General features: G+C 39.7%; 1 protein-coding gene across 2 annotated transcripts; it reads left to right on the top strand.

The window, feature by feature from the left end:
- Positions 1-15738: 15738 nt before the first annotated feature.
- LOC133396541 (matrix metalloproteinase-16-like) lies at positions 15739-71364 on the top strand. Of its 2 annotated transcripts, XM_061666519.1 has the most exons (11): positions 15739-16194; positions 30385-30533; positions 31355-31369; positions 31877-31999; positions 36962-37266; positions 53681-53842; positions 57572-57789; positions 61795-61933; positions 64877-65027; positions 65357-65472; positions 69374-71364. In XM_061666519.1, exons 1-11 carry the CDS (start codon positions 16069-16071, stop codon positions 69706-69708), a joined length of 1839 nt encoding a protein of 612 aa, XP_061522503.1. In that variant the 5' UTR covers positions 15739-16068; the 3' UTR covers positions 69709-71364. The 2 variants fall into 2 exon arrangements, with proteins under 2 accessions (XP_061522503.1, XP_061522504.1); XM_061666520.1 differs by lacking the exon at positions 31355-31369.
- The last annotated feature ends 725 nt before the right edge of the window (positions 71365-72089 follow it).

Below are 72089 nucleotides of genomic sequence, written 5' to 3'. Positions count from 1 at the left end.
TTAATTGTAGATCACTGTTTATGTTGTTAGGTAGGAATTAGCTGACGCTTTTCCTAGCTAAGAAATGTTTTAGGTGGTCAGAGACAGCAAGAATATAAGTCCAAGGTCCATTTTTGGTATTTTTTAGCACTTATTATAGTGGCCTGGTTTACTCAAGGAAAAATGTATACTATTAATGTGAATGCCAAGGTGCGTACTGTATCAACATTTTAAATAACCTTTATCAGATGTGCTGGTTTAGTCACAGACTTTCCCAAAAAGTGTTACTCTTCCCTTTCATAAATGTGGGAATGAAAATTTGTTCGTCAGGAGTTTGCAACATCAATGTGACAGGACCAAGTGGGGGAACTTTGTGCTGACTTCTTAGTGTGAATTGATCCAAAAAGTCTCACCTGACCTCCCTCTGAGACACATAGCAGCATTTCCAGCGAGGACCACGCTTGGTGAATCAAAGCCTATACTTAATTACTTTTGTCCTATAAGAGCACTGTGACCCCAGTGGAACATAATAAAATACTGCAGGGCAAGGGGAAGTGGAGCAAGATGGACTCATTCTGACAATCTCAAGCAGAGAGTCTAGACTTAACACCACCTCCAAAGTGTGACTAAGTTTGTTTAAAGATTCGTAGGGTGCACTAACTTGAGGCAATGGCTTGAATTTTATACCACGATCTTTTGTCTCTATTTGTTCCTTTAAAAGGTGCATTAATACACAAGTGGGATTGTGTTAAGCTTCTATTGATGATTCGGCAATTTCCCCTTCCAACTATAAGGCTCCTGCGTTTTCTAAAGATACAAACAACAGGTGGCTTTATTCATCCATCCATTCTCAACACCGCTTATCCTGGGTAGGGTCGTGGGGTGCTGGAGCCTATCCCAGCTGACTTCGGGCGAAAGGTGGACGACACCCTGAACTGGTCGCCAGTCAGTCACAGGGTTTATGTTATTGTTTATATTGTAGTGGTTTCATAACTGTTGTTTGTGTAATAAGACTTCCCTATTCAATGATGCACCAATGATATTCAGGAAGTTTTGAATGTGCTCTAAAGAGGTAGCCCAAAAGATGAGCTAAAATAATTTAACTGCAACCTGTTGTTTTATGATCCTACTCATATTTGTCGGAACTGTTGAAGACTTTCAGCTCTCAATATTCTTGTATTATGTTGTGGCTGTGGGCGAGCAGTTTATTGGTTGATAAATTTTAATGTAAAACTTTCATTTTTGCACAAAATCCCCAATAGCTCTGGGTTTATGGTTGAGTGGCTCAGAGACATTTCTTAAATCTTTCTGCTCTTTCAAAAACTTGCCATTTCCCTCAGGTTATCTCACTCTCTATGGGGCGTATATTTCATGTGCTGAATTTAAGACGGACAAGATAAGCAATAAAGGTCATTCCTTTGACACTTGTCCTCCAGGAGCTGCAAGTACATCAAGTGGACTTTGCAGACAGCAAATTAAATACTGTATAGACTCCTACAGTTGACTTTAAAGAGAATAAAAATGGACTGGATCTAAGGTGTGAACACGTCACAGGGTAGTATGATGATGATTGTTACTGTTGTTGTTATAAGAATGTATAAATACATTAATTTAAAAGAGAGACTTCTATACATGCAGATTTTGTTTACATTTTCCAGTTTCTATTTAAATACATTTATATTGAAGATGATATAACTGTTGAATGCTTATTAATTATCATTATTATTAAACTGTTACTCAATAAAAGAGAAATAACTTGTATTTTACAGTTTTTACACTCATACATTTATCCATTCCAAGCTTGACCTTTTTTGAGGTTTAACACTGGAAGGCAAGCTTAGTTATTTAAAGTTTTTGAATTATACACTTGGAGGACTTTAGTTTTGTTCATTGTCCTCCAGATGACTACTGATTACAGGCATTAAAATAGGACACAATTCACACTCAGTACTTTAAAAAAATAAATAATAATAAATAAATAAAAAAATAAAATTTCAATGGGAACACGTCAAAGCCAGGTGCTTTGCCAGAGGGAAATAATGAATCGCTTTCCACATTTCCGTCTTGGTGAAGTGAGCATTTTGCATGAGCCGCTGCTCCTTTTCTGACACAGCAGGGTGACAATTCCTGTCCAAGCATAGTATTAAAAATTTTCCCTGAGCTATAATTTCACTTGGGAATTTCATAACGGGGGGGGGGGGGGGGGGGGGGTAGTACATTATATGGACCAAACCTCCAGTTGCCTGCATGCATATTTCTCCAAGTTTCCTTCTTAGGTGATCTTGGAGAATTTATTGGCTCTAAGTTGTTAGAATTGGGGGGGGAAAAAAACAAGTTAAAGAAAAATAATCAGTGATGAGTAAATACGTTTTAATAGAAGCACAGCCTATGAAAGCATCAGTGCATCTGTCAAAATACAATGTGGCACAGGATTTGTTCATATACACTTGTGTAGTGTTTTACATACATTTTAGTACATACATTGTGTACTAACATGAATATTCTATGCACTAATGCTGATATGTCAAAAAATGGTTGAATAATACCTTCCTCAGAAACAACGTGATAGCACTCAGTCAGCTGTAAAACGGTAATAGCCTGTTTAAGTCTACTTTTTTATATCTAGCATTTCAGTAATTAATTTACATTTTGGGCTGTTTTGTGTGTGCGTGTGTTTGTGTGTGTGTGAGTGTGTGTGTGTGTGTGGAGAAGATTGGAATGGTGACTGCAGTCACTACAGACTGCAACGAGGGAGAATATGTTTCGAGACTCACCTGTAATTCAATTCCAGCAGCTCAGTTCCTCTCCACAGGATTCATTCTCTTACTTCTGTTTGAGTCATTTTTGGTATGATGAACAGGATTCAGTCTTTGCATTGAGTGCTCTCCTCACAACCGAGAGCATGTTTCATTGATGGCCTGAATCAGATGCCTTCATTCAAGGAGACATGCCTTTTCAGCATTGTTTTGACCTGCAGGGAGAAAACTACAGACTTTAACTTCCTTGTCTGTGCAAAATGTCTCTGCAGCTATAGTTGTACGCTGCTATGATTTTGCTTCCAGCCATCCGTTTTCGATACCTGTTATCCTATAGGGTCGCGGGTGAGCTGGAGCCCTGATTTTGGGCGAGAGGTGCGTTACACCCTGGACTGGTTGCCAGCCTATCGCAAGGCACAAATAGACAAACAACTACGCACACTCACATTCACACCTAAGGACAATTTAGAGCCTTCAAATCGAAGTAGAATGTTTTGGGAATGTGAAAGGAATGTCGGAGTACCTGGATTCAAACCCCCAACCTCAGAACCTTGAGGTGGATGTGCTCAGCACTCGTCCACTGTGCTGCCTAGTATCATACAATCCTACAAATACTGTGTATGGAGGCGTAGAAACAGTACAGTACTAAAAAATACACACATGACCCAAATTCATAGTGATTCACAGTCCTGTTTTAAATATCAAATTCATTCACACTTTATAAATTCAGTATTGCAAATTTAAAACGTGTTTAGCAAGCGTGTTGTGTCATCGTATCAACGCTTGGAGATGATACAATAATATAATCACAATGAAATGTGAGTCATCAAAACATCTAAAAAAATCTAATAAAAAAAACCTTTCACACATCGCAACAACAATTAAACATTTTAACTGTTCCGAATAACACTCATCAGACACATTTAGCTATTGTTCAATCTAATTTGGACTTATATGAGCACTTTTCCACTACTACAAATTATATATATATAGCTGGATATAGCTGGGATAGGCTCCAGCACGCCCACGACCCCTAGTGAGGAGAAGCGGCTCAGAAAATGGATGGATGGATATATATATATACACAGTTTTGTTTTTTTTTTACTTGGTGACAGATTGCAGTTTTAGTTGTCCAATGTGTATTTGTTTTTCTCTTTGCCCCGTAGAAGCTTTCTCTGCACACACACACACACACGCACACACACACACACACACACACACAAAAAGGACAAAACAGAAAAAAACTGAGCTTCACAGTTTAAGCTTCCTTTAGCCCCCAACAAATCCATCTTGATTCCAATTATGAGTTGGACAAGAGAAGTGGGTGGAAAAAAAGAGGCAAGTGTGCAATGTGACCACTGTCCCTCCCCAATGTCAGCTGTGGAACAGATACAGATTGCAGTGGGAGAGCTGTGTCCCATTTCTGTGCGTGAGTAACACTGAAGGCAGCGGTCCAAATGATCCTACTCAGAGAGGCATAGAACACAATAGATAAAGAAAGGGACACAGAGCTAAGTATGCCAATGTAATACTGCAACAACAAAAAGAGGAGTTGGATGAAGTGTGACAAACTGAACCTGAAAGTCTTTGTCAGGAAGCAGCTAACCAGAATATCTCTTTTCTTTGTCCACATTTTCTATAAAGAAACATTACCGCAGGATGTGCACGTTATCCCACCCACATACGCCCCACCAGTCACTTCAAGGGAGTCCAGACATAATTTCAAAAAGGATAAAGCAAAAACCTCAAGTGTAACAGTCGTGACTTGCTGAGTAGTTGATGAATATTGGCAGGGACTGAACTGCAAAAGAAATGTCACTTTAATGTTGCATTTGTGATTGTTGGGAAGTTGGAAATATTGCTCATAAGAAACTGTGTTTGAATGAAAGAAACAAAAACTAGAACCTAGAATGCCTTTTTTTCTGTAAATGACCCATCTACCCACCTGTTTTAGTTGAGGCTGAATGTGAACTTGGAAGCGGTAAACAAATTGCCCTCACCGGGATCAATGATGTTGTCTGAATTTCAATCTGAACTCCTCCTTGTAGCTGTCGTGCTTTGTATATTTCGGGTTTAACAATGGACTGCGAGTCGTGCCTCTACATTGGTCAGACTCATCCATCCATCCATCCGTTCTACCGCTTATCCGAGGTCGGGTCGCGGGGGCAGTAGCTTTAGCATGGACGCCAGACTTCCCTCTCCCCAGCCACTTCCTCCAGCTCTTCCGAGGGGATCCCGAGGCGTTCGCCTGCCAGCCGAGAGACGTAGTCTCTCCAGCGTGTCCTGGGTCGTCCCCGGGGTCTCCACCCGGTGGTACGTGCCCGGAACACCTCACCAGGGAGGCGTCCGGGAGGCATCCGAATCAGATGCCCCAGCCACTTCATCTTTCTCCTCTCGATGTGGAGGAGCAGTGGCTCTACTCTGAGATCCCCCCGGATGACCGAGCTTCTCACCTAATCTCTAAGGGAGAGTCCGGACACCGGTCAGATTCAGTTCAGTGATTTTAGGAGTAGATGTTTTATTGAACTGAACTTGGAAAGCTGTTTGACCATTTTTTCCAAGATCCTTGATATCCAACTTGGTCCATCTACTAGCACGCTCTTTGTCCTCATTGGTAGAACAATTCAGTGCACTTGTAAAATTACTACGACAAGGATATTGAAGCCATTTGAGCATTTGTTCGATATCAAGGATCTCCAGTTTGAGGTCATACTAGTAGGTCAAAAGTGAGGAAAAGATTTACTCGTCAGACACAGTCGTTCTGCTAGAGCGCTGAATTGCCTTACAAGTAAGGAATAAGAGTGTAATAGCACTACATATACCTTAAGATGGATATCCTGTATATAGAAATATATATTTAAATAAAAAATAAAAAATGTTCATCGTAGAACACGTTTGTTATTTCCCTTAGCTCCTCACCCCAGCAGCAGCCCTGTGTTTCCAGAGTTTCCTGCGCCGTGACTGCGTCATTGACTCTCGGAAAATTTAGCCTGCAGCTGCCTTCACCCCACAATAGCTATGCAGTCTACCCATAAATGACCCAATCAGATAGCTCGACCGTACCTGCCAGTCCAAATGGAGCAGATGAGCTGCCTGGGTGCTTATTAGCCTTTGATTACACCTCTTGCTGTGATTGCCCATCACTTTGTTAGATGCAGTTTTCAACTCCCATGTCTAGCAATCTCATACTGGGCCAAATGAGTAATATTGCCCATAGCCATGTGTAGCACTGACAGCAAGATCGCATGCCAGCAGGTGTTTGGCTCGGGAGCAAGGGCCACCAATGGAGGAGCGCATTCACTAGACTCATTACAAAACAGAATGGGAGCAATTAGGAATTGTTACAGGCAGATATTACTGTTTGGTTTCTTTACTGGGGATTAATGGTGATAATAAACCCAGTGTGTCTCAAATCCATCCCATTAGCGTACAAGAATGCACACACACACACACACACACACACACGTGCATGCAGGCTACTGCACACTTCTGGACTGGGCGATAGCAAATTGTTGCTGTGAATGTCATTACTGCACTCAGACACAGCAAAAGAATTATTTTTTTCCCCTTCTTTCAAAATGGAAACCAGATATGGAACATGAAAACAAGTGCTTCTACCCCATTCGCCTATTCTGTATTGTCATTCCTTTCTTTTCCTTTGTCTCCCTGTGGCCCGACAACCGAAAGGGGGGCGGCACAGGCCCCAGGATTCAAGCCAAGAGAAATGTGAATACCCACCACCCGCCTTATTACTATGGTTACCAGGTCCGCGACTGGCAACCGTGCTGGTGTGTGGTGGGGTGTCATGCATTAAAATTGGGGAGATTGGTGGGGGTGAAGCGAGACGGACACAGGGCAATGATGACTCGCAACCCTCACCCCCACCTCACGGCCTTCTTGATGTCGTCCACGTCTTCAAAACGTGTGTCTGCTTGGGAAACAGGAACAGCAAAGCAATGTTGTTTTTGGCCAGGAACTGTTGGTTGTTCAGGGTATATGTGAACAATCGAATTGTCAAGGTGACGCAGCTACGAGTTGTCCTGCCACAAGTTTCACCTCTTCTTGGACTGAGCAAAAGCAAATGTAGCAGCAGCTCTTTATAGACATACAGGTTGATCGTATAGCCAACAAAACTCATAGTTTGGAACGTTTCTGTCACACCTCGTATGTTTATTTCTTCACTGTGTTGACAACCTCAAGCTTCGAAATGTTCAATTTATAGATAATGACATTTTGCAAATATCTTCAGCCGTGTGCTGGAGACAAGACTGACCTTTCAAATGAATACATCTTCTTCATTTGATAGATTTATTTGTCATGCGGAATGCCAACAGCAGTGCTTCCGCTGGCATTTTGATTGGCTGAGAGCTGTTCATCAGGGCCAGCTCTTTCTCCTTCGAGGGATATTCGCCGACGTGCACTCGATACAACCCAAACAGACCGTTAAAAGACTGCTTTCGCAACTTCACTCAAAAGTAATCATTGAATCCACAAAGCCCATGTGCTGCTGGTCATACTTATGAAGTTTATTATCTGTCTCTCTAGCTGTCTTGTTGGCAGGCCTGATGGCTGTAGACCCACCCACTGGCATCATATATTTGCTTTTACACTTTAAGAACAATATCATTTTTATAATTGTATTGTCATGTTCAATACTGTAAAACTGCATTACATCATTGTCATTTTACATGTGTTTCCCCACTTAGTTTCCCTATATTTCCCATCTGATTTAGCAAAACACTCCTTAGTATGATGGAGTACAGTTGGACACATCTTATTATCTTATTATACTGAAGTTTTGAAAACAGTTGAACTTTACAATTTACCGTCTGATGCAACAGTTATACTAATGTATGAGGCAAACCCTGGGCAATGCCAAAGGACTTCAGGTGAGCGCAGCAATTTTAGACAAAGGAATAATTATTTAAAAATCCTCTGAGCTGAAACAAAATTTTTAGTCTTACCATCATTGTTTTTTTTTCTCATTTCCCCTCCCCCCCATTGTTGGTACAGGGATGTTGAGAGCTTAGAAAGTAACCTGTAAATACAATGTTAAATTATCATTGTTGAGTTTATAAAATTTCATCAAAATTGTGTTTCGTTACTTTTCTAACATCCATCCATCCATTGTCCGTACCGCTTTATCCTCACAAGGGTCGCAGGCGTGCTGGAGCCTATCCCAGCTATCTTCGGGCGAGAGGCAGGGTACACCCCGAACTGGTCGCCAGCTAATCGCAGGGCGCATACAAACAAACAACCAGCCGTGCACACATTCACACATACGGGCAATTTAGAGTCTTCAATCAACCTACCACTGTTTTTAGGATGTGGGAGGAAACCGGAGTGCCCGGAGAAAACCCACGAAGGCACGGAGACAACATGTAAACTCCACACATGACTGCCAGCCATGTGTTATTTATAGTTAGAGTCAACTGTTTGAAGGTGTTGTGTTGAAGAAGAAGAAAAAAAGAATGCCATGCACACACAGGGAGAGTGATGCTTGCTAACTGATTAATAATTTACCAGTGACGGTCGAACAATATTGGACTCCTGGTCTTAAATGTCAATGTATGTGTAGTGGAGGAATGAGGAGGTGGCTGTTACCTATTATTCAACATATCATACTTAGGTGCTATGGATATATGATCTTCTTTGTAATGTTTGAATACATCTAATGTCATGGCGGAAATACTCAGCGATGGATTGTCCGCCTCGGTTCACTTCGAGCTCTTGTCCGCCTCAACATGCTGCAGAAAAGAAGTCAAATGCTCCAAGTTCAGCTGTGATGGGAATGCCACAGCAGAAAGATGAGCAATTCACTTATCGCCCGACTCTGAGCAATTATGATTGATTATAGCTCCCGCAAGCGATTCACACAGCCGACTCCTCTGCACGAAATTGGTTCTTGGCTCTGGGCAGATACCCATGTCACGCAGGAAGACTTTAAAGCTCTACTTTTACATGCAATGTCAGAATACTCTCGATGAGTTTTATTCTTATTTCAAAGTGACTGATGTAACACAGCTGTTGGCTGAATCTTGATTTGAATGGAAAAGACTGAACACCTAAACTCATCTGACTACAGGCACTGGATTGCTTTTTTAGCTGTTGAGATTTATTTACTGGAAAGCTGTGGATGAAAAATTAGTTAAACTGGAAGGAAATTTAATAACAGTACAGTGGTCAAGCACAATCAGTTTGTGATGGTAGTTGATACCTAATTTCTTTTCATTTCAAAATGGGCATCTCTTAGCAGACAATGGAACTGGCAATAATCTGTCAGGCTGTTACCATAATGAAAGATTTATTACTGTACAGACACATTTGAAATGACATTTGGAGATCACACATACAGTACAAGTGCAAAAACAGGTTAACCACTGTTAATTTTAATACAATAAAAATAAGAACCAAGGGTGCTTGGGTACATACAGTACATACACACACATATCCACTTTTAAAATGAAATTCTGAATGACAAAAACAGAATGCCTTGAATTACCCAACGGTATAAGGAAGTTAACCACTGTAAAACAGCCAACATAATCATCACACTGAACAAAAGTATCAAAACTGGTCACCGTCTGTATTTTTGCATTGTGTTTTGACTAGATTTAGTCTTCATCCATCCATCTATTCTCAATACCGCTTATCCTGTTGAGGGTCGCGCGGTTGGATTAAATCTTGTTCCATGTAATTTCTTGTTTTCCTTATGGTCTTTGTTCATGCCTTCCTTGTCTACTCGTTATGTCTATGGCTCCCTGCTGCCACTTGTGTCATGTCCAGTTTCCCTTGTTTTTCTTTGTTACGTTGTATCTTTGTTTTGGAATATGTTTATTTAGTGTTTTTCTTCATAATGTTTTTTTTTTTTTTTTTTTGAACAACTTCGCAAAAGTCAATCTCCAAAGTAGGAGTTCTAAAATGTGCAAATAGCAACAAAAGCAAAAAATGGTAACCAACAAGACAACAGACAAAATATTTTTGTGTTTATTATGGGCCTTTCTTTCATTAACAGAGGGGTACCAACAATTTTGTCCAAGTGTGTACCTGCACATTGATATTGGGTAACTGGGACCGCCACGCCAGTCACATGACCCTGTTATGGTTGCACACCGTAGACCGTCCTCCGTCACCCTAAGTTCTGCAGCTGTCAATCATCTTGGCTAATAGACCAAGACCTCATGTCTGAGCTTTGCAACCCCGTGGGGTCCAGTGTCCTGGCTGTCCGCGTAAGTGGCACTGCCTGGCATTATTTGCTTGCAGTCGCGTCCATCCACATGAATCCTGAGGACGAGCACCTCATGTCTGGCATCTCAGACGTCCACCGGACTGGGCCCGAACGGCCTTTTTCTCTTGTTCTGGTCAGCCTCTGGAATGACCTGGACAGACCCAGTACGCATGAGCCTCGTACCTGCCTCCAGGCCCACATCCGCCTACTCTCTTTTGGACATTTTTTCTTTAATGGGATGTCTGGAATCTGTTCTATCATGGTCTGTTTTTGCATTGTTTTGATTGCATTTAGTTTTGTTTCATGGCGTCTTGTTTTCCTTTGCTTTATGCATCCCGGCTTGTGCTCAATGTGCTCATCGGCTCAGTCGCCACCTTTTCTTGTCAGCCTTGCTTATGAGCTACTCATGTCATGTCCCGCTGTGCCTTGTTGTCTCGTCAGTCTGCTTGTATTTGGGACCCTCTTGTCTTCAGTCTTGGATTCATTGTTCTACGTCAAGTGTCCTGCGTGACGTCACGTTACCCGTCTGTGGTGTTGAGCATTTCCATTGTATTAATTTTGTATTTTAGATCCTGCTGCTGCTTTGCCTTTTCATGAATACATTTTGAGATTACCCTTCCTCCCCGCTGTGCTTTCTGTTACTTTGATCCCTTTTGCCTCCACACCACCACAACAAACCCCCCAATTGTCACAAGACTGGAGTCTTGCTTTGAATTAGAGTCTGCTTAGGTTCACATAACTTCTGATCTATCTTCTTCTTCTCTTAACTCCTCTTAATGATGCAGGGACATATTTGTGTCACAAAGGTTGAGAAAAACAAGAACTTCAAGATTAAAAACAGAATTAATCCTTTGGTGCTTTTAGTATGACAGATTCTCATGGGACGCTGGATGTCATCCATTTAGGCAGTCCATCTTTTTAATGTGTTGTGAAAATCCCAGAGGAGATTCTTTGAATGCTTGCTGAAATCTTGCATCACGACAGTTTAAATTCAACTTGCCCCCCAAAATATTGGTCAAATTGTATGACTGCAGTGACCTTTGACTTCAGAGGTTCCATTTTAATGTCCACCAATGCTGAGAATAATCTCTTCAGATTTCCAACAACACTAACATCAATGCCACTGGGATAAAGGGGTGCTCGGTTTATGGCTCAACGTAACCAGACTTTTTTTTAATATAAGTTGAAAAGCACTGTCATCTAGCACTAACCTACACTATTATCACAATAGTAAAGTCATGATTATAATTACAGAAAAACACTTAATGCCCATAATTATAAAACAACCAACTGCACGCCTTCTTGTGCCACATGATGACACAGCCATCTGCTTTTTTATGACAGTTTAGAGACAAGCACTTCAATCCAGAAAATATATTTGAAATAAAAAAAATTAAAAAAAACCTGAAAACAACACTTACTAGGAACAATGTCAAAAATGTTTATCCCACATATTACAATAGTAATGTTTGAAATTCTTCTGTTTGTACATTTGGAATAAAAGAATAGAGGCATGAAGTGGTTTGTCTAAAATGTATGATATAGTGTGTGGTGTATAAATAAAATGGCTTGTTTTAATCACTGCAAGGCAACCTCGACACATGCATGTGACACCAACTCCCATCAACTGCTGCTTTGACCCTGACTCACAAGACAAACTGTCAACTGTTATGAGGGAGCTGTACAGTATATTTGTGTGTGTGCTGCATCTCTTTAGCAGAGCTTGCATCAGGTTGCGTCTTTGCTTCTTTTTCTCTGTACATAAATAAATCCTCCAATCTGAGGATTATAATGTTCAGTCTGTTTGAGAAATACATCGTTTTGTTTCATACTAGCTTAAATCTATGCTTTTTAGGCAATTGAATGCAGTCTGTTCAAATGTTTTACTTTTGCCGGACATAATTTTCAATCAAACTTACTCAAGCTAGTGTATTTCATGTTTACCAAAGAAAACCCATTTTACTGAGCATTAACATTCAGAGTAGTGCATACAATTACAGCATGGACAATATTGTTAGAGATGGAACGCGGTCATTGCCTTGGCGCTGAACATCCCCGCCTCGTTTGTCCAATTGAACTCATTAGCTCTGTTATGGCATCAGTTCTGCCTTTTTTCCCCTCCCCCACAAGCACAAGTTTAACAAACAAACTGTTGGCCGCACTGAGTCAGATTGAGAAGTGAGAGCGTTCACCAAGTGCCAAACGACCTAATTCCCAATTTTGCTGCTGAGTTCACTTGCAGAGATCATACGTGTTAGGGCAACGAGTGGCTACTTGGAAACATTTTCGTGCAGAGGTGTGGTTGTTTCTCAACCTCACCTTCCATTATCCAACATCCCAAGGCCTGAATTGCAGATAATTATTTTGTCGGTAAATTAAAAAGGAGTTTAAAAGGTATTTAGTCTGTCAGCTATTATGTCCAAACCTAACTGTCATAAAAGAAATATTTTCTTGTAGATTTTCCACATGACGTAATTTTACCTTATTTGGGATTCAAAAATATTTTTAAAGTGAGACGAACCCCTGTCAGTGTTAATTGGAGACTTTCAATTGTCCATAGGTGTGAGGTGTCAGTGTGAATGGATGCTTGTCTGTACTTTATGTGCCCTGTCATTGACTGGCGACAAGTCCAGGATGTACCTTGCCTCTCCCCCAAAGTCAGTTGGGATAGGCTACTTTGAAGCAAATGGATGGATGCATGCAGGTCATAGTCTCTTAATAGCGTAGTTGCCCACCTAAGCACCTTGTTCCGAATATGCACGTCACTGACAGTGTCTAGATTTTGTTCCAAAGCTTCAATTCATTATTGTTTCATGAACGCAAATGCATGCACAGATTGATGACCTGACATAATCTACAGTAACTTGTACACATTAACAGACAAAAAGTCTGAAAACACAACTATCAATGAATTAATTACCTCTTGCTTTACTCAAAATATTAATCCAGCTTCTTGACACAACATTAAGGAACATTCTACGCTTCCGACAATTGAGAAAAGGCTTTTCTAGTTCAGCATGACTGCGCCCCAATGTCCCTAAAGGCATTCTTGGATGAGTTTGATATGGAGGAACATGAAGGCCGTGACCCCATCAAACACTTTTGGGGTCAACTACAGGAAAGGCCTTCTCATCCAACCTCCAACATCTCTGACCTCACAAATGCTCGTCTGGGAATGAGCAAAAATTCCCACCAAAATACTCCAAAATATTGTGGAAAGTCTTTGCGGAAGTGTGGAAGCTGTTATAACTATAAAGCAGGGGTTGTTGGGTCAGTGTGATGAGACAAATTAGACAAATGAAAACATTATTTTCCTGGAAGAGGTATATATGTGGTGTCTGTTGGCAGCAATGGTGGTCATGAAGTTATTTTTACACCTAAATTGCCCATTTCTTTAAACAAACGCCACCACAGTCGCAGGAGAGGGACACAGGCGTCATGGCTCTATTTAATAGAGCAGCAAACCGCCTTGTGTGAAATAGGACTTGGAAGGAACTGCAATCATTTCAGTGATGAGCAGTCACTGGAGCCAGCGAGCCAGATGTGTTGACTTCCTGTATCTTTCACTTCTGCGAGACTATTCAGATACTGTAGTCATATTCTGTTTGGTTTGATGATAGGATGCATGCACAATAACAGGGCAATTGAATATTAATAGTAAGCTATAGTCATGTGGTCCTTATGATTTCTGTTTGAAAGAAAGATTCAGTATAATCCTCCTGAAACTCGCTGAATTATTAAAGTTAAAATTAAAAAAGCAACACTAAACTAAGATCATTACTTCCACATCACTTTTTTGTCAGATGCAAATTCGAGCGCAGAACACAGCACAGCAGTTACGTGAATTAAACCGTTTGTTTGAATGTTGTGTTTTCTGTAATGACAACATGTCCTGATGACATTACTACCCAAACCTAAAGAAACATTACAAGTAAACTTTTGTTTTACGATTCAAATGATATTGACAAATACACATCATTTGGACTGGGTCTTTATTAGCAGCTACACTGTGGATCTTTCATCTTCTCTCTTCCCGTTCCTCTCCATCTTTATTTTATTTTTTTAATTGCTCAGTGCGAAGAACCAGACGGAAGACTTTTTCATGCTGCCAGGAGATCCAGAAGGTCTGGCCAGGAGCAGATGCAGCAGTTATGAGACAGAGTCATGTTTGGAGAGGCTTTGAGAATCTTGGCAAAGCTCTGTGCTGGTGGGTGGACCAGTTGGAACAAGCCAGAACCTTTCCAAAAGTGTATTGAGGATTATTGAGTGTGAGAGGAAATCATTAAAGAGAAGGAGTGGTGGTGAGAGAGTTTGGGACCGAAGGAGAGGAAGTTAGAGTGAGAAAATACAAGTCAACCCAACTAACTTCCAAAGGATCACATAAGAAGAGCATATAAATGAAGTACTTGAAAAACATTAACACCACTTATTCACGGTTTAGTGCAATAGTCTGTTCTCTTAACCAGGCCAGACGTCATGTTTTCTTCTTTTATTGTAAGCCAAGTGCAATTTGAAGTGAACTGAGCAGTCATTTCATGTCCAAGACACGCACGCAGGCACATGCGCACAAATTAAGCAGGCATATGTTTTTATTTTAACATCCCAAATGGTGATGGCCCAGTGCTGGTGGATGCACAAAGAGGACTTATATTTTGTGACTGCGTCTCACACTACTTGTTTCTCACTCTCAGGCTTTTCATCTGCCTCTTTTTCCTGCTCTGTGTCCACTCTCTAAAAAAACAGTGCCTCCCAAGTCGTCTGGCTCTCTCGTGTCTCGCTCATCTTGGTTCTCTTCAGTTCTCTCAACACCATCATCTGGCTTTGTTTTAATGTCTGTCTCATTGTTATGTGTCTCTGTGGTGCAGAAAAAGGATGTAATGCCCCCCCCCCCTCTTCAGTTTAAACCTTAGACAAAAATAAATTGGGAGGAATACACTGCATTCCAGCAAATCAGTACACATAGATAACATTTATCATAATAGGCTATTGTTGCAGACTTGCTTGGTTTTGTGTCGCAATAACGTTAACTAATGTTAGCGAGAAGAGGGTTGCATGTGCCACACTGACAAAACCCATAGCTCCAGACTGGCCCTTTACCCTTAGTAATATTGGTCTAGAGCCGCCACTGCCAATCCCATTATTTTTAGATGGGGTGCTGAGAATCAAGTGAGTTTGGAAGAGTTGCTTGAATTAAACGGAGCCACTCACTGCCCTCTGGTGGCCATTAAGAGGAGCTCAATGAAAATGCCAAGAATCAAAACACTGTAGTACATCACCCAACACAAATGGACGTGCACTTTTGGATGGAAACACGTTGAAAATGCTTTTAATTTTTTTTTTTAAATTAATCTATAAAACATACAAGTATATGCATTGTAAATCATGAATAACTCACTGTTTTAAATAACTCACTATAAAAACGTATTCCTTGTTATATGTTGTGCTTTGGAAAAACAAAACAAAAAACAAAAAAACCACACCACTAAAATAGAATATCCACCAAAAGAGATATAAAGCTCGAGTAATGAACAAAGGCTATTGTGTGGTTGTGGGTAAGTGAGGTGAAATCCTCCTCATGTTACAGCACGTTGCGCGAGCAAACAACCTCACACGCACGAACTGACACGCTCGCTGTCAGGAGTATTTAGTTTTTTTGGGGGGACGTTTAACACGATTTGGATGGTGTGGTGGTGGTGGTGGTGAGGGAGGGGGGCGCTCATGTCTGCTGGAGCCGCGCATGCGCATCGGGTGGGAAGCGCAATTGAAAACGAGCAGCTATATGCCGCGTGAGGCAGAAAAGCTCTGGAACGACAGCCGACACACCGGAGGACTGACCCGGGGACGGCGGCACCGGGTCGCGGCTGGCAGTCGTTAACAGTTTATCGTCCCCCCCCCCCCTCGACCCCTCCCACGCCCCCCAGGTCGAGGTAACCCCCTCCCGAGAACACAGAACTCGCCTCTTCTCCTCCATCGTCCTTCAACCGAGACATCAACAATGTCGCTGCTAGCCGTCTGAGGATCGATGACTCCCTCCTCCCGGTTGTTTGTACCGGCTGTGAGTCAAACTTGAACCGAGACAATAAGCGACAAGCAGCGGCGCTCACTATGCTTTTGTTGGCGGCGCGCAGCAGGAGATGTCTCGATAGCCGCCGTATGGGGACGACATGCCTTCAGTTGTTGTTGTGGATTTTATGCGCCGTGAACGGAGAGGAGCGGCCGTTCAGCGTGGAGGTAAGAAGCGGGACATCACCTCACGTCAACAATGCAGTAACAAGAACATCACCGTTCAGCCACCGGGACCAAATCAGCAACTTTTGTCTGTTTTCACATGTATTTAACACACGCTTCATTGTGTTTGTTTCGACAATGGGCTCGTTGTGCAAAAGATTATGCTTTTTCTTCCCCCCCCCCCCCTTTTTACCCCCCCCCTCTCCCCCTCACACACACACTTCTGAGCGGGAATAAATGACATTTATTCCCTACCAAAAATGACATTTTATGTTCTATGTGCTGAGAATAAGGAAATACAGTATTTACATGTAATCAGCATTCCGAAAGTCTAATTATTTATATCCTCACAAATCCATGTGAACGGTGGGAAATGCTTTTTTTTTTAAAGAAATAAACGACAATTAACACGGTTGTTATGTCGGACAAATAAAGCTCACTTGAGGTTCTGAGCAACATAGTGATGACATCAGAGCAACCTAATTGTATGGTTAGTACGTGCTATCATCTTCCATTGATGTCTCAAAAGTGTTGCCTTCCTGTCCACTATCTCAAATCTTGATGAAAAAAAAAAAAAAAAAAAAATCCAATAGTTGCAAACTAATAAGTGCTGGGGTTTTGTGTTTCAGTCTTGCGTGGATTTTCTTTGGGTACTCCAGCTTCCTCCCGTAATCCTAAAACATGCATTGTAGTTTAATTGAAGATGCTAAATTGTCCATAGGTTCGAATAGTCGTTTGCCCTGCGATTGGCAGGTCCAACAACCAAAAGTCCGCTGAGATAGGCTGCAGCTCACCCCCAACCCACAAAAGGACAAGCAGTGGGGCCGATAGAAAATTGATGGCTCGATGGATGGATAGGTATTGGGTTGCAACCCAAATGAAAGAATAAAATGATTTTTGTTGCAGCGGAGAGCCAGAGGAAGTGTCAACACAAGGGCTCACAGGGATTAAAGTGAGTGTTTTTGGTGACATTTGACTGTAACATCCATGACCACACAAGAGAAACACCACTTGGGTCAGTCTCCTGCCAAACAGTTGATCAGAAGTGCACATTTAATGGGTTGTAAAAAGCCTCCCCGCTACACATGCCAATGAATATTAACACTGAATCAGCATTTTAAAAAGAATCAATCCACTTTACATTCAAATGTTTCATTTTTCAAAAGTTCAGCTATGCTAGATATGCCAAGCCAATACACACTTCCACCTTGGAGTAGCTTGTTTTTTATTTATTTTTTATTTTTCCATTAGTCTATTTACAAATCAGCCTTGGCTTCACAGGCATGCCTTCACATGGACATCGTAGCATGTCTACTTACGCTCATTCAAGTAGTGTATCAACAGATGCACATGATTTGCAAGTTTGGCATGCCACGGCCTTCTCTGTTGAGAAGAAGTCATTAGATTTAGTCCAGATGCTGCAGGTTATCCAGTTAAACGCTAACAATAGAACATAAGCAAGGAAGACACCACCACCCTGAATGTACACTGTTTCTTCTCTGAGTCAACGCTAGTTTTGCGAGATAAAGATGCAGCATATATAGCTGCTTCTTAATAAGTAATAATTAATAATTTTGGGGGCCGATCAGCGAGTTTAAAAAAACCATAACCGATTACCGATCCGATCACAAGATGGAGGAATGTGTCTATTTAAATGTCCTGTTCATTTAATCTATATACTTGTGTACTTAATTGCTCCAAAAAATTATATTTACAATAAATAATGTATCATGTATTTATGCCAGTAAGGCATCGTGACAGACAGAACAAATGAATGGTCTTTTATTAGATGGCAGGAAGTACATACACTAATTAATGTATCCATATTTTGTGACATTTTTGTTTGTTAGTGTGCCGTGAGATTTTGCAATTGTAAAATATGTTCCTCGGATCCATAAAGGTTGGAAATCACTGCAAGCAAGCCTTAAATGAACGTCCTCTCCTCAGCACCGGTGACCACCAACACACATTTATCTCCATTTTGTTCTTATAATACGGTCGGCGCGATCCACTCGTGTTGTCGTCGCCACGGTAACGAGTGTATCCGGTCGCATTTGCGTTGACAAGATAAAGCCCAATGATCGTAAAAGACGTGATGCGGTGGTATCGGAATACAAGATTTTATTGCAGTAGTCTGTCATAGTGCAATCGTGAAAGAGCAAATTTGTCTTGTAGTCTGACGTGTTGTCTGTCTCAGACGTGTTGTCTGTCCCACACCACCATGTTTTTTGTTTCTTTTTAAATAACTTTATTGGCTGTCAGATATTTACAATACTACGTCAAAAGATAGGCGACAAGAATAAAAATAAACTAGCTTTTGGATTCAAATATACTGTGCACAATGGCGACGCGGAGTAAATGTCTTTTGCGGAGCCGATCAATGACATCATTGATCAGATCAGCGAATTATGACATTAAAGCCGATCAGCGAGATCAGCATATAATGCTAAATATCGGCCGATACCGATCAGGCCGATCAGATCGGTGTAAAGTCTAGTTTAAAGTGAGAGTTTGGCACAACAGAATGTGAGAAATATGTAAAGGCTGATTTTGGGACACATCAGCCAAACATGTTCAGGAAGGGCTTTGCCACTCACTTGTCTTACACCAAAAAGCCCCATTGAGGAGTGCAATGCTGCAATCAAAAGGCTTCTTACAGCCACTATAAGGATGACTGATGGTCTTGTGATGCTTCTGGAAAGTACTCAGTTTGGCTCTGTGTGTCTTTACTGACGACATTCTCCCTCCGGTTATTGCAGGTATTCATGGGTGAGTAGAAGGGTATTCCCTCTAAATAACAAATATGGTTTGTTGTTTAAGCTCTAAACTGAACCTCCTCAATAATTGCTGGTTAATTAGAACAGAAAGAGTTACTATTAGGCTTAGGCTTTATGTCATGGTAAAATTGGCTCCATTGCCTTTGTTTGCCAACAATATTCTTCCTTTCCTTCCTCCTTTAATTTTGATTTGTACAGAAGGTACAGCCTGTTACTGCTTGTTAAAATATTAATTAATACTTGTTACACATCACTTCAGCATTATAGATGTGCTGTTCCATGCTGACTCTTCATTACACCTAAAAGCTCCTTGGCTTTTGTTCAGTCGTGCAAAGCTGTCAGTGAAAAGAAAGTTGTAAAAGTGGCACAGTTGCACATATTCCTTTTTCTTTTCTCCTTGTGAATCTCCTAGGTTGTGTGTTAGATATATTGTAGAAGTTATCATTTATTTGCTTAGCTTGCATGAGTATTATGGACAATTTTTAGAAAGAAAGATGTCTCGCCTTCAAGAAGATGACTCAGCAGGAATCATCAGAGAGAAGGACGTGGCCGGGACGTGGCAGGTGTTGGTGCCATGTTTTCACCTTGAAAAATCCAACATTGTGCTTGAATCCAAATCGGAAAAAATAAAATAATTTCACTTTAGAATATCTCCAAAAGAACAGGGAAGAGTAGGTTTTGATACTAGGGATAGTCATTTGTCAAAAAGGAAGCAAAAACAAACAAAACCAAAAAAACACAAACATTGACCATTGGGGAAATTAAAGCTCAATTCTTAAATTTTATTTGAAAAAATATTATTCATAATGGGTGGGGACAGTCTCTCTGGGTGGTCTGAACTCCTATTTCAGTGGCAGATCAGAATAATAATGCCCAGAGGAAAAAGCCACATTAAAAAAGGCAGGATTTAACTAGCAACAGTGTGCCACAGGCTTTCACTGAATTTAGTACCGCCACACAAAATAATTACAGTTAATTACTCTGCTTATTGCAGTTGGTGCTTATGTGGTGGCAATGTATTGACACAATGTCGACGTATTATTCGCTGTGTGAAAGACTGTAGTCTTGTCATTGTTGCACTTAAATATTCAGGTAATTAGACTTTAATGCGATTTTGACAACCTGCAGCAGTTTGCTTCATCAAGCAACATGCCACGACAACAACAATGGATCGTGCATGTATTGTGTTGGTCAAAACAGCACAAAATGGGGAAAAACGTGTGGTGATGGTGGTCACCAATGCTCGGGAGAAGACGTTCGTTCAAGGATTCCTTGAGGTATATTCACGTACTTTTAATACGATACGGGTCACAAGCAGCCAACAAAACGTTATGTAGCCTAGCAAGCTAGTTTTTCAAACTCACTGATCGGCCCCAAAAATCCCTGATCTTGTAAAGCCTATAGCGGAATATACGATGTTGTTTACGTCAATGCTCCTGTAGAAGTGCCATAAACGAGTATTTGCGGGTACGCTACCGTAAAGTATTAGCGTTAGCGCCATTGCGTTAACCCTCCTTCATTGTTCATATAATGTGAGTGCAGCGTAAAAGATGCAGAGTCTAAAGTCACTATTGTCACAGAAAAACTCACAAATTCATACTCTCTTAAAGCACATGCACACTACACAGATTCTCTTTATCCAACACTGCTCACAAGTGACCGTGATAATAGTGTTCCAATATGCCACTGCCACCTAGAGGTTATGAAAAAGGTGTACACTTCATTCTAGTATGCCACCGCTACCTAGAGTTTATGAAAAAGGTGTAGCCTACACTTACATTCCAGTATGACAGGGGATACATATGACTGCATATATGTACAGTTGTGCTCATAAGTTTACATACCCAGGCTGAATTTGTGAACTGTTTTTTTAAGGTTTAATGATAATGCTTTTCTGAAATGCTTGACAGTTTAATTTGAATCTCATTAAAATAAAATTGTAAAATAAAAAAGTTTGTTTCGCCTGGCCCTTCATGTTTTCTTTAAAGAATTGTACCCATCTTACAAATTCTGCCTGGGTAATCAAACAGATGAGCACAGATGTGTGTTTTCTCATTTACTAAATAAAAGTAGGGCTGTGAATTTCAAAATAAGAGCAAGTAAATAAAAAGACAGTATTACGTGTTCAAATAAAGAGTTTAACTTCAGAATAATTCTTTGAAAAAAATAAAAAAATACAGATAATACTTCATGTTTTGATCATATGGGTAGAAGCAAAATTATGCATTGTAAAAATGAATTATACATAGGTAGAAGGGTTTTCCAGAATTCTGAGGTCAACTTTGGGGGTGCGTATTATACATGGGTGCGCATTATACACGAGAAATTACGGTATCTGTCGTTTTTGTCAGTGCTGTAACTGTTTTGTGCACTACTAATCAATGACCGCTATGCACAAAAACACATTCACACGTCTTGTGTACGTCATTTGGCTTGTGTAAGAGAGCAGATTTCGTAGCCACAGGGGTGTCTGTGTCAGCCTGTTGGCCGTGTCCTGGAGACATATACAACACCTGTGGTGACCTTAATGATTCATAGCGTCAGTCAGACACAGAGACATTCTCTCCCACCACCCCCCTCTCCAGCAGTCAGTTGTTAGTGTGTTTTTGTTCTATCTACGGGTGAGCAAAGTTTGACTCTCATCCTTTGGTCACAGTTTACTAGCAGCTAAATATTTAGCATGTCGCACACCTGAAACACGAGATGATGCCATTTGGGTGTCTCACATGCAAGGCTGTCAATTACTCTGGTGGTTGAAATGCTTGCTTGTATGTCCATATCTTATTTTGAGTGCCTGAAAGTTTGATTTTATGAAAAGGGCATTGGCCATTCTTAATATTTACAGGGGTTTTGAAAAAAGCAGTCATCGTTGTAACATGTTTTAGTTCAAACCCTGAAGTAAACCCCAAAAGAATATCCTGTCAGAAGACACCAAACACTGATCAGTATGTTGGATCAGACTGTGACATTTGTGTGTGACATTTTTGTGACATTTTGTCCTAATGGGGCCACTGAGGTAAGCATGGCATGCATTAAGTATCGTGTGTGTGTCTTTGTGCATGTGCGTATTGGGTGACTTGATGGTGAATGTGTAGCATTCTGAATTTTTTAATGCCCACAATGCAGCACATAACACAGTTAAGATCATAGTTTTGTTTTAAGACATGGTCGCTCTTTAAAAGGGATGTCAGTAGGAATAGTGCAGTTAGATTCTGTGTTTACGTGTGGGTTTGCGGTCACTGATGTGGGCAGGAAGGCTGTGGTTTCCTTGACAACACACTCACTAGTGGTTGTTGGTGTGATGAATAATTTAGAGTGGTCAGATCTGGCAGGCTTTGCTAGTGGGCCTGGGTTATGTTCCAACAGCTCACCTGTATGAAGGGCCTACTTCCCTTCTAGTATCTGTACCTGCCGATAAAGCTAATGAAAAGATCTTGGACTCGAAACAACACGACATAACATGAATGAGTCCACAATCTACAGTCTATACCAGGCCTGGGAAAAGTATAGCCCGTGGGCAACATTAGGCCCGCCCACAGTCTCTTACTGGTCAATGCAGTTCTAATCAAGTAAAAAAAAAAAGAAAAATCTACAATATTCAGTATATGTGCACGCAGGTGGTAGAAGTGAGCAAGACAACACTGCCAATGCGGCAACATTGTCGCTGTATTTAGCGACTTTAACAACCCCTCTAACAATTATTTTGCAAAAAAGCAAATAGCAACAATGCCTACAGTGGTCCTCCTGGTAGCAACATTCTTGTTTCTTGCATGGTGGGAGGAGAGTGGGATCCGGACTCATAATGATTTGGGAGTCCCAACTAGGAATTGCTAATATATGTGTATACCAAACACTAATATATTAGTGTTTGGTGCTCATAGTGTCGGCACACTTTAAAAATATAGAAATAATTATGCACACATGTAGACATATTTTTTTAATACTGATTTTAATAGTGATATGATGTTAATGTCATTTAAAAAGTACTTATAATTTTAACCTTTTTATTTCCCCATTATAACAACATATATTGTACCATATTTATTTATTTTTTGACCTGTTGTCGTTTTAGCGTTCCTAGCTTGGAATACGTTTAAGGTCCGTGCTGATCCTCACATAATTTCCTTTTTGCTGTCACTGATAGCTTTCTGTAGCGGCATCACGACAAACAAAATGGGAAAAAAAGTACAGCACAGGTTTGTGGAGGTAATCTTTTAGATCAGTCCTAAATGGCTGAATCAGGACTTCAGATGCCTTTCAGTACAAAAGCCAAAGACTTTAACCTGCATAACTTCTAGGAAATGTACTCCCTTTTTTTGAGCAGTCTTATTTTCATTTGTTTAACTTTTGAAAGCTTTTTCAGGCATTATGGTAAGCAATCATGTGTGTTGTGCATTGTAAACTGGCATAAATTAGTAGCTTTGTGAGTGGAGTGAGTTGGTGTGTGTGAGAAAAGTAAAAGGAGGGAATATTTTTGGGGAAATAAATTATAATGCATTCGATTAGGGCTAACCATAATAGCCTGAAATTAAAAGGTCTGATTTTTTATTTTAATTAATTTTTTTTATTTCAACAGATATTTTCCTGTTTGCTAATGGAAAAAACAAATGACAATGGCATTATGCAAACCATGTTTTGCATTTGGTTAATTCCCCCTTCTGGGAAACCTGAGCATTAACTGGCATCAACTTCCACAGAAATCATTCTGTCAAAACATTTAAACACATTGAAAAACATAATAAAATGAGGTGTGAAACTGCATTGCTCGGCTGGTCCATGTCTGTTGTCAAACCCTGAAGCCACTCCAGCTCTCACCCTCTTTTCCCATGGAGAGTTGAACAGGCGAAGCAAGGTAACCTTTGCAAAATATTCGCGTCTTGGAAGCACATACCTTCCGTCAAATTTCCACCATGTTGATAAATAATTGCTTTTATACCTTGTAAATGGGCAATGTGCTTTGGCAACGGTCAGCACGATTGACTTTGTGATTGCCTTCCACTGGGCACCTTTGGAAATGTCTGTTTCTTAACGGAAATTAAACTTGTCACGTTTTGAAAAATTGTCACCGGAGCGGTCATAAAATTTGTTGAATATAACGACCAAATCGCTAGCTTGGCAACACTGACTATGCATTTGGAAACTGGCTCCCCTCTGTTTGCAGCCATGCTTTTGGAGTCAGCAATGCACTTCAGCCAATATGTTCTTTGAACTATGGAAAAGCTAAAACATTTTTTTTTAATTGTCCTTACAAATAAAATATAAAAAATACTATGTCTTAATTGCCCAGCCCTACATTCTACACATTACGATGTTTTCTGCCTGTTGGCATTTTCCTGAACTGGACCCAACTGTCAATTGAGGACCCATGTTTAGAGGCTCATTGAGCTGAAGATAACTTGTTATATGACTGTAGTTGAAGTTTTGAGTGACTTTTTAGTGTAGCTTTGTCGAACATTTTGGATGAATTTTCAGTTATATGGCATTAAGATTTCAAGGTTCCGCTGTAATGTGTCTGTTCTGTATAGAAGTCATGCTACACCTTCTTTGCTCAACTATTGGACTATTAAGCCATTTGTATTATCACATTGGGAGTTCTCTAAACTCAGTAATAAAAATACCAAACGAGTACTTCCTGCGACTTTTTATTGTGACTTTATGAATTTTTGGTTTGACATTTTAGACTTACATACTTGAGTTGTTCATGATAGATGTCTAACGAGTGACTCCGAATGACAGGCCTCTGCCTACCGTGCAGTTCACACGGTATTTATCTGCTTGTTGTACTTTCACAGACAGTTTTGTAATTATGTTTTACCTAGCAACAAAGCTGGCTTTTAGCTGGCTAAAAGCAGTCTGGTCATGTAAACCGTAAACTACGTTTTACATGCAAAGGGATTGTGAAACAAGTGAATTCTTCAACCTCTGGGGAGGCTTGTCATTCATTTATTACAGTTTCAAACTCACTTTAATCCTATCATCTTTTCAGTTAAGTTCAACTGTCATGTCCTTAACTCACACGCACATGTGGGCTGTAGCAAAACATCACTTGCTGTCCCTGTGACCTGAGGGACCAGACTCATGTCAGCCGATCTGTTGGAAGTGGCAACATCAACAGTCACCACATGCTCTGAATGCGTTGCTATGCCATCTGGGCTCCATGACATACACCTCATCCATAATGGAGTAATTCCATCCCCTTACACGGCCTTTTGATGGCACCCATTGTCTAATTAGGCCACCCTCTGCTTGTCAGGTGTTGTTTGAGCTTGAGAGGGAGAGTTGGTCTGGGGTTCACATTAGCTCAGTTCCTTTGTCAATCTCCTGAAGGGGACATAGGATCTGAGCATCTGTCAGTACAGTATCTGGACTTCCTTTCAACTTGAATTTTCTCATTTATTTGAAGTCTTGTTTTTTTTTCCGCAGCATAAAGATAGATGACAATATAAAGCCAAATTTTGCTTTTTTGACCGTTTAATTGTGTACCGTCTTTGTTAGTACTGATATAATGATTCTATTTTTGACTGTATAAAATGCAATATACTGTTCCCTTTAAAACTACAAGCTTTTTTCCCCCCTCATTGTCTAACAACTGAGCATGGAAAACAGTCGGGTGAAAATGTAGAGGAGTGAGGTGAGGTTGATCTCTTTTTAAATCAAGACTGAATTATGCTTCTCAGTGGAGTGGAAGAAAGTGTAGAGAACCCACAAATAGGCACTGATGCAATTAGCCTTAGCGGGATATGCTTTATCGCTCTTCAAGTATAAGGGGAATTCTAACCTCATGACTGCAAAGGAAAAGTATGAGTCATGAGGCTGATTTACTGCGATTAAAACATGGTTTTGGTCAAAGTTTTATAGAGCTTTGATTAGGTATGGGTAATTGATTATAGGCATTGGTTCGGTATTAGATTTTGACGCGATTGATAACCGTGTGTAAAAACATTGCACTTTCACGGTATTTCAATTACATCTCTAAAATGTATTATTTTGAAATAGTTGGGTATATAACAGGAATCTTTTTTTTCTTCAATTGAACACACTTTGTAGGTACATACAGTAAGTGGAATTCTTTTAAATGACAACCTTTATTGTCATACACATAAAGAAAACAAGCATTACTTTCTAAATAAATCCAAATAAGAGTACGTACATCACAGAAAATGTGTGGGTACTACTCTGCTCTTCTCTGCTTTGTGAAGTAACGTCAGAGAGCGGAACAAACTGATGTTATCCATGTTACTTAGCTGGTTATCTGCCTTGGTAGCAGTTCCAGTATTTGTTGCGCAAATTGTAGACGCCCTAACTAAGTCTCGTAGCTTGTTGCAAAAGTTCATTTCAAGCCAACATTATAGTAATATAATAACCTTACCATGAGTTTTTCAGAGAATGATGATAGTGCCCTCGTAATTGTGATATTGTATTGGAAATATTGTCTCAAATACTTGCAGCCACTCTTCGGAAGCACATTTTGCATTTTCTTCCTCTACCAGCTCTACCGACTTTTTCGACAAGGGGAAAAGTCATCAGGCTCACTGACTGCTTGCACCAACTGTGGGATGGGGATGGGTCGTGTCACTGTAGTCTGCATGACTACACGTCTCCTCACGCCTCCCCCAAAACTCCCAAAAATCAGCTCATACGACTGATGGAACGTTTTAGTGGTTTTGAAACCCTGACCTTTTAAATACCTTGAAACTGATAACCGGCCCATGTCTAATTGATTGTTAAGTATTTGAATGATTGGAACAGATTAATGGAGACGAAAATGGAAGACTGACGTGGGAAGGTTGGCCCCATCCATGAAGACCTTTGCCTTGGCATAAGTTCTCTGGGCATCATTTATTCTACTCAATACAAGGCTAGCATGGAAACCGAAGTTCAGAACATTATGAATGAGATTTTCCGCCCCACCCACCCACCCACACACACACACACACAAATAAAAGATGATTGTTAATTTTCCCAATGGTCACTTGACCATTTGTTTTTAATGTTAGGTAGATTTAGAAATTCTAGCGGATATGATGAAACAATGTCAAAGTATAGCTGCTTTTTATTTTTAGTTTTTGAATAATAACTGTAGTGCACCCAAATCATGTATGTCTGTCAAAAACAATTCCTGGATTTCTTTCTCCTACAGTGCTATTCTGATGAACTGGTCAAAAATAATGGATCTGTGTCACGTTTTTTATTTTATTTTTTGCTGTTTACCCAGTTGTGTTTGCAGCTGTGAAACTTTCTGACTGACGCAATTGTAGTGCAGCATGGCACAAAGTAAAATTACCATTCTTTCTCAATTTTGTTACACCAGCATTGAGTTCATATCGCAGCTCTATTGAACAATAGAGCTGCTTATACTATGAAATCCTGCCTTGCCATTTCCAGAGATTGGGACTTGAGCCATTGTGATTTGGACTGAAGTCGACTCGAGTCACTGTTTTAAAGGAGAAATGGGGCCTTATTGGTGCATATTGCACTAACAAGTTAATTTTATGTATTTTCTGCTCAAGAAAAGGAAACTGGCAGCAATTTCCAATCATATTAATCCATTTTGGAGCCAATGGTATATGACTAATTGCACTTGGAAGTTGGAACACACCTTTTTCATCTCCACCAGTGCTACCAGTACAAAGGTTAGTTTAGAGCTATGATGAATGAACTTTTTTTTTTTTTTTTTTTTTTTTTTAACGATGGTAACGGAAAACAGCCTTGTGTGGTTTTTGTTTGGTTGGATGTGCCATGCCTTTTTTTCTGCCTTTTGAGAGTTCACCAAGGCCAAGTGGTGAGGAAAAAGCCAAATGTCACTGTGATTTTCAAAGAGGAGATGCCAAGGAAGAACAGATGATTACAGGACAAGAAAAGGGAAAGTATCCATTAGAAGGCAAATGAATTGCAGTGGAGATTGTTACAAAATGAGATCTGAGAGCACTGGGAACAATTATATTCGTTCAGTGAACAAAGTAAGAGATGCTCTCAAGCTTTATGGTAAAATTGAGGACATATTGATCTGTGTATGACCCTTTTCTCTTCAATCCACCAACTACTAAACTCCTTTTGATATACTGTATTTTACATTTTAACTTCTAAATTTGGAAAAGATTTGGTAGATTGAACAATATAATAAATTCATGTAATGACTTCTCTGATTGTAATGGTTAAAACATAATGGTCTTAAAACATTTTTTTTATAACATTTTTTTTTATAAAAATGCAATTTGCAAATCTCCCCCCCCCCCCCCCCCCAAAAAAGAGAAAAATATTGAAGTAAAAATACAATTTATTTTTTAATTTATAGTTTTTTAAGGTGGACGGAGGTGCATGTTCTCCCCATGCCTGCGTGGCTTTTCTCCGGGTACTCCGGTTTCCTCCCACATCCCCCCCAAAAAACACATCCCCCCAAAAAACACCCTTGTGCGGACAAGCGGCTCGGAAAATGGATGGATTAAAAAAATATCAATACATTGTTGAATAGGTGAGTCTGCAGGTGGTGAACTACGACTATGCGGGGGTCCGCTCAGTGTACTAAATACATTTAAAAACTTTTTAAGCAACTGTCAGTCATTATGATGACCACGCAGTTTCATTTATTCAGTTGTACGAATTAAATATATGAAATATAATTGGTTCTATTACTTTTTTAAAGTGACTTTTACTGTTTGAAATAAATGATTTTTCACCTGTCATGGGCATTTTGTATCTTACAGTGTGACACAAGGCTGATGTTACTGTTTATGGAGTCATCGACTCACATTTGCTCCATTGAGTGATGGTTGGACCTTCATTGGATACTGCTTCCACACTGCCAGGCCACACTTTCATGTACAGTGGGTACAGAAAGTATTCAGACCCCCTTAAGTTTTTCACTCTTTTTTATATTGCAGCCATTGGCTAAAATCATTTAAGTTCATTTTTTCCCACATTAATGTACACACAGAACCCCATATTAACAGAAAATAACTGAATTGTTAAAATTTTTGCAGATTTATTAAAAAAGAAAAACGGAACTATCACAGCCATAATTATTCAGACCCTTTGCTCAGTATTTAGTAGAAGTACCCTTTTCAGCTAATACAGCCATGAGTCTTTTTGGGAATGAAGCAACAAGTTTTTCACACCTGAAATTGGGGATCGTCTGCCATTCCTCCTTGCAGATCCGCTCCAGTTCTGTCAGGTTGGATGGTGAACATTGGTGGACAGCCATTTTCAGGTCTTTCCAGAGATGCTGAATTGGGTTTAAGTCAGGGCTCTGGCTGGCCCATTCAAGAACAGTCACGGAGTTGTTCTGAAGCCACTCCTTCGTTATTTTAGCAGTGTGCTTAGGGTCATTTTTTGACCCTAGGTTCGCCTTTTTTGAAGGCGAACCTTCTGCTGAAAAATGTAAGTGGGTCTGAAAACTCTCCGTACCCACAGTACACACCAAATAACTGTAACAGGCCAATGATATTCTATTCTATTTTAGAATAGTGCTCATGTTTCACTAAAGAACACTGCAGGAGGAAGCCTAATTGAGGGAAATTTTCTGCCAGACAGTTTATTAGGCTTTTGATTCCCAGTCACAGTTGATGTGTTTGGGTTTCCATATTGACACACTTCAAATACGTACAATGTATTGGTTCTTTTTATTGGTGGGTTTTGTTTTTGTCACAAAATGCAGACGTTAGCCATTCTGTTTACTGTTTTGATGATGAGGAATACAGAGCGTCTGGGACAAGCCAAATCCCTAAAGCGTTTTTTTGTGGGAAAGCCCAACTGACCCCCTTCCTCCCAAGATCTGAGCAGTGATTCCCTTTGGCAGGATCTTATTGGGACACTGAGAGCTATGTTATGGCAATTCCATTTCCTAACAAGCCAAACAACACAATAAAAGATTGCATTCTGCTCTGTAAAACTGACATAGATTCTATTTTTTTCCTGATTCTTTCCCTTTTATTATGAACATGTTCTATTAAAAAGAGCCAACTGGTCTGTTCTTTTCTGATCTTATACCAATGGGGTATAAGATGTTTACTATATTTTTTCAAAGCTGTTCCTGAACAATGTATGAGAACTGTTTCAGAGGTATGGCACAAGTCCACAATAGATGTTGTAAGGGGACATTTAATAGCTAACTGGACTCAATCTGTTTCTATGAAATGCATTACCAAATGATAAGAAAGCAAATGAAATTCTTCAAATCATTGTTTTCAATGCACACAAGCTATGTTAACATAGAGCAAAGATAATAATTTGCTGGTTCAAGGCATTCTGTTTTTGCTGTACAATTATGATAACAATCTTTCTAATTTAACACTCCGTACAAGACTGAATAGGAAATTTATTATTTTATTAAGACTGAATTTAAAAACCCTGAACAAGACTATGATGTCTAATCTCTCCTTCCCTCTCCCCTCTCTTATTTGTGTTTCTTTGGTTATAGACGTGGCTACAAAGATATGGCTACCTCCCTCCTGCAGACCCCAGAATGTCAGTTCTACGTTCTGCCCAAGTCATGCAGTCTGCTATCGCTGCCATGCAGCGCCGCTACGGCCTCAATGTTACAGGAACTCTGGACAGCAGCACCATAGAGTGAGTCACACATGCTCATGAAATAGCTCAAAATTTGCTGCATCTCTACAAAAAACACAACCAAAACTGTCTGACTGTTTGACGATGTCTTTTTTTCCGGGATCCGTTTATTAAACTGATCTATTGTGTGTAGGGTTGCTCAAGGGTGGAACATTTCTGGTGAATTTCTAGAACATTTCCAAATGAAGTTCCAATTTGTATTTTTTTTTTTTTTTTTTCATTATTATTTTTTTTTTACGCTTGGGAGTTTTGCGAGGGCATTACCATACTTTAATTGTTAATTTTTTTTAAATAATTTAACTCAATCGGCATTGTATTCTGAAGCTTGCTGTTCGCAACACAAAGTAAAAAAAATCAACTGAGCAATGGATCGTAACTAAAATTTGTTAGTAGTTGTACTAGTAAGTCAAAGTACCACTTTACTTGCAAGAAATCTGGTTATTTTAGTCAGGATTATGCAAAAATATACCCCAACTATCAATAAGTTTTCTATTAAGATCCAGTCTTCAAATCTGTAAATTCCTGATTTATTCTATTTTAATTCCCATAAATTCCTGTTAATACCCATGGAAAGTTTTCAACTTTGAACATTCCTGGAGTTTTGCAACCCTAATTATGTGTGTTTTTTAGTAATACCAACTGAGCTGCATTAGGGATTTTAATTTTTTTTAGATATTTTATTTTGGCCACTGAATTGTAAAGTGGTAATGTCACCGCCAGCTGAGTGACTACTATCTAACCAATGGACTGAAACAGGGTGGAATGTGATCAGCTAACGGTGTGCCTGTTTTTCTATTTCCCCATTCCTTCTCTCTGTGCAGCAGTAACACACTAAGGTGAGGTGCCCTCTGAGTGTAATATGTGTATCGATTAGATAATGCACACTGGTGAAGTGTGTGAGTTAGGAGAGATGTGCATGTTGTGTTTAGTCCTCAAAATAAAAGGTTTTTGTAATGTGCATTTATGCATTTTCTGCTCATTGTCTGCAATTGCTCAACTCTTTTCACATAAACAATACACACTTAGATATACAGTACAGTAGATAAGCATAGTAGTCTATTTGTCAATTAGTTAAGAATTCTGCAACTTGTGTGGAATTGATCGTGCCAAAATGCAAATGCTAACCCTTGAAGAAAATGAGACAAAACTATAGTGTACTATTTGGCAGAAGCACTGTAGGTAGTTAGTTTGCACTCTTAAGATGAGCGTTGAGTAGCCCTATGGTAACTTCTAATAAAGAGTAGTTTAGTCAAATGGCCAACACAGTAATCTTTCTTGTCACAAATCTCACGGGATCTGAACACGTTTCATTGGTAACAGCAGTCCTCTACTATCTCCTGCAGATGGATGAAGAAGCCCAGATGTGGGGTTCCTGACCAGATAGCAGGTGCATCAAAATTCAACGTCAGGAAACGGCGGTACGCCCTCACGGGACAAAAGTGGCAACACAAACATATCACATACAGGTGAATGAATGCCTCTCAAATCTTTTCATACAAGAATTCCCTTCCACATTTTTGCTTGCAGTGCAAAAGAACATCTGATTCTAACAGGTAATATGTGAACTCCTGCAACAGCAAGGAAGCTGGAAAACATGAAGGTCATCGTAAGTTCAATTTTGCTTTAAAGACAAGATTTAGTGTGCTGTTGCTAGCCCACAATTTGTCAAATCGCTTCTTTCTATAATGTGGCTTGCTCTCTGGCTTTCTGTTTTATGGGACAATCCTTAATCCAGTAGTTGTTTTTTTGTCTACTTTGAGGATAAATGCGTGGCTAATATTAGATTCGACACGCAGCTGTTTTGGGACCGTGTATCACTTGTGGCAGACCTGCTTAAGCTCCTGCTATTTCCAGTTTTCATTCATAGTTGTTACACAGGGAATTGAGTTTGGAAAATGATTCCGCAAGACCTTTGTTTCATTTGCGATGGCACAGATCAGGCAAATGGTCAGGCTCAGTGAGGGCTGCAACACTAGATATGTGGAAATGAAGGGGAGGAAGGACGTAAGGAGGGAACCAGCAGCAGAAAGAAATGCGCTGCAAGAAGAGGCGGAACCCCCCGCTGGAAAGTTGGGGATATATTAGGGTTATGTAATGGGATCGAAGGATTTTCAGAGTATTTGCTCTTGTGGGTATATTCGTAAGGGCCGTGTGCTTGGCTGAGTCAGCTTTGCCTCTAGCTGTCAAACTGCTGCAATGGAAGTAGTGAATGTGGTGGATTCTATTTCTTCTTCTACCTTTGACACTGGGAAAAGCTTTGCCACAAAGCAGTGCAGTCCGGTTATCTCACCACATACAGCTTTAGAATGACAGATCATGGCGACATTCGCTACATAAACCACCATAACCGTATAACACAAGCACAAAGCAAGGTAACGCGCCAATAAATTCACTAAAGGTGACACAGTCAAAACAAACAAACAAACACAAAAATGGCATATTGTATTCTTTTTTTTTTCTTGAGATTTGGCTGTTTACAACAAGATAAGATTTATTTGTGAAAAGGAACAATTTGCCATGTTCCCTTTCCATTAATTTGATGTATAGTGATTTTGCAAGTGGTAATTCTTAGTCAAATAGACTTTAGAGTGTCTAGTTAAACCCATTATCTACTAAACTGCTCTGGACAGTACCCCAAAGGAAGAATGTAAAAAAGCCATATATTATAGATTATTTATTTCGGACCATAGCTAACTTTTGACAATGAAAACTCACAAATAGAGTATCTGCACCCAACTTTGCTGCTTGATAGAAACTGGACTCAAAATGAATACGAATGATAAAAGCTCAAAATTAGAGAACTTTAAACTTCAATGAATCTAGGATTTTAGTCTTTGCCTTCTCCATTTGTATATTTACTTATTTGTAAAAAATGAAGATAATTACACACCTAAAGACAATGATTGTTAAGAACCATAACTGTTTTCTAAAAGAAAAATCTGGTTCATTACAGCTGGTCTAATAATGTCGATCAATTTTAACGAATATAAAATGTTCCCATGTAAAAACACACTAGCTAGGCAATGGTTTTGCTGGATGATTTATGGGGATCATAACTTTTAATTGTTGCATAGGAGCACAAAAAAAAAGGTAACAAACAAAGGTCTAACCATCAAAGACCCAATTTAAAGGAAAAATATTGAATAAACACAGTTGATCAATAAGCTTTTTGCCGTTCATTATTTAAATTACAACCCAAAATGGAATGACACGTTTCTGCAACTGAATCTTTAATGTCCTTCCAGCTGTCTCCATCTGCTGCGCTCTTGGTTTGATTCCAGCTTTGGTCACGGTCATGTCACCTCCTTAAAATATCCATCTTTCGCTTTCAAACTCCTTAAATAATCATCAAAAAAAAAAAAAAAAAAAAAAAAAAACAAAGCTGGTGATTTAAAAAAATAAAATAAAAAAAGGCATAATTAATGCATGGGTGCCCAGTGCATGCTCGTTTCCACATAGCTGGATACAGTATCTGCTGTTGGGAGGCCCTAATTAGCTTTGGCATCCCTACTGTTTTCCCTGCATGCAAGTGCTATTATAGCGCATGAGATGCATCCAAAATAATTATCAGCTCGCAACACGGAGTTAAATAGTTGATATGGTCTTAGAAGGGGTTGAATTCTTTCATTTGCCACTTTGCAGCTGCTTGTGTTTTGCACTGAACTCCTTTTTTGTGTCCTTCAAATGGGATGCATATATGGCTGTGGAATCAGCTGAACCAACTTCCGTTCTTAATCAAGTTACAACACTTGTCAGTAGGCCTGAACGATATGGACATTTCATATCTCGATATTTGTTCCAAAAATCTCTACGGGTTCATTGAAAACTACCGTACGCATTTTTTCAGAAAGATAAAGATTAAAAAAAAGAAAAGATAATACAAAAGGATTTGGAAAGTGCCGTTTTATGGATTAGAACTCACTGAACTCACCAATAAATTAAGTAGAAATCAAACATTACACTTCCGCTCTCCTTTAAACAATAGATAACAAATATATAATGCTGCAATTGGTGGAATGTGAAACAACAGTGCAATATCTTATCTCCAAAAGACAACATAACTGTATGCAGGAAATGTATTACTTACAGAACAGGGGTAGGTGTGTGTGTGTGTGTGTGTGTGTGTGTTTGTTTTATTGTATCAAAGTGCATGCATGCAGGGGTTTGGTGCATTAGCATTACACGGCAACTTCTATAGATTATCTGACAGGAACTCTAGCTTCTTAACCATGTCTGCCTTCAGACAGGACCCCTCACAACTTACGATGTTGCACAACGTCTTGAAATTTCTCTCTGAGGGAGGCGAGCTTCAGGTCTGTATGTATTTTCTTAGCAAGTTGGTGAGCCGGGGAAAGTTGATGAGCTTCATCACAGTTTTTGCCACCTGCACAACACCTCCCTCCGTTTTAGATCCCCTTTTGGGAAGCGAAAATACCTCGAAATAATGGAGGATGACTTATTTTCTTATCATATGCACACATTTTCTTTTCAAACCGCATATCTAGTGTATGCATTCGTGTCTCTCTGGAGGGACTGATCAATTCCTCCCTCGGATGCTTGTCATTGTCTGGCATTAACTGTCGATCCATAGTTGTTGGTCTTGTCTTGATTATAATACCAAACAGAGCAGAACAAGGACACATATTCGTGCAGAATTCTTGGAGCCCTTTATCTCCATTTTAATCTTAGTGGCCTAATTAATATTGTTCCAATATCGGCAAACTTGTTCCCTGATAAGTGGTTCGGAAAATGGATGGATGGATGGATGTATTTATCGTGTCATGGCTCTTGACTCAAAATCACTCTTATGTCTCCTGAAATGGCGGCAATCAAGTAGAAATTGTTTGCTTATCTACAGTATCTCATTCTTACACAACCAACATTTAGTGTAATTGTATTTTTTTTTAAATCAAGCATTTCTTGATATGTGATGTGTTAGTGCGATAGTTAATGGCGATTTGGAATGTGATCATAGCAACAAGTTGATGATTTGAGTTATGTGTGATATCAAGGAATATACATACATGGCATGCACCCTTAATGTAAATCACTCAACGAAACGAAAGATCATGTCTATAACGCAAGTCTCCACGTTAATGTTGAAATGGAATACAAATATTATGTTTTTTTTCACATTCCATACATTTTCTGCCAGCCTGCATTGTCATTGATAGTATATTGATGGAATAGCATGTTTTTTTAAAAAAATATTTTCTATTACTATAAAGGCTTGGAAACATTGAATGCTGCTCTCATCACAGTCTGGATTTGAAAATTGGATTGATTGGTGATGTTCAAAGCAAGCTTTGCTGATTTCACAATCCAAAAGTTTACTTCTCTGTAATCTCTGTCTATACCAGTACTTTTTAAAAAGCTATTTAAAAAAAAAAAAAGAAAAATCGATATTTGAGTCCTGTTCAGCTACAGCAGCAGGCAGGCTTATCTTCTCATAAGCTGTTGGCAACTAAACCAGAGTGAAACCAAATTTTAAGACCATGACAAATATTTCCAGAGCATATAAATCAGAGAGAGGTTTTCCTGCCATGACGAACCTGACTTTTGCTTTCAGCAGGCAGTGAGCTGTTGATAAGCCTTAATTAGAAAGTAGATTTGCGAAGGAAGTAGAAAATTGTCCAGTCCTCTCCACACCTGCAACATATCAGACTAGGCAGGGTGGACTCAGCAGCCCTCGCTCATAAACCGCGCCAGGTAGTTCTGTGTAAGCAAGCCTCAATGAGCATGAAATGGCAGAATCTTATTTTTAACTTTGTATTACTGCAGTGTAAGTACTCTGTGTACTTCAATCATTTATTTCCCATTGGATTATATGAAACTGTCAGCTGAGGGTAAAACTTTACCAGTTTTGACTTCTACCGTTTTGTCAATTTAGCTCTTCCATGCATATGCGAACACTGAGCAGTGGGGGTATTGGTTGTTAATATGACAATAATACAGTACATCAGAAAAAAAAGAAAAATGACAGTGGACTCCGCATTTTTTTTTTTTTTTTTTTTTCTACTTTTTGCCTAAATGGTTTACATGCTGGGTGGAACATTACTGGTCCGCCTCACAGTTTTGAGGTTGGGGGTTTAAATCTGGGCTCCGGCCTTCCTGTATGGAGTTTGCAGGTTCTTCCCGGGCATGCATGTGTTTTCTGCGGGTACTTGGGCTTCCTCCCACATTCCGCCAGGACACCTGCAGGCTCTTGTTGAGGTGTGAATCGGAGAGTGAATGATTGTTTGTCTATACAGTATGTGCCCTGCGATTGGCCGGCAACCAGTCAAGCGTGTACCCTGCCTTTCACCCAAAGTCAGCTGGGATAGCCTCCAGCACACCCGCGACTCGGTATAGAAGATGGATGGATGGATAGTATACATGTTTTGAAAACCTAATGTTACATATCCCTTTTGTATGTTGTATCTCTACAGCATAAAAAACGTGACACCCAAAGTTGGTGCTGAGGAGACCCATGATGCCATCCGGCGAGCCTTTGATGTTTGGCAAAATGTGACCCCGCTGCGCTTCGAAGCTGTGCCATACAGTGAATTGGAGCGAACCAAGAAAGACGTAGACATTACAATCATCTTTGCCTCTGGTTTCCATGGTGACAGCTCACCGTTTGACGGTGAGGGTGGCTTCCTGGCCCATGCCTATTTTCCAGGGCCAGGAATTGGAGGAGACACACACTTTGACTCGGATGAGCCATGGACACTGGGCAACCCCAACCATGATGGTAAGCATTGCTTTAGCTTCTAATTGCTGTCTCATGCAAATGAGCCAGTGTCCCCCCACCTGGCTGTACAATGCAGAGTATGGGTTTTGGTGAGTGGCTACTTGTTCTCAAACAGCTCAGCATCTGTAGAGAAAAGCAAGCATTCAAAAAGATGAAATAAATGCCTCATTTGTAAACGGATCAGTTGTGTTTTAGTGTAGGATTTAGTGCAGCATTAGCGCAAGCCAATGAAAATTGTTTTAAGTTCCACGTAAACAAGTTAAAGCAACTTTAGCTTTAATATGATAGTTCTTCCGTGCTGTCTGGCACGTGGACTCGGGCCATCGCCTGAAAATGGTGACTAGTCGAGCTGCCAAGTTTTAGGCTTGTGTGGGCGGTGTAGGGAAAATTAGCCAAACTGTTCCGTCACAATCCAGCAAAGTTTTGAACTGCTCGCTAACAGACACATATTCGGAAATAGTCATCTCTAAAAAGATTGACATTGACTTTGTTGTTTCATTTCACACTTGATGGTGGGCATGCACACACTCCAAAGACCCAACTATTTGTGTGCAAGCAATTCAAAAGTCAATTTTCCATTAAATGTCCCCATTAAGTGTGGTGGGATGTGTGTGTGTGTTTTTTTGGGGACTTTTCTACTATTATATATATATATATATGTATATATATATATATATATAAAATTATTATATTCTATTATTGCCCTTTACTTCCATAATCTATTAGATATTTCAGATGTTTTAGTTATTTCATTATAAGAACAAAAGTACAGTTTAAATGAGAAAAAGTAAATCCACTCTTGCCTCTTTGTCATGTACCATAAAACATGCCTTTTAATGCTAGACAATTGTTTTGTTGACATGTGCCACTTTAGGGTATATCATGGTATACATTAAAATCCCTTTGCGGCAATGGTATGTTTTACGATATAGAATTAAATGTAAACATTACAATGGATGTATTTCTGAATGGCTTATATGGTCCCTTAGCAAAGCTAAATTGATTAATAAAGGATAAAAAAAACAAGAAAGCAAAAGAAAAGATATAATGCAATTTTGAGAAAATGTATCTGCAGCTCTTAAAACTCAACATATTTTTTTTTGACTCTGGTGCAAAATTGTTCAAACAAACACAATTAGCATTTCTAATATTGTAAATAAAAACCTTTAATTATTTTACTATCGCTTCACCCGTAAAGTCATCTGGGAAATTTGAAGTCTCTATTTCTCACTTATCAATTACGAAATGGATCGTAAGGCTGATATAAAACTGTAGTGCGACTTGACCACAAGTCTGTTGTAGTTGCAAAAACACTATAATCCACAGAGGTCTTTTTCAACTTTCTATCAGAGCTGGCCATATAATTTGGGCTTTACTGTCTCATTGAAGTACTTGCAGCTAGGCACTAGGTATTGTGGATCAAGGGCTTTAATCATATCTTGAAACCAGCTGCTTTCCAATGTGTAAAAAGTAAATGTCTTTGCACAAGTGCATCGTAATGGCTTTTGTAATGTCAGTCCAACGCTTATGCTTTAGAGTCCAAGTCTCTAACCAAGGCCAAATTTATAAAATCTATACTGCCTATCATATCCCTGTATATGTGCTGTGTGCATATTCCTGCACTCTTCTGTTGTGATTTAGGTTTAATATTTTAGGGAATGCTCAGGTTGGTCTTGGTCAAAGTAACCAGTAAGAGATAAAACTGTTTAATATACTTTAGTTTTTAATCGATTCTATAATAATAATATCCACTTTCACTCCACTCTCACACTGATAGTGGGTTCGACCTTTGGGTTTACTGTATATTAGAAGTGTAGGACTTGCATTCAAGTTTTTGACAGATCGGATGATTCGTATTTGTTATTGGATGATGAAAGGGCTTTCTTCATCTATGTCAAGAATGGATCAACAAATATAGTAAGAGCAAGCTAAAGTAGTTTGGAATTTGTCTTAACAGAGAGATGTTTTTAGCAATGAAGTTCTCATTAAATCCAATGGGGCAAGTCTTCCCTGCGGTCCACAGAGAGAACTCAAGGAGGAATCATCATTCTGGTTACTGAGTCATGAGTCTAAACAATGACACAGACTACTGAGCCATAGATAGTGGAAGACAAATTAGATTTCAAAAATAAGCAAGAAAGTGCCAGTGACTGGAAGAAATCGCATCAGAGGTAAGAGAGGAAAAAAGAAAGGAAGGATAACAAGAGAATGCCAGACTTTTTCCCCCAAATATTTGTGATTCAAGGGCTCACAAGTAAGATATCCTGTGATGGAAAGGCTGAGGAAGAGACATAGCAAGAAGTAAAGGAAATATTAGATATAATATTAATGGCAGCACGGTGGACGACTGGTTAGCACATCTGCCTCACAGTTCTGAGGACCGTGGTTCAAATCCAGGCCCCGCCTGTGTGGAGTTTGCATGTTCTCCCCGTGCCTGCGTGGGTTTTCTCCGGGCATTCCGGTTTCACACATCCAGTTTCCCACATCCCAAAAACATACATTGTAGGTTAATTGAAGACTCTAAATTGCCTGTATGTGTGAATGTGCGTACGGATGGTTGTTTGTTTATATGTGGCCTGTGATTGGCTGGCGACCAGTTCAGGATGTACACCGCCTCTCGCCCGAAGATAGCTGGGATAGGCTCCAGGACGCCCTCGACCTTCGTGAGGATAAGCGGTACAGAAAATGGATGGATGGATGGGTGAGAAGAACGCACAGGAGATGTGTGGGAGCTGTTGAGCACAATATGGCCGATTCTGTCTAACACAGGACTCTAAGCAGAAGCTGAGTGATCTTCCAGGCTTAGATAACAGTTTGTCAATGGCTTTAATTCAAGAATCTGAGTGTGTCGGTTCATGGAATTGGCTAAAATCCCTCCTTCACGTTGAGTAACACAATGGCAGACAACAACAGCCTTAAGTGAGTCTGTTGTTTGCCCCTACGATCCACTCCTTCATAGGGCTGCCACAAATGATTATTTTGCTAGTGGACCAGTCACCCATTATTTTTGTGATTGGTCGACTAATCGAATCATATGGCTGGCATCAGGTCGAAACCTCCCATGTCCAAATTTGGTCAATTCCATATTTCTTCCAACTTTTGAAAATGGCTTGCTCTCTTTGACGATAAAATGTTAATGGCTGTAATCGTGAAAGTGAGAGTTTTGGAGGTATGAGGATTATGCCCGATGCCAGCGATATGTAAATTTCATCTTATCACACCAGCAAGGGCGGCATGGTGGCCGACTGGTTAGAGCGTCAGCCTCACAGTTCTGAGGAGCGGGGTTCAATCCCCGGTCCTGCCTGTGTGGAGTTTGCATGTTCTCCCCGTGCCTGCGTGGGTTTTCTCCGGGCACTCCGGTTTCCTCCCACATCCCAAAAACATGCATTAATTGGGGACTCTAAATTGCCCGTAGGTGTGAATGTGAGTGTGAATGGTTGTTTGTTTCTATGTGCCCTGCGATTGGCTGGCAACCAGTTCAGGGTGTACCCCGCCTCCTGCCCGATGATAGCTGGGATAGGCTCCAGCACGCCCGCGACCCTAGTGAGGAGAAGCGGCTCAGAAAATGGATGGAGGTAAGATTTTGTTGGGGTATTTTTTTTCTACTGTTCTGTAGTCATAGCTTTGACGACAAAAAAAATACACCTCATGAAAGTCGGTTGAGAAATGAGGAAGCTCTGATTTATTTGCAATGTACAAGCATTGCCAGTGATGAGAACGTTGCCCCCGCCAAGCTACGTGGTAGCCATGTTGCTAAATGCCTACAACAGCGTATTGATTTTCTATCCATATACAGTATGTGGTTATAAAGTTATATTAAATACATATGTGTGCTAAGGCTAATAAAATAGTCATCGTTAGCCTTAAGATAATGTTAAAATTTACAGCGTTAAGCAATTAGCTCACAATATTAGCTGCTAACTAGCCAAATAGCTTACCGAGATGACTGTCCCTCTTTGTCAGAAAATGAATCAGCCCCACCTTACTTCCATTTTATACGCTCATACATAGCTGTCATGAAAGGCATGTTCTGTCCCGCAGGTTTTGCATCGTATTCCTCTTCAGGACCTTTGGTGAAATGCTCAGATTTCGAGCTCTGTTGCTAATGCCGGTTAGCCATAGTTTTTCCGGGTGTGTCACACGGCTAACCCAGATGACCACTACTGTGCATGTGCGTTACCAGAAAGACCCAGATAAACACCATTGCACATGTGTGTCACAGCCTTCAAGCAGACAACAGGTGAGCACGGCAAGCAGCGAGAGGATTCAAATTCACTTTTGAGAGAAAAATAAGCCACAACAATTAATCGAATAGTTGAAAATTATGATCAATAGCCATTACTCGTCAACTAATCTTGGCCCAACTCCTTGAATGAAAAGCTGCATGTATTAAAACACACAAATGTGCAGGTTAACACAAAAACACAAACTCACAAACACTCTCCACAAGTATTGGTAATACCATCCTGTGCTGCCTTCGAGAAAGGGGAAGCATCTGCCCTTGAAGGCTGTGATTCACTGTCTTCAACTAAACATGCCGATACACATACACTCTCAACACAGGCCTTCTGCAGTCCACACTCACACTTTTTAAAGACATCACATAATGCACGCTGACTGATTACACACTTGGCTTCTGGCTTCCTTGCCGGATATGAACATGCACATTAGCTCAGTTTGACTTCTTGTCATTGGTAGAGGGTGCCTATATTTCTCTGTGATGATTATTACATATTTAGTGCTGAGATATGAGCGTCATTTGCACATATATGCTTCTAATATTGGGTGCTTTGTTTTTTTGTTTGTGTTTTGTGTTTCCTTGGTACATATTGTTGAGTTCCTAGGCACGTGTAAAGTTTTGGCCAGTATACCACTATTAGGGTTGCAAAGTTCCATGAATTTTTAAAGGTGGAAACTTTCCAGGGGAATTAACAAGTTATCGGAATTAACAGGAATATTTGGGAATACACTGGAATCCGTTAATTCTAAACACAGACACACACAAACACACGCACGCACACACGCACACATACATACACCACCAATGAGTTCCTTTCGGGTAAACTGCCAGTCGGTAATACCTAATCCCTCGCATCGTTGAGGAGAAGGACCAGTTGGCACCGTGGTTGTTGGCACCAGCAGACTGTGGATGTTACTGTTGTTATTGTTGTGGATGATGGGGCCACCAGTCAACACTGGAGACATAATCTTTGGTCTGCTGAGAGATAAAACACATGTATACATGCGACTTAAGCCCTCATATACTGTGGCTCTTCTACGTTCACACGTGATGTTCTGTCTAAACCTTTAACCAGCAACACAGACAATTGTGAACGGATTTCTCAAAAGCAACATCCTGTGAGGAAGTTATTCACATAACACACAAGGGACTGTAGCTCCTCTTAAGATTCGTTAATGGTGTTTTAAGAGTACTGGAGTGTCATTTCCCTTTCCTAATGTAGCTTCAAGGATGAAGTGAGAGATTCTCTGCAGAAGGACCAAAAGCAATTAGACAAAAGTTGTATCAAGTGAATTACATAAAATCTAAAAAACACACACACAAAAAAAACACTACATAGTTGTATGGTGGTTGTTTGCATTTGAGTCATTATTTTTAATATGAGAGTCAAATCACTGTTATAAGCTTCTGGTGAATAAAATGAGAGAGCAAATACAGTATCTCTACATTAAGGTTCAGTTAGATATAGCGATAAAGGGAAACACTCAGTTAATGTGATTTTATATTTTCACATTGCAACATTGTGTTCACTACTGCACTACTTTCTCTAAGGAAGATACCATAAAGGTAAATTAGTACTATATGTAATAAGTAAGAGCAAAAGTTGCTAAGAATAAGAATATGATACACGATTGGACCATGGCATTGGAGTAACCATATGACATACAGGTATATTTTGATTCAATTTGGGATATCAACTGTTTTGCCGAAATGGACAATGGTGATTGTCAAGGGTCACACCATGCTAACCTCAATTTTGTTCAATATGAATTTATATTAAACAGTAATTTATTGTTATAATAAATGGTTTTTATTTATTTATTTATTTTATTTGTTTTAATAAGCTTATACTTACTGTATCTGCGTCTATACTTGTGGTATAAGGTTTTACAATTAGGAAATAAATATGTTGAAAAATGATACGCTGACCTGTTAGTTACATATACAGTATACACATTAACATTATATCAGTATTTAATCAACATTGACCAAAAAGTGTGTGTGAGTGTGGTGACATTATGATCACCAACCGCTAACTTATATTAGCCGTTCCCAGTTGGGACTCCCAAATTATAATCAGATCCTCCTCTCCCCTCCACATTGCAGGAAATTAGAGTGTTGCTAAAATTAGGACCACTGTGCCATTGTCGGTAGTCACTTAAAAAAAAAAAGAGTAGCTAGAGGGGTAGTAAAAGTCGAAAATACGTATAAGCCAAATATAGCGAGCATATTGCTAATTTTGAATCAAACAAGTCTTTGCAGATCCAAATATAAGCACCACTTTCAAACTAAAAAGCTCTGCATACAGTATTTTATGTTATATTTTACATTTCATAAAGGGGCTGCCCAGAGACTGTAGATAGCCCGAATGTGGCCCACAAGCTCTACTTTGTCCGAGTGTCACTGTTTTTGGGACTGTTTTCAATTTTGTCTGTCAGCGGGTCATCTTTTTGTGCGGAAGTTGTGGTGATTTATTGGCAAACTAATTGGAAAAAAAAGAAACAAGCAGAAAATGAAAAAGAAAAATCCCATTTTGACTTTGTCATACAGAAATGATTATCTTGTACAAAAGCAGTGTACCTCGTCCCCAATAGGGAATGTTAAACACTAAATATGATGACCAGCTCATACAGTTGATGCACAGGTAATCAGACTCATACAAGAGTGACTCATAACTCCCAGTATGTCCTCAAAGACCTCCAGCAAGATCAGTAAAAAAACATGGAGCAATGCACCTCATATTAGTTAGGTTGAAGACACAGGAAATTAGACATTCTTGGCCTTCAATATTTCTGTCACTCTTGCCCCAAGTATGAACCAAGAGGTTAGAAAAATATGATTGAAACAATGAGGAAAAGTGGCAGTCATGTTACCAATTGGTTGAATTTGAGAAGGTTGAAAAGATTTTCAATAATTTGATGATTGGCCAGACACAGATTTGAAGAGCAAGTATCAGTCTCCCTGTCTACTTAAATCTGCTGGTATTTGAGGCAAGTCAAGTCAATTGTTTTTCTTTACAGATTTGCTTTGGCAGCCTATTAGCAAGGAGTTGCAACAACTGAGCCTCAATGTCACAAACGCATGAACTAGTTTTTCAGAAAATTAGGAAATAGTGATTTTGTCAGTGAAAAAACACTCTTCTTGACACTTGATATATGTAGAATAGGTGGGAATTAAAGGGCAGATATTGAGCAAATGGACTGTAACAAGATTCCTCCTGGGGGTTCAAGTCATCTCGAGGAGTTACTCTATCTTTAGAGACATTCCTTCTGAGACTGGGAGGTAAAGTCTATAATTTCCCTTTTATTTGAGTTTTGTAATAAAAAGTTACCAGTCACCCAGTGCTTGGTGTCTTTAAGACACACCTAATGTTTGCATAGCTGACTGGTTTCCTTTGGTTTAGATAATAGATACAGTTGCTTGTTGTCTGCATAAGAGTTGCAGTTAACAGAATGCTTTCTAATAATACTGCCTAAGGGAAGCATGTAAAAACAACAGGATCCATGTGGGACCTCATGATAAACATCTACACACACAGATTCTCTATTACCAAGAGATACAAGTGGACGAATAGGATTTAAATCAGTTCCTTTAATGCCAGTGACATTTTCTAATCTTTCTTTTAGGATGTGGTGGTCAGTTGCGTCAAATGCCATACTAAGACCTTACATGACACTAAGTACAGAAATCAGACATTTGTCTGGAGCAACAAGGAGGTCATTTGAAACGTCTACCAGTGCGGTTTTAGTACTATCATGTGTTGTAAACCCTGATGGAAAGTCCTCAAGCAAGTCATTGTTTCACAGAAAGTCATGTAACTGGTTGGCAACTGCTTCCTTGAGAATCTTGGCCAGGAAAGGAAGGTTGGATATTAGTCTGTAATTAGCTAGGACATCAGGTTCAAAATTCGCTTTTTTAAGTCACTTTAAATGACTATGGTACACAACATGTGTATGGTACATTGTATGGTAGATGGAAAAAAATAATTGCCATTATAAGCCTAGTGTAAAGTAAAAATAGGGTTGTAGAAAATCAAAGATATTTTTGGTGTTGCTACTCCTGAATGAATTCTACTAGTTCTGTGCGTCATCCCTTGACTAAATTAAATCCACTTTTTACATTAAGATCAAGGCTTAGCAATTTGATGTGTTGCCAAAGCGCTGTTAAAATGACTACTATGGCACAGTACAGTCTATACCTGTGCTGAGGTCAAACTGTCTCACAGTTATGAAGTCTCGAGTTCAAATCCAGCCTCCCTGTGTCGAGTTTGCATGTTCTCCTCATGCCTGCGTGCGTTTTCTCCAGGTACTCCGGTTTCCTCCCATATTTCAAAACCATGCATGGTAGGTTAATTATCCATAGGTGTCGATGTAAGTGCGAATATGTGCCATGCGATTGGCTGGTATAAACCACTTCTTGCCTGATATCAGCTGAAATAGGCGCCAGGACAGCCACGACCCTAGTGAGGATAAGCGGTTCGGAAAATGAATGGATGAATATGACAGCACTTACAATGGTTGTTAAAAATGGAGGTTAGAAAGTAAAACGAAAAACAATTCTTTACAGGGATTTTACAACATCCCAATTTTCTGTATTGTGGTGATGTATCATAACACGACTGTTTGAGCATGCAGTGTCCTGCTCTCACTTCTTCCTCATTCAACATCCTTCTGTCTTTATCTTTGTCCCTTTTATCTCCACTAGCCAGATGCTTTCTCTTATCTCTCAGGAAAATAATAATGGCAAGATTTTGAGGATTTTTTTTATTTCCGGTGAAACATGTATTTATCTTAGTCTTTGAATCCTTAGACTGTCCATTGCCAAATTTGCAGACGTAGTCATGAAACAAAGTACTTCATTGTAATGTAATGGTCCCCGGTGTTTGGGTATTTCAAAATTCCAAAAATAGCATCAGTAGTTCTTAGATTGAGAAATAATTTCCAATAAGAATAACTCTTGTTTAATTTAAAAAGGTCACTCAAAAGTCTTTATCTTGTTGATTTATTATGCAATAAATTATAGCCATTGGATACAAGCACCTGAATATACCACAGTTGATAAAGATTTTATTGCATTTTTTTTTTATAGTGTGTGAAATGATCTTTGTTGGTTATACAGCCTTATCCAATTATGAATGTCACTTTGAAGGAGAACACAAGCTTTAGCTTTGCATTCATACACTCAGAAGGAAAGTAATGTGCCATGAAAGGAAGCAGAGACGTTGCCGCGTTCCTGCCCACCAGGCTGCCACTAGAAATAGACAGCCACCTACTGACAGTAGCATCAACTTCCACATGGGCGGTGGGACTTGCTTCCGCCCACACACGTGCGTGCACACATGCGCGCACGCATGCACACGCACACGCACAAATGGCGCACTTGAGGAGGCGTCCCTTCCCGCTAGTCAGTCAGATGCCCTTATACATTTATACTCATAATTCTTACCGAACAAATACTTTATGCCATATTTTTATGTAATACAGCATGGAAATGTTGGTGGTTGCTATGTAATCATCAATACATTTGTACTTTTATAAGGACATTGTTATAGATGGATATCTGTTGATGTAAATACAGTACATAAACTAATTAGTGAAAACCGATCATATTGGATCTGTCTGATTATGTTCTTTGCATCATTGCCATTTAACACTGGTTTACTACTAACATCAGCATTTAAGGCCCAAGCACATTATTCATTGAGATTTCGGTTGGGCGAGGGGCACCTCGACAGTATTGAGTATTTTTTTCATGACTTGAGCAGAGTGATAATATTTCTGTTTTGACAACAGCATTTTAATTGAAATCTATGTGTAGATGAGCTGAGTTTTCACGATTTTGTCATGGTTCGGTGTTTCCTAGGACACATTTGGAGACCTGTTTTGTACATATTTGTGAAAGCCCACGTGCAAACACCATTCCTTGGAAATGTATTATTAATGATGAATGATCACAATAAAAATGTACACCAATCCCCTGTCTTGCTCACAGGTGCTGCGCCGAGATAAACATGAAGGTTGTCCTTTACTTGGCAGCATTAATTATATTCTCTATGCCGGTTTATTTACCTCAAGTCCACAGGAGATGCTGATATTCGAATCCTTGGCAATATTCCAAAGTCTGAATTTCACTCAGTTGCAGTTTCTGTAAATAGATAATTACTCCACCGCAGAGTACACATGGTCTGTTGCTATGTTAGACTTGAAAGCATAGTAACTAGTGCGTAGTTCATTCAAAATAGAGAATCAAACATTGGTAAAGAATGCATTTCTCACTTAGGCACACCTTCAAGCTTGTATTCAAAGCTCAGCAGTGCTCTCCTACAACCGCTTCACATAGCTCTAGCCTCTTTAAGATTATTCTGATTACTGATAAATGACTCAAGAAAGCCCTATCCGAAGCCTTTTTGTAAAAGTCCTCCTTGACAGAGGATATCTACAGATAACTTCCCCTTTCCTCTCTATAATCTTGGGATTCTGACGTTGTCAGTAAGTGTGAAACACTTAACAACTGCGTTAGGGGCTTATTTTGTATTATTTTGTTTTCTTGGACACTGTTACTTTAATTCAATTCAATTCAATTTTGTTTGCTGTATATACTGCAACAGAAGTCTCAGGGCACTTAACATATGGGGCACTTAACATATGGGGCAAATCTAAAACCACAGTCCTCACTGAGACAGACAGAGACGCAAAGCACAAAAGACCTGATTTACTAAAAGTTTGCATGCGCAAAAATGGGCTAAATCGTAATTGCTCACACAAATGGATGTGGAAGCTGATCTACTAACTCGATGCTCCCAGGACTGTCTGCCAAATGGCAAAATTACTGAGCAGTTCAGTTTACATGTTCTGGGAGGAGCATCTGGATTGAGCCATCCATTCCCTTCTGCTTATCTGGGATCGGGTTGTAGAGGCAGCAGGATAGCGCAAACTTCACTCTCCCCAGCCACTTCGTCCAGCTCCTCCGGGGAAATCCGGTGACGTTTCCAAGCCAGCCGGGAGACATAGTCTCTCCAGCGTGTCCTGGGTCATCCCTGTGGCCTCCTCCCAGTGGGATGTGCCCCGAACGACTCACCAGGGAGGCGTCGAGGAGGCAGCTTAACAAGATGCTTGAGCAACCTCATCTGGCTCTTTTCTACGCGGAGGACCAGCGGCTCTACACTGAGTCTCTCATGGATAACAGTGCTTCTCAACCTATCTCAAAAAGGGAGCTGGGACACCCTGATTCCGGCCGCTTGTATCCGTGATCTTCTCCTTTCAGTCAATACCCACAGCTCACGGCCAGAGGGAATGGTGGGAAAATATATAGCGACTGGTAAATCGAGCTTCACCTTTCGGCTCAGCTCCTTCTTCACCACGTCAGACCGATGCAGAGTCTGCATCAGTGCAGAAGCTGCACCCATGCACCATTCTTCCCTCACCCCAAATATACTTGAACTTCTCTACTGCCCAGTCTAGAAAGGGCACTTCAGTCTTTTTTGACTGAGGACCAGAGCCTCAGATTTGGTGGTGCTGATTTTCATCCTTACCACTTCACGCTTGACCGCAAACAGCTTGAGTGAGGGTTGAAGATTGTAGGTTGATGAAGCCAACAGAATCGCATCATCTGCAAAAGCAAAGCAAAGCAAATGTATTTATATAGCGCATTTCATACACAAGGTTACTCAATGTGCTTTACATGATTAAAAGCATTTAAAAACATCCATCCATCCATTTTCTGAGCCGCTTCTCCTCACTAGGGTCGCGGGCGTGCTGGAGCCTATCCCAGCTGTCATCGGGCAGGAGGCGGGGTACACCCTGAACTGGTTGCCAGCCAATCGCAGGGCACATAGGAACAAACAACCATTCGCACTCACAGTCAAGCCTACGGGCAATTTAGAGTCTCCAATTCATGCATGTTTTTGGGATGTGGGAGGAAACCGGAGTGCCCGGAGAAAACCCACGCAGGCTCGGGGAGAACATGCAAACTCCACACAGGCGGGACCGCCGATTGAATCCGGGTCCTCAGAACTGTGAGGCTGACGCTCTAACCAGTCGTCCACCGTGCCGCACGCATTTAAAAAAACATAGGAAAAAAAATGTGCACCAAACTCTGGCACCGGTCATACAGGGACCAAACAGCCCATAGCAGGTGGTACAGTACCCCATCCTCTCGGAGCAACCCCCACAAGATGCTGTTTCTGCCAATCAGGCACTGTGTAGCTCTTCATTATTATGAGGGAGCAACTTTCTAAAATGTTTCCAGTGTACCTGGAAACAGAAAACAAAATGGAAAATGCAATTACCTCCCTTTGGTGTTTATATTGTTGTGTGGCACAAGTTTTCAAGACCAGTTCTAGAAGCAAATTGTCAGGTTGAAGCGTAACACTGGGAAACAATTGAAACCCTTCTGGATAGTAGAAAAGAGCAAGGATTGTAATTACTTTGGGCTTGCTGTTCAACATGCTAACATACGTTTTTTCCACATTAGGGACAATTCGAATCCCGCTAACACTTTTAGTTAACTAATAATAATATAAAAGACAATCATATATATAACCTACAAGGCCAATAAGAACTTGTTTCATGGCTTTAGCCCACATCAAATGCCATACATTGAGGAGATTGTTGGTGGTTGGTTAACAGAGGATTACAGGCCCCTTGAGTCTTGCACTGAAAATCTAACCTACTGCAATTGGACAGACAGCATCGTCCGGGGCCCCATATCTGATTTGTGGGCCTGTGAGTGTTTATCTTGTGTGTGTTTATGTCAGAAGATTGTATTCCCACGTCACATGTGCCCCCAGCCAGCAGATGGGCGGCACAAGCAGTGGCATGTGTAGGGAGCTTGTAAATGATGAAAAAAGAGCAAACAGAGGACTCTGGTTTCTAATCACAACCCCTGTTTACTTTACTGCAACCACTGTGAAAGAAGATAGAAAACTTCGCTTGATCATTAATCTACCCATTAACTCCCCCTTTGTATTGTCCATTGTGTCTTTTTTTTGTTTTTCGTTTTTGTTTATTTAAAATGTAATTAAGTGCAACCATGATCAGTCCTTTTATTATTAGTAAAAATGCTCCACTGAGATCGGCGGGTTTTGCTATGAAAGTCTGCCTACTAATGCCCTTCCTATCCTATTTTCTGCCTTCTTGCGTTTGTGCTGTGACTTTTGACATATGGCCAATGACAGAACGGTCATCTAAAAAAAAAAGGTCAAAGGTTTAGTTTGTGTCATCCATCATTTTCATCTTTTGAGATTAAGACACAACTGCAGATAAGATGTTCTGAGCCAAAGCATTTCACTCACATTAGTTTGTCAGCGTTTGTATTATTATTATTTTTTTATATATATATTTTACTCTCAAAGTCTTCCTTAGATCTTAGTTTACATTTTGTTATGGTTTTACTTATCTACTACAGTACACCCCCACTATTCATAAACCACAAGTAATTGAAACCACCCCCTAAAAATGTTAATAGTTGTCTAATGTCGATAATGAACTCTATAATTTATCATACAGAAAAACCATGATCCCAAAACACTTTAAAATAATTTTAAACTCATCTTACAACATTATGCTAAAAAATAAATAGCTTACAGACGTTTGAGCTTTTTAATAGCCACTCAGAAGTGAATAGGTGAATTTGTGCAAAGTGTGAATTGGTGGGCTTCACTTTACATGTTTGTTTCCTATTCACCTTATTTGCCCCTTAAAGTTTTTTTCCCCTTGTCACCTTGTTTTCTTTCACCTTTCCTTTTCACCTGGCAGACTATCTTTTTTTCTCTGTCCATCTCACACCTGTCTTGTATCCTTACCATTCGTGAGGCTGTAACCAAGTCAGCTTGGCTTTGTTTATGGATGCCAGAGCCAACAGGACATCCCTGTCTTGTGCAGCATGATTTCTGTTAGCAACTGAAATAAAAGTGACACCACTAACCTCAAAAGCCCCCAGGAGTTCAAACGGTTGACTGGAGAAAGAGGGATCGGAAAAATCCCCAAAATGTCATCCTGTAGTAAGCAAAGTGGGCGAAAACAGCGTTAAAAGCAGACTAAATAAGTTGCTTATGTTGTGCTTCTTCTTAGAAATCTTCTTAGAATATTTATTGTCATTGAACCGTGAGTGCAATGACAATAAATCTAACCAAGTGTTAAAATGCCCCATTGATTGCCAGCAAATACACTGGTATACGTTATTACATTATAATATAACTATTTCCATTATACTTATAAGTTTAAATGTGTTTCTTTTTAGGTTTACAGGTAAATTGTTTGGACCAGTCACAATAGTGACTTCAAGTGTTATAACTGTATTGCTATTGTTTCACATTCAAATGAAAACTTTGAGCACCTCTAGATCCCTCCGTTTCTACTGCCATCCCGTAATATGGCCTATGAATTGTCTTTGGCTGCAGAGCAGTGTGACATTTCTTGCATAGCTGATTCTAAAATCACTGAGCCATTTCTCTTTTCTTTTTATCTCCTCTTCTCGACCGTCTCTCTTTATTTGCTCAAAACCTAATCCCTAGACACTCGTTCAGTGTTACAAACTTGCATAAATTTTCCCCTCAATTTTTCTTTAAAAGAACTTTTAATAGCCTCGACTTTCTTTGAAAGAATGCCAAGCCTTTTTAGTGAAATACTACATAATGGTCAAGCGTTTTAAACTTAACATTAATCTTACAGAGTTCCTGACATTTAGTTAATAAATACTGCCGTGACTCTCCAAATAAGGTGTTTGTCGGCAGCGATCTGCTTTGTAAATTCTTAAAAACATGTTACTGTACTTGCTAAAAGTGATCTCTATTGCCCTCTTGATATGCAAAACCATAATTCATGAGACAGACAACCTTTAAACCACGATTAGTATATAACGTGGAAGTCATTTGACCTCCTCAGTTGAAAATTGTAATCACACTTTATTTGTAAAACCCTAAAAAGTCCCATATTTGGGCTATTTAGCCCACCATTAGAGTGACTCTCTAACATGGACTTAGTATAAAAGTGCCAATTTCATTACCAAAAAAAATAACTAAAACTCTGCAGTTTTGTCATATGCATGTCCAGAAAAGGCCCCTCGAACAGCTATTCATTTTGACCCAGTTTTGTATCAGCTTTGCTCATATTTGGCTAAGACCCCTTTCCTCTGATTGGTTGCCTCCATGAAGAAGACCCACTTGTGAGAGCACACGTGTTTGTTATGTTGACAGTGCTGGCTCGGGAGCAGAAAGGAAAGATGGAGATCTTCGCTTGATAAGCTCGAGAAATTCGAATGACCCGATTTCAGGTCTCTTGGCAGACAAACGTCTGGAACTCAGGAATGTGTGGACGATTTGAATTCATATTTCACATGTTTACTGAGGCACCATAGAGTCAATAGTACATCCCAAATACGATAAGAAGTTGGTTTGGTAAAATATGGCATCTTTAATCGCAAAATTCTCAAAGGGCTTCACAGGCCCACAGTTGGCAATGATTGACGACATCCCTTCATCGAGAATAAATCACTGTGCTCTTTTGAAGTTTGGTACGACATACTCTATTTGGAAAGTGCTTTACAGAACTGTCTCAGTGCAATTTAATATTCATGAATTTCTTGACAATGAAAATGATTCCATGCTCACATCTGAGAACAGTTTTTTCCTTTTATTTTTGGTCTATGTTATGTAAATATATGGGCTTTAACCATAGTTGGGAGGGGTTTTAAAATCCAGAATGGATTGAATTGGGGGTTGGCTGTCGACCACAGAGTGTTCCAGAGTCAAAAGTTCAGACCTGCTTTGGTTAACCACAACTGCAAACTAATTACAATGGATGAGTGTATGGCTCTTGTTTCTGTGTAGTGCACTCTATCAGTGTCTATAGCTTGCTACATAATCCCCTCAATTAGGCACGTACATTGTAAATTCTCCATGCTGTGCAGCCACATTCATTTCTCTTAGGATCAACCAAGATCTCTTCCTTCCTTTCTATTACATTATCCTTTGTTTTAAAGCGGAATCCCTAACTATTACTGTCAGGATGTTGGCATATTTTTCAAAACAAATCAAAGCCTGAAAGAAAAGAACTTTAAAAAGTTAGGCTTAAACCCCCATTAGAACACTATACCTGTTCAGTCGCTTGAAAGCTTTTTTATCCCACAATGATTGAGCTGATATCTTTGTCTCTCTTTTCTCCATCAAACTTTTAGGGAATGATTTGTTCTTGGTAGCAGTCCACGAGCTTGGCCACGCACTTGGGTTGGAACACTCCAATGACCCCACAGCAATCATGGCTCCTTTCTACCAGTACATGGACACTGAGAACTTCAAACTGCCAATGGACGATCTGCTGGGCATTCAGAAGATTTATGGTGAGGCTCGTTATTTTGTAGCAGTACTTTGTCCTCCTTAAAGCTGATATAACGTAAGGGTGGTCATATCAAATAGTGACATAAAACTTACAGAAACCTTCATAGAAGTGCAAAGATAGTCTTAATTTTTTTATATGATCATATATTTGCTGGATACTCTTTGAAATGCTTTTTTTCAGCAAATCTTCTGAATTTGCCTTCAAACTTTGGACAGGCAATTTATTTCGGAAAAACCCTTAAATGACACATTTCCTTTTTTTATGTTTTTGTCAAGCTCGTGAATTTGTAACAGAGTTGTCCCTCATAGCTGTTGAGACTGTAAACCAGTTACACTCTACTGTGATGACAGCAGGTGGTCACACGGGTGTCTGCACACTCTCCCTCTTTCTCTCTCTCACACACACACACGCACATGCACTCAAAAGTACCTGCCATCTGTTTACATGACCAGGGTACGTACCTTTGGCAGTGACAGACCTGGGCAAGGGATCGAATCACTCCTCATCCCTCTTGTGTTTTACTTCTCTCCCTCCACCTCTCTCTTGTACTCAGAGTTGAAGGGCAGGACAAGTGGCAGCAACTCCTCTCACGGGATTCCTTCTCTTTTTTCCTAGCTATTGGCTGATTTCCCTTTTTTTTCGTTCACATGGTAACACTCAATGTCGAATCTAAATAAGGTTAATGGTGGGACCTTCAGAGTCCAGATCAATGGGAAGTTGAGACTGAGGAGGAAAATTGGTATAACAAAAGTAGTGAGGCATGGTGAGTTGGGACAAGACTGATGGTTGGGTATGGAAGACAGCGTGTGAGATGAAAGGAAATTGGAGAGCGATTGGTTCAGTAGGCCCCTGCTCCAGTATGTGCCACTAATAATGTGTTTGCTTTGTCCACCACTGTGATGGGTAAAATGCAGAGGAAAAATTCCATGTGCATGTGTTCACGACAAATACATTTCCTTCTTCTTCTTCTTCTTTGATTGGTATTGGAATTGGTGTTACTGAAATCAGATTTGGCTGATGTACCCCACCTCTCACCCAGAGTCAGCTGTGATAAACTTCAGCTCACCCGCAACTCTCTAGGTGATATAGAAAATGGATGGATGGAATGAGAGTTGGCTCAAAGTTTTAAGTTGTGGGATGTGCTTGATGTTACTGTTGTGATGCGGATGTTTTTATTTCTTACATAAGATTCTGATCATTTTTACAAAAATTGCTTAATATTAATTCCCATAAATTCCCCCATTCTGAATAATACTATTGGATTAATTCGAAGCAGAATTACTGCTTTTTTTTTTTTTTCTTCTTTTCCAATCCCCACTCGCATCTTGAATCTTATTTTCTCTTAATACATGCAACTAATTGTTGCCATCAGAAGAGGGACATGAAAATGACTCATCTCATCACTTGATATTTTGTTTACATCTTACCACATGCCCTTAAACCTATTAAAGTGAGCTTTTTCATGTAATGTTTCACGAAAAGAGCGAAACCTTCTGTCCACTTACCTTATTCACTCGCCTACTCTCGGCAATGAATCTTTCAGTGGGTATGTGCAGGCGCTTGGTTGTGACCTGCATTGGACTGCATTGTATTGAACGTTAAAAGTCTACAGTGATTTTAATCAACAAACCATATCATGCTTACTTCATGAACACCATAAAAAACAAAACAGCATTCTTTCATTTAGACAATTGTGGCCAGTCTTGCATTGTGATTGGCTGTCAGCCTGGTTTAAATGCAATCTGCACTGCATGACCCCATTCAGCACTGAAAAATGCACCCAAGCATATTAAGGTCACTTCAGCCCTGCTTGCAAATGTTACTACAATTGCCATTAACTATAACTCTACGCTCGTGTGAAATGGAATTAACAGACTTTCAAGGTGATAGCTGCTTCACACTTGCTTCCCAGGCATAACGGTAGAGTCGTCAAGGAGTGCACAGTCACACGGCCCTTACAGATCAGCGCATTGAGATAATTAGATGTGTGGCAGTGCCAACGCTACATTGATGATTGCTTTCAACACAAAGGCGCATGGGTGTTGAGTCTCGGATGTAAAACTTCACACTCCACTACCGCACTGGTAGCATTCCATCACTGTTACTCTTTTGATACTACCTTAGAAAACAACAAATTTGCAGATCAACCCCCCATGTCACGTTTGTACCTTACACACAGGACAGACCTTATGAAGACAGAAAAAAGCAGACAATGATGACCAGTGCGTAAGGTGATTTTGTTTCTCCTGTTTGGACATCATGTAATCCAGTGGTATTGTGAGCCCAATATAGATGAAAACATTTTAATATCAAGTTGCCATGTGAGGACCTATGGAGCTGATGTCATTAGGCTGCTAACATATCTCGAAGCAGACTACATGAATACCAAGTGTAATTAAGGCTTAAACAGTTCACAGCAGTGAGATTGCACATTGTAGCCTCTGGCTTGGCATTCATTTAATCCTTCTAGGCATTCATTTCATGGATTCAAGCTATCAATTGAGCAAAAAATAAAAACCTTGGTGAAAAAATGTCACCACTCTCCATAACCTGCCAATGACCATATTTATGTTAAAGCTAATCCAAATAAATTGTGTATCACACGTTTTCTTGGAGTCACGTCTGATTTCATTTGCAGAAAGACTCCTCCGGGCTCCTTCCACACTAATAAGGTTTCTGTTTATTTTTGTTTGACTGCCATGAGTGACTTATATTCATTTGTTACACTCACTAAACTGTTCTGTCTTCTCTTGATCACAAGCAAATACACCTCAAGATTTGCCTTTTGGCATATGCTGCGAAAACTAAGCTTGGACTGATTATGGTTTTGGTTGGGAAATAAAAAACAAAAGAGACAGCCTCAGTTGCCTCTTTGCTTCAGAGTATACATAACTGTATTAATCACCACACAAATGGAAATTAGCTTTTTGGTGTGTTCCAACTTCGTGGTTCATAATGAAACAATTATACAGTGGATCAAAAAAATCTGTATATTATTTAGCTTTTACGAAAATGTTAACTTTTCATGGCACAGCGATGTTTCCAGTTTACGCCTGTGAGTGTCCATCTGATTGATCTCCCCCCATGTTTACGTAACTGCAGTGCCATTTGGCTCCTCTAATCTGGGATGTATTTCACAGGATTAAATTCAGTCAGTGAAAGGAATCCCTCTCATGTAAAACAGACGATAAGTTTTGTGGACTGGAAGATGTCTGTGCTCCTCTTAATCCACTTATCGGCCTGTCATTCAATTAGTTTGATGTAGTCTGTTTTCCGTCTATTCCCTGTAGATTACCTCCTTCCCTTAAACAATTGCTCTTTCAGTTCCTTAATCTGTTTCTCATTCACTCATTCCAATAATAATTTGAATCATTAGATCTGTTTTACATTCATTTTGAAGGTTTACAATAACTTTATAGGCAATTACTTATGGTTACTTGTTATGATTATGTGGATAGAAGGGGATATTGTTTTCCCCTGTTCTTATCTTTTGAACCCAGTTAACATCATATCCTCTTTTTCACATTCATAGGGAATGTTATCTGTGCACCATCACGTGTTCAATTATTTATACTTGCAACCCACTCATGGTCTTCCTTTCTACCGCTCTCTCTGTACTCTCCGCATTTATGTTCTTCAGTCTCTGCTCTCATGTTATTCATGAATAATATTGAGCGATGCCAAGACAGGGGTAAAATTTGAGAGAAATGTCTTTTTTTATTTTCTCTAGGGCCTCCTGACAAGCTCCCACAGCCCACCAAGCCTTTGCCAACAGTGCCCCCTGCTCGCTCTCACCCCCCATCAGATCCACGCAAACCAGACCGGCAGACCAGACCTCCAAGGCTGCCTCCCGGTGATAGACCATCCCACCCCAATTCTAAACCTAACATTTGTGATGGAAGTTTCAACACCTTGGCAATACTAAGGAGAGAGATGTTTGTCTTTAAGGTAAACAAAAGACTGGGATGTCAAACAAAACAATGGCAATATTGTGTCTACTTTGAACCTCAGATCGGTTTTCATACCCTTTTACACTGCACAATACCAGCTCATCTGTGCTCGACTCTCCTGTCGGTTTTCAGGAGTCACAGGAAAACTGCGAAAACCATGCATCAGTCAAAAGACGTCATGAATAATTTTTAGGCGCGTGTCCTCAAATACATTTATTACATAATTACGACGACACATTGATTACAAATCATCAATATACTATATCGATTTCAATCGCAAATAGCTATTAGAGTGATGTAAGTAGCGTAGTCATGGAAAAGAGGCATAAGGGGCCTTAACATTCCTGAGACACATTTCACAGTAACACATGGCAAGTTATTTGAAGGCAGTTTTGTTTTATATTATCCATCATATTTCAGGTCCAGTCTAACTACGGGAAATTAAAAATCTGCGCTCTGCTGGTCTGCGGTTCATATGACCTACAAGTTTAAGAAATCGAACATGTCACATCTGTCTAGATTCTAGAACATAAACAGTTACATGTTTAAAGATATGATGAGCCAAAGCAGCCTAATGTGTAATTTCCTTATAAAAAAAATGCATATTTATCTTTTTTTGTGTGTGTTTGTTTTATTGTTTCTTTTGATACATTAATGTAGCTAGTCCACATTGATATAGTTTTGGTCAATGGTCATAATTTTTATTTTTTTTTAAAAATCGTTTTACCTCTAATGCCATCAAAAATAAGCTATTTTTCATGTTACTCTGGGCCAAGTGACAAAGCACTTGGACAAAATGGACACAAATGGGTATTCCAGTCAAAAGAACCACTATGCATGCTACCACAGTTGCACTTTCTTTCACAAAGCAGTGTGGCTTTTACCCCAGCACGAGAGAAAACCACACGTCCCTTAATCCATCCTTATTCTTGGTCGAAGCTTGTGAGCGCTTCAAGCAGTAAGGAACACAGAAATACCTTGGGGCAACACACAAAGCAGCCCTGTGTACTGCTCACAGAGGATAAAGAATGCCTCTCATGCTTTATGTGTGACGTTTTTTTCTTTTTTTTTTTTTTTGGCGGGGCTGGTGGTTATAAATAGTATTAATTTGTTAAATACGAGTCTTGTGGAACTAAGAAGAAGAAGGCTTTGTTTCACACCCATTGTGTTTTTTATGACCAAAGATGATAAATCCTGTTTTAAATCTACAGTAGATTATGGTTTTACAGTAACTATATATCATAGTCAGTGCCCATAGTAGCCTATGTGTATTCGTCAGTCTGGAATGATGTCATCTTCTGACTGTAGTTGTCTCTTTGTCAAGTGTCTTTACTTTCTCACTGTTCATTACTCTGAAGTTAACTTCTTGCTTACATTGGGTGATGAGCATCATGGGAAAGCTTCTGCAAAGCTCAAATGTTTTGATGGAAAAAGGGAAGAAACAATCTGAGTAAATACTGGGATATGATGCAACAAACAAACATTGGTTTACACAAATTGTACTTATGGTCAGCATAAGAAGGAGGGGGAAAGCGGGAATTTCAAAATGAAATGCATGCTTTAGTATTATTTTTTAAGCATATTTCACAGAACATACTGCAGGTTTGCTTGGCTCCATTTACATATTATTAGAAATTTGAATTTGAGTCATAATTGTCATTAGTTTCATGGTTTTTGCCATAGAAATGGTGGTGTTCTTCACTTTACCCCGCAAGTGGTTATCGATTTCAATACCTACTTAATGTTTCATCAAAGATTCACATTCACATTGTTTTTATTTCATATGTATTTCATAATAAACTATTTCTCATGATTAATCAGGCATAAGGCAAGATTTAAAACTTGAGTGGGGGGATTAATTCCCAAACATTTACTACCGTTTTAAGAATTCACTGATTCCAATAAATCCTTACTCAATTGTGTTATCCTCTCACAAAGCTTAATAGTCCTTGTGGGAAATTATATTATAATTATATTACATTTCAGGAAATATGCGGTAGCCATGTCTACCTACTATGCATGGAAAATAGCAGAAAACATTGTTTATTATAATAATATGCTTCACTCTGTTCTCAGTATTTATGCTGACAACAGCCTGTTTTATAGACTAGTTAAATTACAAAACTAGGTGAGGTTCATGTAAGGTTCACAGATGGTGGTGTAAAGCCAAGTGGTTTAGTGCTGCAAGTTAATGCTGAACCACGACGACGAAATGACAAAGCTAGCACTTTCCTTGACTGTCATTGCATCGTCACTGTTAGATGAACCTGCGCACCACAAAGTACACTTGAAGCTACAATATCCGGTGTACATTACAAATGCTGTGTAGTAGTAGTGCAGCTCGACAGTTACTAGGCTATAGGTTCCTAAATAGCTGTTCATTCCGTCTTAACCTAGTTTAAAATGTATATCTCAACAGAGAAATATTATTGAGAAAATCTGCATTTTTATTTTATTTACTCTGACTTGAACTTTTGGTGAATCTATTTCTACAATTTCAGATTGGCTGATGAAATAGTGTTTAAGCTTTCTTGACTGAGCTTTCTTTTCCTAGAGGGAGTATAAGATGTTGGGGTGGGGAAAATCATTTTTTTCACTTTTATAAAGTCAAGCGGCTTCAGAAAGGTCAGATTTCAGAGTTAAATCTGTTTTCAATTACTCTGCTGTTCCTTATGCAAAGGAAAATGTGGATCAGTTGCAATCTATGGAAGCTGTTAGTTTAAAGGTAGTGAGGCAGAGGATCAGAGAAGAAACTAAGAAAGTTAAGGAGAGAGAACAAGGTTAAAAGCAAAGAAATGGAAGAAGTGTCCAGTGCAGAGTCCCAAGGAAACAATTGGCTTAAAAAGTCAGAGAAAAAGAGCAGCAGAGAAACTTGTTTAATCAGCTATTGATGTAGCTTTCTTTGGGTGTGTGTTTGCCTCCTGTTTCACATCAATTCAAAATCTCTTATTCCTGAATGTATAATGTGTTCAGAAGATGTGATGAGCTGTTTTCTGCCAAAGGGTTGGACTTCTTGAGCGAGTCCAAATGGCCTTCACAGCTGGGTCTCCCCTGGCTCTCATTTTAGCATCAAGTTTCATCCCTCATCAAAAAGACACACCTTCCACTCCAAAAGGAAATCTGAGATGCTGCGATTCCAAACACTCCCGACATTCACATGCACGTGACTTGATGCCCCCCACACCCCTGCATGTTCTTGAACTTCTATGTGTATTGCAACTGATGTGCTATCCAGGAAATCTCAAAATGCATCTGATGGTTCCTAAGAGGACTTTGACATAAGAATGGAAACAATTTGGCCTGGAATGTACAGTTTCACATTTTATAATTTATTTTCAGCAAGGGAAACCTTTATATACGATATTGTTCCTAATTGCAGTTGTACGGTAATCAAAAATGTTAGCGCCGTACCTAGGACAGTTTCCGAACCTTTCCATTAAAACAGGACAGAATGTTCTTATTCTAATGAAGTTCCACATTCTTGAAACCCAATGTATCTTATGTTACTGAACATTTTACTGTATGTCCTTCTCCCGTTCAGAGCAAAAGCAAGACTTTGTGAGGTCATAGCAAGCAGGCTACTGTGTGTTTTAACATTGTGCTTATCAATTTCCGATAAGTAACTGGCCTCAACAGGCAGAGAGAAACAAATACAAGACCTGTGGAGCTCAGACGTTTTTTTATTTGTATTGTTTTTTTATTGGTAAAATCAATCAGTCAATGTTGGATCTTGGCACATTTCAATCAAATATCATGATTTGGCAAGTTCATCTACTCCAAAACAAAGGAAGAACATCTAATTTGATATAAAAGAGTAGAAATTAAATTCGACACAAATAAAATCAAAGCAAAAAAACCATAACCTTCTTGGCTGAGATAACTTAACATTCACTGCCAGCCTTCCCGGTTAACATGGATATTTGACTTCTAAAGCCGTCAATGGCAGTGAATCTGTTAATAATAATAGCTCATACTTGAAAACGGTCATGTTTTTGTCTTTTAGGACCACTGGTTTTGGCGAGTAAGAGATAATGCTGTAATGCCAGGATACCCCATGCTAATCAATGTTTTCTGGAGGGGTCTGCCACCTAAAATTGATGCGGTCTATGAGAACAGTGAGGGCAAATTTGTTTTCTTCAAAGGTAAGGCTGTTTCTTTACTACCACCACTATTTTTCATCCCCACTTTATGTGTGTGTTGTTCACATCAGGGTCCTATGTTGTCCACTTTGAGTTAATACTACAACAAACATTCTTAGATAAGTTTTATTTGAGATGTTTTATTTTAGAAACTGTGTGGCTGTTCTTATGTGTCTCTTAAAACAAAAACAGACTCCTGTCTCTATATGCATCTTTGTTCTTTGTCGTCACTGAGGGAACTCACTTGATCTTCCTTCACTATAACTCAGGAAAGATTAAAGTAATGTTTTGCTCACTTGGTTGGAAAAGCCAACGTAATCCCCAAGCTTTGACTTTTAATAATGTTGATACTGAGCTTAGTCCCTGTGGTATTAATGTCTCTCTTTAAATCTAGCTCAAATTAATATAGTCTTGGAAATTACTTTCACGGCAGTTATATTGTCTTTTTTAAGTTTCTATTTTATCCGAATCAATATGCATGAAGCCGAAGCTTATGTAGGCAATGAAAGCACACTGGCAAACAAACTACAAATCTTCACTCAACCCCATTGCTATTTTCAAAAACCAACAAATCCTGGACCCGCACACTACTTGGGCAGTGTGCGCCAAACGCTTGTCTGCCTTTTCTCCACCCTGCTATCTTCCCAGACTGACTAACAACAGGATTGCTACATTTAATGCCAGTGTATGGCCTTTTGACTTGAAATACAGAACTAATTTCCCAGGAGTCGTTCTTTTGTCTCTCCGCATTCAGAAGGATAGGTTGTCCGAAAAACAATATACAACACTTTCATTCCTGACGTTGACAAAATACTCAAAATAGCCTTTTGTTGTACATTATTTTAAGTGCATCATTACATTTTAAACAATTGCAATGATGAAGCCTTTAGGCTGTGACTGGTTTTTAATGCACCATACAGCAGGTCAGTGTAGAGGCACTAGTGGTATACAGTACATTTGAAACAGAAGCAACCCCTTATCATACTCACTTTCTCTTCGAAGTCATCAAATGTGATTTGCATACACATTTTCTCATAAAAAAATGAATTTGCAAATGGGTTTGTCTTTCTGAGATGAAACCAAACAATTTCTTCTTCAATCTAGCCATCAACGGTCGATACCTTATAAGACTATTGCATGGGACTTTGTTTTCAGAACAACTGTCGGCGTGTCTTTTAAAAAAATGTCTTTCTTTTGGGGGTGGGTAGCGGATTTAATCTCAGGGTGTGGTGTGTTATTTGTGTGTCAGGGCCAGAGGAAGTGTGACATTGATTGAGTGGGTCTATGTGAGGGAGAGAGGTTAAATGAATTTCCTCTCCAAAAAGGGGCCATCACTGGTCTCAGTGTGTGGAGCAAATACCACTCATTCATTTACTCTTTTTGGATTATGATCATTATGGCAACAATTTTACTACAGTTAGTAATTCTGTATACTGTACTACATATTGCTTCCACTGATCACATGGTTTCCTAAAATATTCCAGATTCTCCACATTTCAGAAATGTACACATACATTTTTAGTCTTTGTTGTGAAATGTTTCATCCATCCATCCATTTTCCATACCGCTTTATCCTCACAAGGGTCACGGGCGTGCTGGAACCTATCCCAGCCATCCTCGGGCGAGAGGCGGGGTACAACCTGAACTGGTCGCCAGCTAATCGCAGGGCACATATAAACAAACAACCATTCGTGCACACATTCATACCTAAGGGCAATTTAGAGTCTTCAATCAACCTACCGTGCATGTTTTTTTTGGGATGTGAGAGGAAACCGGAGTACCCGGAGAAAACCCAAGTAGGTGCGGGGAAACATGCAAACTCCACACAGGCGATTTGAACCCTGGTCCTCAGAACTGTGGCCACCGTGCCGCCGTGAAATGTTCTATTTTGAAATGTTTCATACACTAACTAATGCATCGTTGTACTCATTAGTCAAACTAAATAGTTAAACAAGGACTGAGCTGTAGGTAAGATACACAGATATAAAACGTTCTATATCTTTTGTTCATTCCGCCCCCTACCATTATCAATAAGCCCGTTCTCGCACACAATTTTGCCTGAAACACTCCGACCACCCCCTCTTCCTGCTCTTCAGCCCACCACCTCCAAGAGTGACTAAGAAAGTCACGTCCTGGGGTCACACTGTCAAAAGTGTGGAGTTTTACCTAATTACTCCGCAGGAAGGAGAGTTCACTACAGAGAGAAACTTGGGGAGGAGAATCAGAGAAGGGAAATAGAAAATGTAAATGTGTACATATATCACATAAATACAAGTAAGCCCTAGTTTTGTGTGTGCCATGAATCTACGCAAACTAAATGGACAGTTGCTGCTTTCAGAAGTTTTTTTTTTTTTATTTATTTATTTTTTTTAAATTTTTATTCAAAATGTGACCATAATTTAAATGAGGATAGGATACTAATACTACTGCTTACGATCAGTAGGATACTGAATCGAGATGGGAACATTTTCAGAAGTACATTTGGGGGCGTTTGAGCAAATCGTAAAACAAAGTTTACTGAAGTTATGAAATAAGGGTAATTTCTCTCATTACTTGGTTTTACAGCAATGTGCATCAGAAACTGTATATTGGGAGTAAACATGACAAATAATTTAACATTCCAGAGTAGATCATCACTCATACTATCGTTATTGAAACTCTAACACATCAGGGCTACTTATTTTTATCTCCTCGCAGTTTTTTCTAGCAATTCCCATAGTATTTCAAAGCAAGAGCAGGAAGAAGTTGTCACTTTGTGTGTCCTATTTTGAACAATGGAAACATGACAAGACACAAGGCAACAGGTTTACTGCTTGGTATTTACGCCAAAGCTTGTGCTCGCCGTCCTTGTAAATTTGCCCTTCTTGTGTATTGAACCTGGAGGGTAACTCACGATGTTGTTTGTCCTTCCTTCTCGCTATAAGTTTCTTGTTATTTGTTTTGCAGGGAAGCAATACTGGGTGTTTAAGGACACGGTGTTGCAGGCCGGTTACCCTAAGGACATCACCCAGTATGGCCACGGCATGCCGGCTCAGAGCATCGAAACGGCCGTGTGGTGGGAAGATGTTGCTAAGACCTACTTCTTTAAAGGGGACAGGTAACAATGGCTATGGGAGATGTTCAAGTAATATTCAATTGTGACTCCACCCCTTAGTTCCTTTGAATTTCTTTGAATTATGTAGCACACCAAGACATTTTAGGCTATAGTCTTCTTCTTTGTGGTAACAGTTTATGGAACATCACTACATCGCTCGCAGATAAAAATGGGAGATGAAGGTTTTTTGTCTACGGGTGTATGTGAATGATTCAAGCTTTGAGCAGAAAGTACCATCTGTTGTCAGCTGTTTTTAATCTGTCGTTCATAGCAACACACGTCCTTGCTTTCGGTATTTATTTATTTTGTATTCATTTTTTGCTTGTTTTCAGGTACTGGCGCTACAATGAGGAAATGAGAACCATGGACCCCGGCTATCCCAAACCCATCACCGTGTGGAGAGGTGTGCCTGAATCGCCACAGGGGGCCTTTGTAGATAAAGCCAATGGTATGATCTGTCCTTCCTGATACTCTAATTTGGCAGCAGCAGTACTGTTCATGTGCCAGCTTCTATGGATTTCAAATGGTCATTGGTTCACTCTACAGGAGGTAAATCAGGGTAGCATTGATTTGAAACTTGGCCCAGTTATTTTTACATTATGTTGTAGCAGTTGGCATGTGTCCTCACATTTCAGAATTAGAATATTTGTCATTGCGCAGTGGCAGTAGCAAATGGAATATGAAAATATTTCATCCTACTCAATAATAATTTTTCCAAATTAATTTGTAAGCCAACTATTTCTCACCTTGCTCAGTTGAAGCAGGAGGAACAAGACCACCACTGGGTCCGTTTTCCAGTTTTAGGCAGTTGGCCTGAATCAAGTGTGGGGAGACGATGTAAAACTTTCAAAACGGTTACGTATTGAGCCCCTCAATAGTTTGGAAACGGGAAAAAAAAACATTTTAGGGTTTGGACCCCGATTTGGCAGCACCTGGGTGGAAAAATCAGGGCAGGTGGTGCTGAACGCTCGGGCCATCTGTCCTGTGGATCAGCAGCCAGATTCATAGCCCAATATTTCTGCCGCTGAGGCCAGGAGGAGCGTGAGCATGAAGGGTGGTCGGCGTGGCTGATTGGTGCCCACATTCATCACATGCACGCTCACTTTTGAAGCAGACACGGGTTGGTGTCGAGTCACGTTCATGTGAGATTGACCCAGATAATGGAGCATAATTGAGTATACGTACATGCCATGTGTCTATATACTTATGTGTGAGAAAGCAGGTTTTATATTATGGCGCCCTGGAACCATGTCGTCCTGGAAATAACCCACAGTAGCACCTCCTGTGTCATTTCTCAAGCCACTCCGTTTTAATATTCATGTTGCATTTCTGTGTGAATAAAGTATTTGCAGCAACACATGAGAGATTAGATAAGTTCAGCAGAGTTAGTTCTGAGTACATGAGTGTTATCATTCAGGATGAAGATTTAAAAAAAAAAATGGAAGTCATTACAGTTAAAAAAATACTCCTACATCCAACGTCATTAACTTTTGCAACGATTAGATTCAGTCTAAGTCACCGCTCCATTATGTTGCTTTATTGTGAGACTTTCTGACTTCTTTAAGATGCATGCCCCAGCTACAGGTGGTCCATAGGCTGGAGCTAAAGTGCTACTTTTATGGAAATTCTGGTAATAGTAATTTAATCAAAAACACGAACGTTCAGTCGGATATACTTCCTGTGCAGTTTGCAAATGCAGCAGTGTGGCAGTAATGCTGTTGCTGTAGAATTAAGTTTTTTAAGAATTCGTCTGTGATGTGATGGATGTAGAGTGTGTGGCCTCGATAGCCTTGTGGCCCTGTTGTAAGTAGTGTGCTGTGTGCATGGGACAGGAATCCATTGAGATTGGTAGAAATTTAACAGAATTTGCATAAAATCTGCTGTTTTAACCAATCTTGTATTGCAAAATGAACATAAAATAAACAAGTTCATTATCCAAATTCTCTTTTATAGACCTACCAGAAATGTTGCACATTTTTAGTTTAATAACGTAAATTCCCGTTAAAAGCTTTCAACTTTTAAACGGTAGTTACAGCAATTCATTATGTGTGGATGTTTTTTTTTTTTTTAAAGCTCACAAGTTCATCATATCATTTATCTGCTTCTGTCCACTCATAAACAACTGAGGAAAATAATTGATATTTTCAGTATCTGTTTGTTCATATGCGCAAACAAATAAATTCCAAACTATTAATGAGCACGCATTCACATAGAAACACAATTTATTTCCCCCTTGTTTATGAGAAACTGTGTCACCTGCCCACCATTTTTAATAAGTCCTGAGTCCAATCTCGTTCGCTCTATTTACATTCAGAGTATTTCCATCCTCATTTTCCTTGAAAACAGCAGGCATGAATAATAAATAGCAAGTCAAGCTGTCACATGCAGGGTAAAGACCCAGTTTTACATGACATATATTTTCAGGGATATTCTGTAGTCAACTTAAAAATGCATAAGAATGAATTCTATCAAATAAAAAAAAAAAAAATCTTCATTCCTGGTTTAGAGTAGACCAAACTTGCTATCATTAAATCAACTAAATTCATATTCAGACGTGCGTGTTCTAATGAATATACGTACATTGTGCACAGAAAGGAAATATTTTTGTTTTATCTTCACTCAACATTTGCACTGCTGTCTTCACAAATAATTCCACAGAGGGACAAGTGTTTCCAAGTGAATTCTTCCTCCAGGGGGTTTGAATCAAAGATGAACACTGACTCGTTGTGACTTTCTTGTTTGCGTGACACCAGGACAATTGCCCACTCATTCTCAGAAAGAAACAAAAACTGAGTGTTTGAAAAACACCAGAGCAGCTTGTTTGTGGATGACATTTTGTGCTTTGGTGTAATATTAGCTTTGGGGTTTGACTCCCGTTTTTTTTAATGAGCTTTTTTAATTAATCTCCAGGGACAATGCTGCTTAACAACACTGCTGACAAGTGCACAGTGGCTCAACTGCAAAGTCATGCACAGTTCACTGTTGCTGAACTTGTTAAATTATTTAAGCTACTTGAGATGTGTGCCTGTGTAAACACAGTGGCAGATAACCTTCATATAGCTAAACCATCCAGGCAACATTCCTTCAGCATTGTTAATTTAGAGAGCCAATATTGCAGTTGACCTGCAATATTGGCTTGTTGGCTTACGGGTATCACTTAACATAAAAATTGTTGGAGGGTTTTGTCAGTTATTCCTGCTGTGAAATTTATATTCATATTTCATATATATCCTTGTATTCAGTTGAGATGATCATTGAAAATGTTGTCCTTAACCCATGAGACGAACAATTGCATATTGATTAGTCCTTATTTTATAGAAATGTATCTTCTTATAAAATTTGTTATTGTGACAGAACGCTGATCTGAGTCAGTTGAAGTGATTTTATTAATGCGATAGCAATGCTGTCATCAACAAATATGCAAAATGGACAAAAAAACTTTGCATTAGGATGCACAAACCAACTTTTGGAGAGCTGGGAGAGAGGTTTTGTTCTGAGTGACAGCGCTTCTTTATTATGTGGTTCTCAGCTTCGATTAGCTGTTACATGACATTTATACTTCACTTAAGTTGAACAATAGTAGCAGCAAGTTACGGTAACTATTGTATTGCTACAGCAACAAATCTAATGAGAAGACAGTACAGGGGGTCCTTGGTTTCCGATGGTCCCGACGTACGAGGCTCCGAGGTTACATCGCCCAATGGCACAAAGAAGGCACGCTCAGTTAAAAGATGGATGAATGGTTGGACGGATGAAGTTTCATTTGGGACAGCATGGTGATGCAGTGGTTAGCACACAGCCTCAAAGTCTTGATATCCAAGGTCAGAATCTTGGATCAGGCTCTCCTGTGTGGAGTGTGTGTCTCGGGATTCCCCCATGACCAACATGCGCATGTTTCGGCAGGAACCGCTGCAAATGTGGTGGGAGCACACACGAGCTCCCACTTGAACACCCCCCAAAAAATATGCACCTTTATGGCATGTATGTACCAGTACAGTTTGACAGTTTCAAGATTTCTACCATTCCCACCATTTTCCTTGATCTAACACAAACTGGTAAAAGCTTAAATCCACTTCAGTATATGGACAGCCTCAGTGTACACAAACTTTGTAGCACCTGTACCAAATATTTTCGTTTTTGTGTATTGTGGGTTACTTTTGAAAAAGTTATCAAATGGTAGGGTGAAAGACATTGTTCAGAGCGTTTTTATTGCTGTCAAAATAAGTACAATTTCACCTGAACAGTAGGTAAGGGTTAAATTAGGTGTATGAATCTTGGATTTGCAAGTGATTGTGGTCATACCAATCCTTTTAACACTTGTGACTATTGTCTCTTTCTGCCCCCCTCAGGTTTCACCTACTTCTACAAGGGGAAGGAGTACTGGAAGTTCAACAACCAGTTCCTCAGAGTGGAGCCGGGTTACCCGCGTTCCTTCCTTAAGGACTTCATGGGCTGCGACTTAATGCCGGTGGACCCGGGGCGCCCGCCCGCCGGCGACGGCAACACGGACGTGGTCATCGAGCTGGACAACGAGGCGAACACGGTGAAGGCGGTTGCCATCGTCATCCCGTGTGTGTTGGCGCTGTGCCTGCTCGTGCTGGTCTATACTGTGGTGCAGTTCAAAAGGAAAGGTACGCCACGCCACATACTTTACTGCAAACGCTCCATGCAGGAATGGGTCTGAAGCATTAAGAGAAGAGAACGGAAGTGGACGGCGGCACTCTATCCTTTGAAGGATGATGTGGACATTTGAAGCCACGTCCTCTTTTGTTGGCCGATCAGACCCACAGCTGGCCTGCCAATTGGCCCCTTACACACAAGGCATGACCTCCGGACAAGATGACTGTTGAATCAGCTTTTTTCACTTACAAGGGGAGCAGAGGGACACTTTGTGGGGACTGCCTTCCCTAAAATGACCTTCAGACAGTTAGAAAATAAAAACAACTTGAGGTCCGTTTCGTTTTGTATCTCCTTTGCCAGACTGCTCTTAATCAGAATCAGAGAGGACTTTCAGCGGGACACACAGGCAAGTCATTGTCATCTGTCATATCAGGTGTCAGGACAAAAAAAAATAAAATAATAATCTGATTTCTGTGCCCCCCACTCCAAAAGAAAATTACACTTCTTTTGTTTTGTTGTTGTTGTTCTTTTAATTTTCCAATTTCATTTGGATTCTTTAAGGAGGTCGTCACTGTTCCCTTTAAAATGTTCCCGAGGAAGAGACCAAACTAAACCAAATAAAATATCTCCAAAGAGGATCTCTTATCTTTTTTCCTTTACGTTTTCAGATTTCATTTTGTCTTCATTTGATCCCTCTTTCCCTCCTCTGCATCCATGCAGGGATTAAGATTGGGAGCTCTGACTGTTGTGGCAAAAATTCTGCAATATTTTAACTCGCCTTAATTATACTTAATATTTCTTGCTTTGTTTTGCTGTTCTGTTGCGTTTTTTATTTTTTTATTTTCTATACTGCTCCTCGTTCGTTTTATTTGTATGAGAAGCAACTTTAAAAGCTTCTTGTGATTTGGTATTTCTGGATTTTATTACATGACCCAGAATGCTCAGCACTGGCTTGCTGAGCTCTTCTGGACAATCTAGTCCGCTTGTATTCAGAGTAATGTTATTATATGTAGGCGGTCCCTGGAGTAAATACTATTTTGTCATTTATATTTGTTGCTGTTAAAGTTTTATCATTTTCCTGTGGCAGATTTCTGGCAACTTGAACATCTTTGGATTTATTTTTTTTATTGTCTTTTGTCTTAAAGTGCCCCTTTTATTTTGACAAATTGTATATCCAAAAGTCATTCTCTCTGTTTGTTTTTTTTTGTGAATGGATTTCTTTGAAGAAATCCTGTCTACTGCCTTTTTTTGCGAGATTTCTCATATCCCTGAATGCTGTCTTCTTTCTGTCCAAGGACCCGAAAAGTCAAGATCAGTGCCTGTGTCAGCATGCATGCAAGCTTTTACAACCACACATCTGCTCAACGTGGCTTTCTTCTCCTTAAAAGCCAGGAGGCCTTTTTTAACCTATGTTTTTTTTTTAGAATATGTTACCCAATTCCCACCCTACAGGTACAGGTAAATCTAAAACAAACATCCAATAGGATCATGTAGGTACATTTGGGAAGATATTAGGCAATCTATCCAGTTGGTCGCATCAACAGATCAACTTTTTAATGTGCTTCTGAATGTCTGTTTTCATGATCGCATAGTCTTCTTTTCTTTTCTGGTTAAAGCAAATGGAACATCTCAAATTTCTTTTTCGTGTAAGTCTTTGGGACAAAAGAGAAAAATGTCCTGACAGAATGAATAAATTGATCAATCCATGATTCAAAGCTGCCTTGAAACTGTTCATCTTTTTTTAACTATGTATGACTATATCACTACAGCGGATCCTCGGTTTACGTGGTTCCCAACGTACGTTTCGAGGTTCTGAACGGCGTGCAAAGAATTAGCTTTTGCAGCGGCGTAAGAATATGTCACCAACCAGCACAAGAAGACATGCTCAATCAATCCGGTTTTTATTTGAATATTTATCTTTAGCCTAGAAGTGCGTTTCATACAAAGATGTACTGTAACTATACGTTAGTGTAGGTTCATAATAGACAAGGTCATGTTCCGACTTGCGTGCAAATTGGGGTTATTGTCGCCACCATACAAACAGAATTCAGTCATAAACAGAGAAGGAGGTTGTTTAAAATCTATGACGAAAATTTAAGTAACAATTTTTTGGTACTAGTTATTTTAGTTTGAGTATGTATGTAAATTTAATTTATGATTTATATGGCAGGAAATATTAAGGAAAGTCAAGAAGAATCTTATCAGCAATCTATCACACAATAACAACATAAAGTACGTACTGCTTACTGGCTAGTCAGTCCATTATGTAAACACAGCTGAAGTAACACAGAGATACCGATGTGCTAACTTCACGAGCCTAAGTAAATTTACAGTGTTCACTTTAAACCATGAAGTCAAAGCATTGGGACATTACCACTCTTTGTTGTCTTTAACAAAATAATGCTGCCTTAAGTCGTGGTCTGCGAGGATGTAGGCCTTTGCTGA

The sequence above is a fragment of the Phycodurus eques genome, chromosome 21 (genome assembly GCF_024500275.1).
Source record: "Phycodurus eques isolate BA_2022a chromosome 21, UOR_Pequ_1.1, whole genome shotgun sequence".
NCBI lineage: Eukaryota > Metazoa > Chordata > Actinopteri > Syngnathiformes > Syngnathidae > Phycodurus > Phycodurus eques.
The sequence above is the reverse complement of the archived record's forward strand: the minus strand, read 5'-3'. Positions and strand labels throughout refer to the sequence as shown.

What these genes read in the sequence shown, in the direction of transcription:
- LOC133396541 (XM_061666519.1), top strand. Translation starts at nt 16,069, where the DNA reads ATGCTTTTGTTGGCGGCGCGCAGCAGGAGATGTCTCGATAGCCGCCGT. An exon ending in AGCGGCCGTTCAGCGTGGAG is followed by an intron (nt 16,195 to 30,384) that starts GTAAGAAGCGGG and finishes CTTTGGTTATAG; the next exon opens with ACGTGGCTACAAAGATATGG. An exon ending in GAGAGATGTTTGTCTTTAAG is followed by an intron (nt 57,790 to 61,794) that starts GTAAACAAAAGA and finishes TTTGTCTTTTAG; the next exon opens with GACCACTGGTTTTGGCGAGT.